The sequence below is a fragment of the Amblyomma maculatum genome, chromosome 11 (assembly GCF_055883805.1).
Source record: "Amblyomma maculatum isolate TAMU_Amacu chromosome 11, ASM5588380v1, whole genome shotgun sequence".
NCBI classification, from domain to species: Eukaryota; Metazoa; Arthropoda; class Arachnida; order Ixodida; family Ixodidae; genus Amblyomma; species Amblyomma maculatum.
In genome coordinates, this window is record NC_139354.1 from 112,981,086 (window position 1) to 113,053,174 (window position 72,089).

The following is a 72,089-nucleotide window of genomic DNA, read 5'->3' on the forward strand; positions in this document are numbered from 1 at the left end:
TATCGCCAATCGCCATCGCGGCATGAAGGAAGCAGACGCACGTCGCCTCATTCAAGCATTTTGCCTATGCAGAATCACCTACTCCATCCCTTACCTCTACCTCACACCCACGGAGGCCGAGCAACTCAACATACTTATCCGCACAGCTTACAAAAGCGCTCTCCTCCTCCCTCAATCAACGCCTACTGAAAAACTACTTCAACTAGGGGTTCACAACACCTTAGGAGAGCTGGTAGAAGCTCACCTCATTAGTCAGTACCACGGACTCTCACATACCGAAACCGGCCAAATTCTTCTGCGCCGAATTGGGATAAACCTACCCGGTCATACCTCGGCCACGCGCAATCCTCCCACCGCTGTTAGCAACAATCTTTACATTCCGCCTCTTCTAAAAATACCCACCCGGAGCATAATCGTGAGAGACGGAAAGCTAGAGCCAAGGCTTTGCACAAGCACTACCCTCCTGGCGCTCCGGCAGTTTACGTAGACGCGGCCGAATATTCAAACCGACCAGCTTTCGCATTAGCCGTCGTGGATGGATTCCACAACACGATAGTCAGTGCGTCCATTCCAAATTTGCAGGATTCCCTGCAAGCTGAAGAAGCAGCAATTGCCCTAGCAATCACACACTCCTCTGCTGAGTATATCTTCTCAGACTCCAAAACAGCAATTAGTAATTATGCCCATCGCAAAATCCGCTCCCCGGCCGCAAACATTCTAGCATATCCCCTCCACCGAATCACCTCATCACCCTACTCTGGGTCCCTGCGCACAGCGAACACCCAGGCAACACGGCCGCTCACTCCCAAGCCCGAGCACTCGTCAACCGGGCTGAGAACGACCTGGTGCCTTCGTCTCGCAGTGCCAGAGATCGGCTTCTTAACTAGCACGACCTCACCATATTTTATAAAAATTCCCGCCTGCTGTACCCTCCTCCGCATAAATCTCTTCCCAAAAGCGACCAGGCTTTCTGGCGCAGACTTCAGACGGTCACAGTCATGACCCCTTTCCTTCTATTATAAACCGTGGCGAAACCTCTCCTCACTGCCACTTGTGTCCTAGCACCAGAGCCGACTTTACTCACGTCTTCCTGAACTGCCCGAACAAACCCAAGCCCCCGTGGCAAGGGCCCAGACATCAGGAGCGATGGGAGGCTGCTCGGCGCAGCTCGCTGCCGGAGGTACAGCTTCTGATAGTGAGTTGGGCCCGAGGGGTCGCTGAAGCTCAAAAGTGCCCGGCCATCTAGGGCGGCCTGAGGGCCCATCGTCGTCCTGCTCCCTCACTTCCCTTTACCCCCCCCCCCTCACTTGGTTCTTTTTTGAATCATTAAAGTTGCTACCTACCTACCGTAATACATCTTACATTTGCCATCAACTTCATAAAGAGCACCTTTTTTAAGGAGAAAGAATCGGATTCAGTGAATTTGACGACGAATAAACGACACCGACCAAAAGAAGAAAGATGAAATGACGTTTCGGCTCCCACACGGGAGCCTTGTTCACAATGAGGCGAAACGGGTAACCGTTGCCTTAAATACGGCGCATCACAGAACCCAGACATCTTGCGTATACAGGGGGCAGGCTACCATGATTACGGTTTAGCGCATTTGCTGTAGTCTGAATGATCAGCGACTCAAGATAGAGTCGTAATGCTCTGTTCCTTTGTTTCGCTATCACACGTGCCTGTGCCCAGTCAATAGAGTGTTTGGCAGATACCGGATGTTCGGCCAGTGCGTTCGAAGCCACCCGCTGTTTCTTCACGTCGTTTTGATGATCGCGCACACTTCTTTCAAAATGCCCTGACTCGCCAGTGTACGCAGCTGCGCAGTCAGCACATGGGATCGCGTATACGACGCCTGGGAACTTTTCCTTTCTGAGTGGGTCCTTCACTTGCACCAATTCTCCCCTGAACTTGTGGGCTGGCACATGCGCAGTCTGCACGTAGTAGAGACGCAGTATGCGTGCCAGCGTTTCACTAACGCCTGGGACATGTGGAATCGATGCCCGCTTTCGGGTGCCTGGGGTCCGATGCAGCGCAGGGCGTGCAAGCTGTCATTCCACTGAGTCAATGTCCAGGGTAGCCGCAAGCAGACATATCATGGCGTATGCGCAAGTTGTCAGCACACCTATCTTCTCTTTTTGTGCATATTCTTTCTTTCGACGGAGGAGCGAGGATTGCCGTGGTTGCCTTGCTTCTCCGATTACTTAGAAGGAAGGACCACTTCCCCTCCTGGTGTGTTCAGGCGACATTTATCATCGTTCGCGTTAAGCAATGACCTCCTAGTGAAGAAGAACTTCGCAACCAACAAGACCGCACAGCTTCTTGTAGTGCCTAAAAACTTCCGGCAGGAAATTCTGCAGGAGTTGCACGATGGGCCACAGCAGGCCATCTCGGATTTGCGCGCACGTTGCGTCGAATCCAGGAGAAGTATTACTGGCCGCGACTGCCTGCCGAAGTTGTCCACTACGTGAACAACGTAGTGGACAAAAGACGTGTCGTGAGTGCCAACGACGCAAGACGCCGGCGATCAGACCAGCAGGACTACTAAACACGATTCCGCCTCCAATCCTGCCTTTTCAACAAATTCGGATGGATATCCTCGGCCCCTTTCCATCTTCGTCTATGGGTAACAAGTGGATCATCGTGGCCACTGACTACCTTACCCGTTACGCCGAAGCAAGAGCACTACCAAATGGTACCGAGGCAGAAGTCGCAAAATTTTTTGTCGAACAAATTCTCTTGCGACATGGCGCCCCAGAAGTGCTCATCACGGACAGGCGAACGGCGTTTACGGCAGAGTTGACGCAAGCCATCCTGGAATACAGTCATACAAGCTATCGCCGAACATCTGCGTACCATCCCCAGACCAATGGCCTTACGGAGCGCCTGAATAAAACTATCGCGGACATGGTCGCCACGTACGTCGACGCTGAACACAATACCTGGGACGCCATCGAGCCGTACGTAATCTTCACGTATAACACGGCAGTCCAGGAGACGACCAGAGCAACCCCGTTTAAGCTTGTGTACGGCAGGGAGCCCATGACGACGCTCGACGCAATGCTGCCGCACGTAACCAGCGAGGACAACCTTGACGTCGCCGCCTACCTGCAGCGTGCAGAGGAAGCCCGACGACTCGCACTGCTGCGTATTAAAGACCAACAGCGCACCGACAGCCGAGTGAAAAAACTTTATTAAGTATATTTAAGGGAGAGGGATGTGTAGGTGGGGTCCCTAGTCCGGGACTCCAGCGGCTGCCGCTGCTACCCGCGCACGAGTCACGAGGGCCCGTTGGCCCTCTAGTCCAGAGCTGGATAAGGCAGCCTCCCACCCCTCAATTGTTGGCACTGCATTCGGATCATCTGGAGGTGATGACGATTCAATTTACGACGACGCCACGCAGAGTACAATCCAGGAGACCAAGTGTGGGTTCGGACACCAATTCGCCGTCGCGGATTCAGTAAAAAGTTGTTGCGTCGATACTTTGGGCCGTACGAAATCATTCGCCGCGTCGGACCACTGGACTATGAAGTCCTTCCCGACGGAACGCCAGCATCACAACAGCGACGCGCACGCCCAGATATTGTACATGTTGTACGACTGAAGCCATATTATGCGCATTAAAGAATCTGTGGTGTTTAAACTTTGCAGTGTTTATGTTTAGTTTGTTTTGGAACACCGAGGCGATGTTTTTTTAATGCCGCGAAACCTTCAAAACTGTATTTGTTGTTTTTTAACAGCCGCCGGCATACAGGCTTATCAATCTGATTCTGGACCGCGTATCAGTTCCGTAATCTTTGTTTGTTAATGCTCAATGTCGCGAGTCACACCTTCATCAGTTTCGTTGTAGCGCAAGATGCACCGAGATCTGTCTCGAAGGTTCCGGCCACTCGGGTGTCTTTCCACAATGTTCCAGCCCGTGCTGTTAGCTGTTTGCGACGTTATCTAGATTGTTCTGTGCAGCCTTTAAATTGAGCTTTGACGAGTGTGACGGGCATTCTTTGTTCGACAATCGACCAGCACGTTTGTTGCTATCGCCGCCGCCGAGTTGCTTAGTTCTTTTGCGGGCGCAAGTCAGCCTCAATAAAGAGTTATTTCAGTACCATCAAGCCTGTGTCTTTATTTGTGTCATCGACCCTGGTCACCACCACGTGACAATATGCTGGGAGTTCGTTACTTTGAAAGGTCTCAATGTCCGAGTCATTACCAGAAAGTGCTCGAGCAACTTTAACTTGTATGGCCCATAAATCACACACCGTTTATAGAGAGTGTTGTTCTTTACGCACTTATCAGCCTGTATGTAAGTAGAGACTCTCTATTTTGATAGATGTTAAATAATTCCAACGCAACCTACAATGAGTATAACAAAGCTCAAACAAATGTATCTATTACAATGCGCCACTTCCTTTGCCCACTCAACTCAGGTTCTTTAGCATGGCAAGCAGATAAATTGGTGCTACAAAGAGCTCTTTTCTCTAATTCTTGCAGGCCGATGTCATAAGCGAGCCTGAAGAGAAACGAGTCGCGATCGAAGAAAGATCCAGGAATCAGCAGCTTCCCTCAGCCTCGAAAGCTGACAGGGGTGGAGGAATGTCCAAGCGGGACGTGAGACCCATGACGAGTGCCAGTGGCCTTTGCCTTTAGACCGCGCAGTGCACTGTGCACGCATTTCAAATCCCTGCATACATTGCAATATGTGAATTATTGCTCTCTACCATAACGTTGAGACGCACGACATTATTGCAAGAAACCAACGAAGCGGCTTCTGGTTCATCATTTTGTCTCCTTTTTCGCCATTACGTGTGAGGAAAATTTCAAACTGCTATAAACGTCCAATCAGGATCTAACATTGTTTCGAAGGCTTTTCCGTGGACGTTTTCCATCGGGACCTGTTTGCTGTCATGGTCGCAAGAAATGGTAACCTCATTCTACACGCTTGGTAGCGCCATTCTTTTCGCAGCTATGCTTATGAGGCCTCTAAGTGCACGTTTCAGAGTATTTATCTTATTACTCTCACCTGTGTCAATTATAGCGTTATGCACTTGTTCAAAGCATATTCAGGACAAATAAATGCTTTTGGACATCCAGCGTTGGTATCGCTAGACGCAGATCTTTTAAGCGAAAGGCTGTCCTTATAAAAGAAGTAGAGTTGGACTCAAAGAGGTCGAGTAGGAAGCTTGACCCGAATAGTGCGTAATGGGCACGAAAATTGGCCTCTTCAAGCATAGGAATATTCGCCGCGAGATCGACCTAGAGGTGGCGCCACCGTCACTCCGGTAGTGTGGATCGGCAGCCGGCGGCGCTCGCAGAAACGCACGCTGCTTAGGTCTGCTTCCGAGTTTACGGCGGGTTTGTTGGCGATGAAAACTTGTCTTCTGCAGTATTTATGCAATATTGCAGAACAAAATCCAAGGATTTCGCCAATGCAGCAGAAGAAGAGAGGATTTTAGGAAAACAAAGCACGGAACCATCAGTCTTCTAGATTTACTTTGCACGTTTCTCGCGCTCTATGACAGCTTTGTTTTTCTTATCGACTTTTAAACAGTTTGCGCGTGTCTCATGTGAGTGAGACCGGCGAATTTAGTGTCAAGCCCACGCAGATACAAGGTTCGTGCTCTGACCTGCAGTAATTTAGATTAAATCGAGAAAGCCTGGTTCATTATATCGTACTTGACTCGAGAACTAGGCAGGTTAAATGTAGCATTGACAGGGCACTGCATGACGAGTTGCTTTGGACTGAGTGCACATCAACTCTGACCCAGAAAACCACGCACACGTATTCCCCGAAAATGAGATCATGCCGACACTATACAGGAAACCTCGCCGCACAGGGAAGCTGATTGTTCACGCGTACAGCGCTGAGTGGATTGAATTTGCCCAGATGCTTTTTGCGGCCACTGTCATAGAATGTGATAGTATATTAATTAATGCATGCGCCACGGAAACTGAGGAAATTATAAGGGATTTCTGTTGTGTGATGTTAATATATAACGGTAAATTAGTAGTTTAGTATTTTGTTTGGCAATGCGAATAAATTTCACCCTGTGACAGAACTTTTACACACTTGAGAGAATTTACAATAATCAGCGATTAATTTTCAGTAACGTTAAAGTACAAGCTACGAATTACTCGCTGCGAAGACATCGTTATAAACTGCGCATAGGCAGTGTCATGTTTTGGGAAGCAATTTTACAGGCTGCAAATTTCTTTATCCCTAATTATTTAGCAGTGACTAAATCTTATGCGAATTAAAATATTAGGGTTGCTTCCAAAACAGATGCCGGATATAAAACTGTTCCGAAAGAAATGGAGGTCATCTTATCATGCGACTATAAAAATGTATTTATTCCTGAACTAAGCAATTATATTTAAGCCCGCATGCAGCTGTTTTACTCCCCTTGTCAGAAATGACGAGTTTTGTCGGAAGACAGCACTTGGACGAAAAGGGATTATAATGATTATAATCGGCTACCAGTAAAGTACATTGATCTAGGTGTATTTTGTAATATTTAGGGTAACACTTGGGTGCAGGGAGTATGTTTCCCAAACATTTGAGCATTTCTCGAAAGCAAAATGTGCTCACTAAAACTTTTACGGATGCACAGAAGCCTTCAACAACAAAAGAAAAGAAATGCATATTGGCCCGGGTTTAACGCATGAAAGCGGCATCGGCTATGACGGATGATTGGTTGGTTGATTGGTTCACAGGAAGGGAAAGGCGCAGTATCTGTCACACCTGCTGTGTGGACACGTGAATCGCGCCGTAAGGGAAGGGATGAGGGTGGGAGTGAAAGTGGAAAGAGAGAAAATGGAGCTGTAGTGGAGGGCTACGGAGTAATTTCGACCACCTGGGGATCTTTAACGTGCGCTGACATCGCGCAGCACACGGACGCCCGTGTGCTCCATCGAAACGCAGCCGCCAAGGTCGGGTTCGAACCCGGGTATTCCGGACAGTAGTCGGGCGTCTTACCACTGCACCACCCCGGCGGGGCAACGGATGATTGCAGAGCCTGTTTTTGGTGTCGTGTTTTTGTTTTTTTTACATTATTACCCCAACCGCTTCGTGGCACGCGGCATCCCCCGACCGCGCGGCAGGTGAACGATCGGCTTTGCTGGAATTGCAACCAGCCGGGCCACGTGGCACGAGAGTGTCAAGCAAGGCGTATGCAGGGAAACGCGGACCGCCGGCGGCTATAATTGTTTACACCAGCCTATCGCCGTCGGCGAGATTGGATTGGTAAAACGTTTATTCGGGGCCTGCAGTAGAACGCGCGCTCGCGCGCGCGCGCTCCGGGCGGGGCCTACGTCGTCCTCTGGGCACCGGCCGCGCGGCCTGGGTCAGCGCCATCTAGAATTTTTCAAGGCCTCCGCACTCCAGTCTTTCGTAGGTCTGACGTCACAACACCTTGCCCTAGCCGAAGGGGACCTAGGTTTCTCGGCGTTCCGATAGGTGGCGTTGACGGTTTGGTTTGGTTGGTTCACAGGAAGGGAAAGGCGCGGTATCTGTCACACTTGCTCTGTGGACACCTGAACCGCGCCGTAAGGGAAGGGAGGAAGGTGGTAGTGAAAGTGGAAAGAGAGAAAGGGGAGCCGTAGTGGAGGGCTACGGAGTAATTTCGACCACCTGGGGATCTTTAACGTGCGCTGACATCGCACAGCACACGGACGCCACTTCGTTTCGCCTCCATCGAAACGCAGCCGCCGCGGTCGGGTTCGAACCTGGGAACTCCGGCACAGTGGTCGGGCGTCTTACCACTGCGCCACCCCGGCGGGGCTGGCGTTGACGGTCTAAAGACGGTCAAATACGTTTTTTTTTCTACCTTTGTTGACCGGCGGGTGCGCGCACGCTTGCGCTTGGATGTAGTATTTCTTGAACTGTTTCGTGATTATAATCCAGCACACGGCGTGCAGACTGCGCGAATAGTCTTTGAAGTGAAGTGGTGGTGTCGAGGAGTTTCCGAACAAGGTTGAAACTGGTCGTAAAGTCGACGACTAGGCGAAATCAGTGCGTTAGGCCTGTGCCTGCGGTGTGGGACGACGATCTGCGAGGTTTCTGCGTGCATCGAGAGCTGCGATGGGTCGCTGCTGCGTACCCAACTGCCGCGGAAATTACGATAACGGTCCTAAAGTCAGACTGTTTTCGTTGCCGGGTGACGTTTCCCGAAGAAAGCAATGGGTGAGAGCCATCCGTCGGGACGATGTCGACATCTGCACCTTACGCGATCCCAAGGTATGTATACATGCATACTTCCGCATGTTCTCTTCCGTAGGCGCCAAGGTTTAAAACAACGTCGTTTCTTGAACCAATGTGTTTTTTTTTTTTTGAAGGGGACTTTTTGTTTACTGTTTAAAAATGGTGAAAATGATTTCCTTCGGTTCCAGTGCTGCCTGCTAGCTTCGTGCTAAAATCGAGTAGAGCTAGTCGCATATTAATGAAATAGAGTTGGCTTCTCTGCATTTCCGGTAGAAATATTGGGATTTCGAATTTTGAAGTTTTGGCGAGCCACTTATGCCTTTTGTACTCGTCTGGAGTACTGTGTCGATTGCGTTTCTTGATGTCGAGCCTCTTATCTTGCACTTGACACGGCCCTGCTTGATTACTATTTTGCTGAAGGATCTATACGGCGCGTTATATATGAAAACAAAAATACCAGTGGAGATGGTAAACGAACCCAAATCTTAATAATTGATCTTTTCTTTTGCTGTGAAGGTTTGCGAGCTGCACTTCAAGCCAGAGTATCTCCGGTCCACTTCTAGCTATACAGCATCTGACGGGAGGACAGTAGAAGCAGCGATGGGACTTACACGTCTGACACAAGAGGCTGTGCCAACCATTTTCCCCAATAGCCCTGACTTTCACTCCCACCTTGCTCCTTTCCCTTACGGCGTGGTTGAGGCATCCACAGAAAACGAGACAGTTACCGCGCCTTTCCTATAAATCAATCAAGTAAATTTGTCAGTGTATTGTTCAGTGTTCTTTTTTTAATGAATGCTAGTGTTGAGAAATAAACGTTTTTCTTCATGCTACTGTCGCCCACTCTGTTGTTGCTTGCATGACAGCATGACACAGTTAAATAATGGTTTTAACCGCAGACTAAGATAGGGCATCATGTTGCCATGAGAAAGAAATTGACGCTAAATACTGGGCGCACATTGAAATTCTTGGGAGCGCCTATTTCACTTCGGCTCAAAAGCCGACGGGCGTAAGCAAGCAGGCGCACTCCGGCGGGGTCGGGCAAGGTACGTGACGTCACGGATGGAGCGCGCAGGCCTTGAATAATTCTAGGTGGCTCTGCCTGGGTTCCCGCTCGCCGTGGCCGGCTCGCTGGTTCCCTGCCGGGCCAGCGCCTTGATGGCCTGCTGGACGGCCCAGAGTTGCTCCTCTTGATTGTCGCTCCCTGTGGCTGCTTCCAGTCGCGGCGGGATCCTCCCAGACTTAGCTTCTTCCTGGTACTTGGTACAATTCCACAGCATGTGTACGAAAGCCGGCCGTCTCAATTCGGCAGACTCTGCATTTGTCTGTCGGGTGCCTCTCGGGATACATTCTATGCATCAGCGACGGACTGGGGAGTGAGCCCGTCCGTAGCTGTCTGAATAAAACGGCTTGCTCTCGACTGAGCCCCGAGCAAGGGGGTGAAAGAGTTCTGCGAGCTAGGCGGAACACCTTGGTTATTTCGTTGTAGTCCGTCATTCGGTCTTTGGTGCTGAACCACAGCGGCCAGTCGACCGAGACGCGGTCCGTTAGCGCGCGCGCCTCGGCGTGTGCCGTCTCGTTGTGGTTGGCGTTGCGGTCTGACGCCTCGCCCGCGTGCGCCGGGAACCACTTGATTCTCACTTGTCTGCCGCCATCGTCGTTTTTGGTTGCCTGCAGTATGCGCACAGCTTCTTTCGCTATCCTGCCTTTGGCGTAATTTCTCACCGCCTGCCTCGAGTCGCATAGCACTCTGTGGCAATCGCGGTCGGCGATGGCCAGGGCGATGGCCACCTCCTCCCCTTGCTCTCCCTTGGTGCATCTCGTGCTGGCGGTCGTGCGAACAGTGCCGGTAGCGTCGACGACGACCGTCGTGAACCCGTGTATCTTGGCATACTCATCCGCGTCAACGTAGCGTGCGTGTGCGTCGGCCGCGTGCTGGTCTATCAGCGCTTTGGCTCTCGATGCTCTCCTCCCTTTGTTATACTCCGGGTGCATGTTCTTCGGTACCGAGTCCACTCTGATGTTGCGCCTGATCTCATCGGGGACGGAGAGCTGCGTCTGCTCCCTGCCTTGATATCCAATTCCCAGGTTGTCCAGGATTTTCCGGCCGGCCTTGGTTGTAGACAGTCTTTCGAGCTGTGCGGCACGTTGGGCCTCCGCTATCTCCTCCAGCGTGTTGTGCACCCCTAGCTGCAGGAGGCGTTTGGTGCTCAGCCACGGCGGAAAATGGGAAATGTACTCCCACGCCGCGTCACCGGGCTACCGCCCCGGGGGCGCAGAGGCTTTTGTCCCCCTCGCCTGTAGAGCGCAAAGAATGTTGTCGCGCTCTAGCCCTTTTATGCTAGTGCGGTTAGCTGGTCAAAGCTACTCGGTACTCATTGACACGGGCTCAACTCTGTCACTGGTCGGTGATGATGTGTTCGAGTCCTGCCGTAGATGTAACATCCGTGTCAGGGCAGCTGAAACCCCTTTGAGCTTATCAGCAGGGACGACAAAAGCGGTGGTAGCGGTACGTCTGGTCCTGCTTTTTGACGGCAGGAAGCGGAGGCATCGCTTCGTCTATCTGCCCGGCTTAGCCATACCAGTTATTCTGCGAAGAGATTTTCTTTCGAGCGAAGGCATTGTGCTTGACATGGGGGAGAACGGCTATCATTACAGCCCCCCCCCCCTAGTTTGTAGTGGTTTGTGGCCCATCATTGTGACCAGCGCGGCCATGCTGGCCGTCTTCAACGAGTCTGGATTGGAGCCCGCTGCCCAGGCCTGGAGTACGGGCCTCAGGAAGCGAGGTGTGCCCGGGCCGGAAACGCCTGCTGCAATGTGCATCCAGCACGGCGCCACGTGGAAAGGGGTCAATGATGTAGAGCAGTAGCTCAGGGCCGCTGCCAGGCGTATCCGTGACCAAGCCCAGCTGCGCTGTGACCCCGAGGATGTGGCCGCTGCCGGAGAGGGACCAGCCGGAACAGCCCCGCCATGCCTGCTGCTTCTCCCGTCCCACGGACCAGCTGAGATGGCATCCCGCCAGAGCCAGGCGACAAGCCTTCATATTTTACGCCGACCCGGGCTCCGACATGGACATGGCCCGGCTGTTGGTGGAGCCCGGGTCGGACGCTTAGGTGGGTGGGGGGGAGATGTAGGGCCCATGGCGCGTCGCGCATTCGAAGGCCGCGACACTTCCCCATGCTCCCTGCGCGCTGCCTGTTTCCCTCTCCCCGCTCGTTCGGGGATAACCGGTCCCGCGCGAGGGGGCTATAAAAGAAGGCACGCGCCGTCGTCTCGCCCTCTCTTCGCTCCTGCTCTTCGTTCCTGCTTCGCTCCTGGCGCTTCTCCACGGAAGACGACCCGCAGGCTGCAGCCCCTGGACGATAACCCCGCACCGCCTTGAACGACCCCCTGTGAGATTAAGGATGTTTGTTATACGGCCCGCTGTGTATTTGTCGTGCGCATCCCTCGGACAGAGGAATCGCCCACAACATCTCGCCTATTTGTATTTACAAGAGCATATTAACATGTAAACCAGATTATACTGATGCGACTGCAGTTACAGCATCCAGGTTATTAATCTCTAGCGAGAAAGTTTAAATGGCTGTAAAATTGAAAATTACACACAATGTGTACAGGCGCGCCATCATTGAGGCGAGTGATTAGTGGTGGTTTGTTTAAAGCCATTCGTTCACGAGGAATGAGGCACTCTAGGAGATGTGTTTATGAAAAACTGGCTATGGCTTAGCTAAGCTAGGCCACGATATACGTGCCGAAAGCATGTGTGCCTGACGCTGGGCTGCCTACTCCTCTTCAATTCAATCTAATCCGGTACAACCCAGCGTAATCATATCTGATGTAATTTGTTTCAATTCAATCCCATCCAGTCTAATCAGTTGTAGTCCAGGCAAGCACTGTTCATTCCATTGAAATACAATCCAACCAATTCTATTCAATTTACTCACCAGTCCAATCTAATCTAGCCCAATCATATCCTGCCCAATGCTGAGTACACGCTTGCCCGAAATGCTCCGCTGACTAGCCTGTCATCACAACTGTCATCCTCACGCCGAGAAGGAGAATTAAGATGATCTACTCACTATGTCTAGCTATGTTGTTGCAATAAAGACGAGACATCTGCTGCGGCGGTTGCTAGGCAACAGCTCTGTGCCGCCCACCACGCGACATTCCTCGTTCTTGGCCGATGTAGCTTTCGCTACAGAAACATTCGACTTCACATCATGTAACATTAGTCTGCCTTGGCCACAAAAGTTGCTGATTAGGTACTGGAATAGTCTAAAGATTATGGTCGGCGGAGACGATATCACGAGACCACGTTTCCAACTAAAGTAAGTATCTAACAAGATAGAATATACCTTAAAAAGGGAGTGATTCATCCATATTAGGACGCGTTTTTTTTTTGGCACGGTGTACTACTAGTCGCACTACTAAAGCGCATGAAGCCAGCAAAAAAAAAAAATTAATTGGTTTGTAGGAAAGGAAAGGCGCAATATCTCTCAAACAACTTGTACTCATCCGCGCTGTAAGGGAAGGGAGGTCAGTGGAAGTGGAAGTGGAAAAACAAAAAATAGGGAGTCACTTAAACATCCCTGAAGAGGAGAATGGCAAAACCCTAACCTCCCTTTCCTATCATTAGACTATCATCGGTTGCCCCTTATCGGTGTTCGTTGCAGTGCTACGTGTAATTATAAAGAAAAGCCGCAGTAACAGTCACTTTCTCCGACAAGTGTGTTTGGACAGTGCACCATACGACAAGGTGCGATTGATTTATAGCTTTTCCCTTCCTATAAATCAATTGTACCCGCCGGGGTGGTGCAGCGGTAAAACGCCCGACTACTGTGCCGCAGTACCCGGGTTCAATTCCTACCACCGGCGGCTGCGTTTCGATGGAGGCGAAACGGAGAGGTATCCAAATGCTTTGCGGTGTCATCGTTGTTGTTATTGTGGTTGTAGGAAGAAGGAAAAGAAAAACATTACGAGAGACTTTAGCGACTAAAGTAGTGAAAGGCGAAAGCCTGAGAAGTCTCATCTTGTCTAGCGTTCCTGTCATCAGCAATCCCGCTCTTGAACGCGCGCCAAGGAAAGCCACGCAGCGATGGCGTACCATCCAAATGTACACTTGGAGAAAGTGTGACAGATACTGCGCCTTTCGTCCAGATGTCGCATCTTGTCTAGCGTTCCTGTCATCTGCGAATCCACAGTTTAACGCGCGCCAGGGAACGCCACGCGACAGTCGCCGCAAAATCGGGACACAGTTTGTTCTCGATAGTATGAGCCATTAAAGGTTTTCGCCTTAAATATAATAGTTTTACAGGAAAGGAAAGGTGCAGTATCGCTCCCCTTTCTCTCCTTTTATTTTCACTCCCTCTTTCCTTCCTTCCCTGATGGTGCGGTTCAGGTGTCCTTAGAACGTGTGTGAAAAATACGGCGCCTTTCCTTACCCGTGAAGAAATTATTATCATTAATATCATTACACCATCGCCTACGTCGAGTGGCGTTTATTGGCGCGCGTTCAAGTGCGGTATTGCAGTTGGCAGGAACGCAAGACAAGACCTAATTTCGTGGAAGCTCACGGAATATGACAGATATCGCGGTCAAATCTCGCCGAAACATTCGCGCACTGGATCTTATTTCATGAGGATGGAAAGGCTTTCTCCTTATAATGAAAAAATATTAGAGGGGTTCAGAGCTGCTGAACCGGGTGTGGAGCGAATGTGTTCGGTTTCGGGGAACTCGCTGCGGTCGTTCGTCTGTACCAGGGTGGCAACTACCGACATATCACCAGCGGTTCCTTGTTCTTCCTCGTCTTCTTCCTCTTTGTCATCGTCCTCTTCTTTACCTTCTTTTTCTTCGCTCAAGGTCATTCGAGAAGATGGCGACAGGGCGGAGGTGCGAATACGTTGAAGAGGTGAAGTGGCTGGCGTAGTGTTGCTTTCGCAACAAAAGAAGGGCAATTGCTAATAACGCCTGGGGACAGCACCATCTGGGGACCGCCTGCACTCACCTTTCTCCTTTTCCTTACGGCGTCGTTGTGGTGTCCACAAAACACGTGTGACAGATACTCAATAACTCCTCCTCCTCTTTCTGCATGGCGCGACGGTGTACTGCGTTCGGCTGGTTGATTCATAGGAAGGGAAAGGCGCGGTAACTGTCTCACTTGTTTTCTGTGGACACCTCAACCGCGCCGTAAGGGAATGGAGGAAGGTGGGAGTGAAAGTGGGAAGTGAGAAAGAGGGGCCGTAGTGGAGGTCTACGGAGTAATTTCGACCACCTGGGGATCTTTAACGTGCGCTGACATCGCACAGCACACGGACGCCTCTTCGTTTCGCCTCCATCGAAACGCAGCCGCCGAGGTCGGGTTCGAACCCGGGAACTCCGGCACAGTGGTCGGGCGTCTTACCACTGCACCACCCCGGCGGGGCCGTTTCGATGCACACCATCGCCGCCATGCAGAAAGAGGAGGAGCCGCCCCTCTTCCTGCGTGGCGGCGAGGGTGCTCTCCAGTTGCAGAAACGGTGGCAGAGAAGGAAGCTGGGAGTGAAAGTGGAAATATGGAGAGAGAGCGGCGACGGTGTGCCGCGTTTCGATGCACACCGTCGCCGCCATGCAGAAAGAGGAGGATTCCCCCCTCTTCCTGCGTGGCGGCGAAGGTGCTCTCCAGTTGCAGAAACGGCGGCAGAGAAGGAAGCTGGGAGTGCAGAAAGAGGGGGAGTCCTCTATCTTCCTGCGTGGCGGCGAGGGTGCTCTCTAGTTGCAGAAACAGCGGCAGAGAAAGAAGCTGGGAGTGAAAGTGGAAATATGGAGAGAGAGCGGCGACGGTGTGATGCGTTTCGATGCACACCGTCGCCGCCATGCAGAAAGAGGAGGAGTCCCCCCTCTTCCTGCGTGGCGGCGAGGTTGCTCTCCAGTTGCAGAAACGGCGGCAGAGAAGGAAGCTGGGAGTGAAAGTGGAAATATGGAGAGAGAGCGGCGACGGTGTGCTGCGTTTCGATGCACACCGTCGCCACCATGCAGAAAGAGGAGGAGTCCCCTCTCTTCCTGCGTGGCGGCGACGGTGCTCTCTAGTTGCAGAAACAGCGGCAGAGAAAGAAGCTGGGAGTGAAAGTGGAAATATGGAGAGAGAGCGGCGACTGTGTGATGCGTTTCGATGCACACCGTCGCCGCCATGCAGAAAGAGGAGGAGTCTCCCCTCTTCCTGCTTGGCGGCGAGGTTGCTCTCCAGTTGCAGAAACGCCGGCAGAAAAGGAAGCTGAGAGCGAAAGTGGAAATATGGAGAGAGAGCGGCGACGGTGTGCTGCGTTTCGATGATGCCGGAGTACCCGGTTTCGAACCCGACCTCGGCGGCTGCGTTTCGATGGAGGCGAAACGAAGAGGCGTCCGTATGCTGTGCGATGTCAGCGCACGTTAAAGATCCCCAGGTGGTCGAAATTACTCCGTAGCCCTCCACTACGGCTCCTCTTTCTCTCTTTCCACTTTCACTTCCACCTTCGTCCCTTCCCTTCGGCGCGGTTGCGGTGTACACAGAAAGCAAGTGAGATAGTTACCGCGCCTTTCCCTTCCTATAAATAAATAAATCAGGCTGCGTTTCGATGGAGGCGAAACGAAGAGGCGTCCTGCATCCTGCATCCAGATAGACCCTGCTGCGCAGCTCGGACCCGTGCATACAAGACCGGATCCTCAAGCGCGCCTACGAGGTCGCTAACAGGCTTGACCTGCTGGCCATCTAGTAGGGCAATATAACTTGGCCCTATATAACTATCCGGCTAAATAAAGGTTTCTTCTCTCTCTCTCTACCTGGGGATCTTTAACGTGCGCTGACATCGCACAGCACACGGACGCCTCTTCGTTTCGGCTCCACCGAAACGCAGCCGTTGAAGTCGGGTTAGAGACCGGTGTTGGACGACGACTGTCTCGATGCGCGTCTTTCTCTCTCTCTTCTTTTAGAGCGCAGTTCTGGCGCCCGTTCCTGGGTTTCGCGTCGGCGTCGGCCTCGTAACCAGCTTCACCCCTTTCATCCCCCAAGTTCGAGCCGGCGCTTAGGCATCCGTTGACGAAGCTCCGGCTCGAACTGGGGTGATGAAAGGGGGCGAAGCTGGTTACGAGGCCGACGCCGCCGACGCCGACGCAAAACCCAGCAACTGGCGCCAGAGCTGCGCTCTAAAAGAACAGAGAGAGAAAGACGCGCGTCGAGACAGTGGGCGTCCAACGCTGAAGCGATGACGGGTGCAATGACGGCTTACAACAGATACAAATCTTGTGGCATTCCAGCCCCCGCCGCAATTAAGTGCCGGCGGCCTAACAGTCCCAGCCCCGTAGGGCCAGGAGCAGCCATCCGTCCTCCCTACACTAATGTCAGTGCTCATTAAAGGCACCCAGTCGAAGTTACTCCGCGGCCTTCCACTAAAGCACCTCTTCCAGCGTTCAATTCCACTTCCTTCCCTCGCAGTGCAAGTGCCCACGAAGTAATGTTACAGATATTGCGGCTTTCCTTTCCCATCAACCAATTTACAGTCGAAATACTACACAGATAACAATCCTTTTCGTTTATCTGCCCCCCCAAAAATGAATAAAATGGTTCACAAGCAGCAAAGGCGCTTTATCTCTCACTTTTTTTCTGTGTTAACACCGGTGGTAGTGAAAAACTTTATTTAGTGGAGCCGCGAAATACTCGTTACAAGGGCTGGGCCGGCTCCTGATCACGGGTAGTGGCCAGCAGGCAGTGCCTGACGGCGACCGCTTCAGCCCAGTCGACCAGGCTCCTTTGTGGAGCCGGTTCTGAGCTGGAGACCGCGATCTCCCAAGCCTCGTAGTCCGTAACGCCCCATTAGGCCGGTGGTTGAAACTCCGGGCATCTGAACATAATATGCTCGAATGTAGCTCTCGGGGCCTTGCAGAGGGAACATTCGGACTGATGAGTAGAGGGGGAGAAGAGTGCCAGCAGTGCTGGGGAAGGAAAGGTGCGGGCTTGAAGGTGTCTCCATGTTATTTGTTGTGGTTTAGTTAAGGAGGGGTGTGGGGGAGGGTAGTGAAGTCTTTCATACCGGTAGTGTAGTGTAACGTCATTGTAGGTGATCAGCCGATCTCTGGCACTGCCTAGGTCCTCGGTATCTGTTGCTCGGTCGACGTATGCTCGAGCAGCAGAATTGGCCGCTTCGTTACCGGGGTTGCCCGAATGGGCTGGTACCCAGACAAGGTCTATGGGTCGGGGTGTTTGAACGTTGGTAGTTAAGATTTTGTGAGAGGCAGCATGTAGCTGGCCTCGGGCGAAATTTTGTATGGCAGTTTTAGAATCGCTGAGGATAAGGGTGGCAGTGGAAGAGACTATCGTGATGGCTATAGCGGATGCTTCCGCTTCTACGGATGTTCGGGTAATGATAGAGGCTGATGTGATGTGTTCGAAGCGGCTGGATACCGCGCATATCGCATAAGCTGAGCGGTGTGGATATTCTGCGGCGTCCACGTAGACCGTGTCGGGTTCGTTCGCATGTGCTCTGTGTAGGGCACGTGCTCTCGCTTTTCGTCTGGCCTGGTTATGAAGAGGATGCATGTTTTTCGGAAGTGGGTGGACAGTGAGGTGATCGCTGACTGTCTTTGGAACTGCATAAGTTTCTACTGGAGGGGGACCTAACGGTCTAAGTTGGAGAAAGGAAAGAATGTGGCGACCAGTTGGGTTAGTGGAGAGCCGTCCTAGTTGGGCGATGCGGTGGGCTTCCACCAGTTCGCTGAGGGTGTTATAAACTCCCATGCCTAAGAGTCGATAGGCTGGGGTGCGCTTAGGTAAGCCGAGAGCTGCCTTATAAGCGTGTCTGATGAGAGCATCCACCTTGTCTGTCTCTGTTTTTGTTAGATATAAATACGGAATCGAGTAAAGAATGCGGCTTATAATAAATGCCTGTACTTAGCGTCTGAGGTCATGCTCGCGCATTCCACAGTGCTTGTTGGCTATACGTTTGATTAGGCGGGTGATCTGATGTGTTGTGTTAGTCAGTCTGGAGAGTGTATCCGTGTTAAGACCGTTGTCTTGTATGAACATACCTAGTATTCGAAGTTTGTGAACTTGTGGTACCGGCTGACCATCTACGGTGATGAGCATAGGGGGTTGGTGGTGTTTCCGCGGGCTTGGGTGGAGTATCAGGAGCTCGGATTTGGTGGAGGAACATGGAAGGCCTATTGAAGCTGCGCATCTTGACACATGTCTGCCCCCTCCTGAAGAGTTTCTTCCATGCTACCTACATTCCCAGTGGTGGTCCACAGGGTGATATCATCTGCATATAGAGAATGGGAGAGGTTTGGGATCTGTGACAGCTTTTTAGCCATGGGGATGAGTGTGATGTTAAATAAAAAAGGGGAAAGGACTGATCCCTGCAGGGTGCCTCTATTACCGAGGGTAAAAGTGGGGGATTTTAGGGGACCGAACCGAATTTCTGCCGTGCGATCCCGGAGAAAGGTTGAAATGTAAGCATGTGTTCGGTTTCCCACATTCAGAGTGGATAGTGCATCCAATATAGAGGAGTGATAGACATTGTCAAATGCCTTTTGCAAGTCCCAGCAATGCTCTTGTGCGCTTGCAGTGTCGGGGATGGAGAATTTCTTCTGATATCTGTAGCATGACATCTTGGCTGCATAGGTGGCTGCGGAAACCCAGCATTGTGTGAGGAAAAAGGTCGCGGGTTTGCATGTGTGTATGTAGCCGATTCAAGACAACGTGTTCAAAAAGTTTACCAAGACATGGTACCAGTTACCAGTTAGCGAAATCGGCCTAAGGTTTGAATGAGTGAGCGGTTTGCCGGGTTTAGGTATAAAGGTAACCTGAGCGTGCATCCACTCTGAGGGAAGCGTTCCCTCTTGCCAGTGTTTGTTAAAGAGTTCCGTTATTGCCTGGATGGAGTTTTCATCGAGGTTTCTAAGTGTTTTGTTCGTGACCTGATCAGCTCCTGGAGCAGACGTAGTGCGGAGTTGGAGCATGGCTGCTCTGACTTCATACTTTGTGATGTCTTCGTCTAGCTCATGGTTTTGGGTTCCAAGGTACTGTGGCAAGGGTGTCTTCGGTGTGGTTGTGAGGTATGTATCTTTTAAGGATTGAATAATGTTGTCGTTGTTCATGTCTATGCCATTAAATGGTCTCTTAGATGTCAAAAGGAGAATGGCGAAAGCCTACCCTTCCTATCCTAAAATTTGCCTCCTATCGTTAGCCTCTTGTCGGCCCTCGGTTTCAATGCTACGTATAACTATAATTCACTTGCAGTACAGGAAAGGCGCAGTATCTATCAGTTCCTCCGGCCTGTGTCAGTTTGGGTACCTCCTGTCGAGTGGCATTCCTTGGCGCACGTTCAAGTATGGCATTGCAGATGGCAGGTACGCTTCCCGCCTCGGCCAATCAGAACGATGCAAAAGTGAAACACACTTTGATTGATTGAATGTCCTTTATTGAATGGGAAGGCTCATGACCATGGATGGAGATAAAGGGGAGTAGACATAATCTTCATTGTTTAGGTCGTCACTCGAATCACGTTGCTCTGACCAGGCCACTAAGCGAGCCATACTTGGCAAATATCATCTTTGTGTTAGCATCAGTTTCTAGAAGGGAACGGTAGCTCAGGCGGTAAAGTTCGATCTCGGGGCGTCCAGTAGAAAAAACAGGGCAATGCCAAAGTATGTAACACGACCGCATGAGCCATTAAATGACTGATTGATTGATTTATAGGAAGAGAAAGGCGCGGTAGCTCACTTGTTTTCTGTGGACACATCAACCGCGCCGTAAGGAAAGGGAGGAAGATGGGAGTGAAAGTGGAAAGAGGAGCCTTAGTGGAGGGCTACGGAGCAATTTCGACCACCTGGGGATCTTAAGGGTCTGGTACTCCCCTGATGGGGCTTGGACAGGTGGGTCGCCGCCGCTTGCGGCGGGGGCTAGCCTGCCACAGAATTTTTATCTGTTGTAGGGCGGTATTGCACCCGCCACCGTTTCAGTGGTGGACGACGGCTGTTGTTGTGGCGCGCGTCTTTCTCTCCCTCTTTCTTTTCTTTCTTCTCTATTTTCTCTTCTGTCTGCACGAGGTAGCAGAGGCCGACTCCTGTCCGGAGTTCCCGGGTTCGAACCCGACCTCGGCGGCTGCGTTTGGATGGAGGCGAAACGAAGAGGCGTCCGTGTGCTGTGCGATGTCAGCACACGTTAAAGAACCCCAGGTGGTCGAAATTACTCTGTAGCCCTCCACTACGGCTCCTCTTTCTCTCTTTCCACTTTCAATCCCACCTTCCTCCCCTTTCCTTACGGCGCGGTTCCTGTGTCCACAGAAAACAAGTGAGACAGTTACCGTGCCTTTCCCTTCCTATAAATAAATAAATCAGGGAGCGGAGGTGGCTCAACTACAGAGCCAGTAGCAGACCCGTGCATTTTCTTTTCCTTCTTCCTACAAGCACAACAGGCAGCGGAGGTAGCTCAGCTACAGAGCCAATAGCAGGCCCGTGCATTTTCTTTTCCTTCTTCCTACAGCCACAACACAACATCGCAAAGCACACGGACGTCTCTTCGTTTCGCCACCATGAAATCGCAGCCGCCGAGGTCGGGTTCGAACCCGGGAACTCCGGCACAGTAGTCGGGCGTCTTACCAGTGCACCACCCTTTCGCCTTAATATAGAAGAAAGAAAAAGAAGCCGGAAAGAAACGCACCTCGCAACAGCCGTCGTTCACTACTGAAGCGGTAGCGGGTGCAATGATGGCCTACAAACAAATAAAAATGTGGTGACAGGCTAGCCCCAGCAGCAAATGCCAGTCACCTACCAGTCCTAGCCTCGTAGGGCCAGGAGCAGGCACCTCACCCCTCACGCGAACCAAGATGGATCAAGGTGATATAGAAAGGGGAAAGAGAGAAAGGAGTCTTAGTTGAGGGTAATTTCGACCACCTGCAGATCTTTAGCGTGCACTGACATCGCACAGCACGCGGACGTCTCTCCGTTTCGCCCCCATCCAAATGCAGCCGCCGGTCCGCTGGCTAGAATGCAGATATTCAAGCTTAGTAGTAGGGTATCTTTACCACTCTGCGACCGCGGTAGGCTTTACTAAAATTAAAAAAAAAATAAATTTTGTTCGATCCCGCCGCGGTGATGAAGTGGTTAGGGCACCCGAAGTCTGTGCCCAAGGTTCCCGGATCGAATCCCGGCCGCGGCGGCCGCTTTTCGATTGGGGCAAAAAAAGCAATGTGCCCCTTGCTGTGCTATATCAGGGCCCATTGAAGAACCACAGGTAGTCGAAATTTCTGGATTGCTCCACTGCGGCGTCTCTCATGGCCTGAGTCGATTCGGACGTTAAACCCCACAAACCAAGCAAGAACAGTGTTCGTTCATCTGAACAAGTATTTAAGAATTGAAAATAAACGTTATGTAAATTATATGCGCGAACAAAACGAAATATAACAGACTAAAGTGCTGCATTTCGATGGAGGCGAAACGAAGTGGTGTCAGTGTGCTGTGCGATGTCAGCGCACGTTAACGATTTCCAGGTGGTCGTAATTACACCGGAGCCCTCAACTACGGCACCCATTTCTCCCCTTTCGCTTTCACTCCCTGGCTCCTCCCTTCCCGTACGGCGCCGGTTAGGTGTCCTCAGAAGTATGACAAATACTGCGCCTTTCATGCAAACCAATTATATTATTATTTTGCAGTACAGAAAGAGTAAGTAAGCAGTGCTGCACATCTTCGCATTTGATTAACTAGGCAAAGCCGCTGCATTTTTTTAATTATCACCAATGCTAGCCACTTTCACGTGGCTCTGGTAGGATTGGGAAATAGTGTTTCACGCAAAAAACAAATGCTTGGTTAAGTACTAGAAAGAAGCAGTGCACTTTGACACAACCGGGACATAAACGAGCGTCGTAATGATACACAGAGAATAAAGTCATGTTTAGAATTGAATCCTTGGTGAACTTTCACATACGAGCGCGTGCTCACACACCCTGTGAGCATGGCACGTCGTTTGCTTACGCCCTAACCTCTCCTTTTTACCGCGAGATTGCCGAGATAAAGTCGACCCTCGATGCAGACCTGTCAGCTGTTAATACGCATCAGCGAATTAGTAGCCATTCGTAGGCTTTCAGCTGATGAGCAACGAGAGACCGCTGTACCCAAATGGCGAGCGTGGGCAGCTTGTTGGCTGCCAAATGAAGAGCGAGATTTTGACTGGCTTAGACGCTGGGGCGTCCTCCCCACGAGACAGCGCCTTGCCAGATGGGGTATTGTACCCAATGACCAGTGTGCCAACTGTGGTGCTCGCGAGAGCCTCGCGCATCTTTTTTTCGAATGTGTAGTTGCGAGAACAATGTGGCGGCTCGCTTATAGAATGGTTAACGTCCGCATGAACCTCGGAGTCAGGCGCCGGCGCAACCCTTTTGAACACCTTGCGTTCAATGTGGTTCTGTTTGTGTTTTGGCGTCGCAGGTGTCTCGTGCGGCGCGCCGCACTCCCGGCCGAGCAATGTACCAAGCCTTGCGGAGGCAGCGCTTCGTCATCTGGAAGTATTTGTCTGGACCGTTAGTAACGGACAGCGAGACGCGGTTTCTGTGGCGCTGGCACACGCGCTTCTATGTTGTACGGGGTAGCAGACTTGAGATGCTTGTGGTCCTTTATTAGAACCCTCCCCGTTTATACTGTTTTCCCCTCACTGGGGAATCATGTTTTTTTTTAGTTTATTATGCATATGTAACCTATATTGCTTTGTATAGTGCTTTGGTTTGTGAGTAATGTGCGTTTTATTATGTATGTATGTATGTATGTATGTATGTATGTATGTATGTATGTATGTATGTATGTATGTATGTATGTATGTATGTATGTATGTATGTATGTATGTATGTATGTATGTATGTATGTATGTATGTATGTATGTATGTATGTATGTATGTGTGTATGTATGTATGTATGTATGTATGTATGTATGTATGTACGTACGTACGTACGTATGTACCCAATAAATTCTCTTTGTGTTATTTGGTTTATTACGTATATGTAACCAATTGTATTTTGTGTGGTGCTTTGTTGTGTGAGTAATGTACGTTTTCGTACGTATGTATGTAACCAATAAATTCTCTTTATGTGTTATTTGCACCATATGTATGCTTGTAATGTATTATGTCTTGTGTTCAATAAACTTCTCTTTGTGTAGCAGCCTTACTGCGCTTGGATGAAGTTACGAGGAAATATCCCCTATTCGCCAAACCACATGATAGTCGAATTTTCAGTAACTCTAGTAGGTGACATACTCTAGAGCTGCTTGATTGCCGGTTTTTTTTATTTGCTAGCACAGAAATGAGTACGCTGGTGGCATGGCGGCTAGATTATGTACAGGACATGTGCCAAGTGCGGGAGCGATGACCGGCTCGACACGTGTACACACATGCCTCCGCATCTCCATGTATAAGGCCAAATAGAGCCGCTGTCAGGGTCGTCTGTGTTTACCACAGTGGACGAACAGGCCGAAGTAGCTGGCTTCGATCCACGACCTATAATACATGCAAAAACTTCGGTGCACACTTAATCTCTGCCGATCTTTAAGGCGCAGGAGCAACAATGATTCATGTTTTCAGAACCCAATGCGGATCTCCAATCGCATACATGTACTCTGTTGTTCGCTTAATCAAAATAATTTCGTACTTTCTGCCACGGGTTTCTCGCGAACATTAATTTCCATGCAGTCGTAACATGCTACATTGCTGGCAATATTGTAACGCTTTTGTCTCTATGTAACACAACCTTTTTGAGCCCAGGTTATGGTGCACACGAAACAGACGGCATTTCCACTCCCACTCCCTTCTTCTTCGTCCAACTACCCCCGAGTTCCTCATCTTCATTTATCATATGGACTGTAACATTTGCCCCCCTTTCGCAAACGAAGCCTCCGGGCGAGTCAGGTGTTGTCACGAGACTGCATTTCTTCAAACGGGCGACATGTGTAATCTCAGTTTTTGCCGAACGTCGTCCACTGGCCGTAAGGCGCGCAATGTGGTAGTTAAGTTCGCCAAGTCGTTCTAAGATCATGTATGGTCCAGTTTAGCGTGCCAGCATTTTCTGGTGTAAGCCGCGGTTTCTCATTAGTTTCCAAAGCCAGACTCGGTCACCGGGGAAGTAGAGGATCTGGCGATGTTGGTCGTCATAGCGAGCTTTCGATCGCTCTTGTGTTGTCATAGTCCTCAGTCGGGCTATTCGCCGCGCTTCTTAGGCCAAGCAAAGGGTCTTGGCTAAGCACGGGTCGTCTTCAGTGAAAAATGGGAGGGTAGTGTCGAGGGTGTGTCGAGGGGAGCGAGCGTACAGGAGGAAGAATGGACTGTATCCTGTGCTCTCATGCCTGGCAGTGGTGAAGGCTTATGTGATCAACGGAAGAACACAGCCTAAGTTTTTATGGTCCGATATTACGTACATTGAAAGCATATTCGCGAGTGTTCTGTTGGTGCGTTCAGCTAAACTATTTGTCTGAGGGTGATAAGGGGTCGAATGTCCGAATTCAGATGCACATAAACGGGGCAGTTCTTCAATTACATTCGCCGTAAACTGGCGACCTCTGTCACTAATTACAACTCCCGGGGGACCATGTCGCAAAATGACTGAATGCAGCATAAACGGGGAAACTTGGTATGCTGTAGCGGCGGGAAGAGCGGCTGCATCACAGTAGCGAGTAAGATGGCCCACACATACAACAATCCAACAAATGCCCGCTTGCGAGTTTGAAGAGAGACCCAAAAAGTCGACTCCGATTTCCTCAAAAGGAGCCTCGGGCAGCGCTATAGGGTGAAGCATTCCGGGTGCAATACCAGTAGGATCCTTGTGACTTTGGCACTGAGGACAGCTGGCAACATACTGGTCAATCGTTTGGCGCTCGGGGTAGTTGGACTACCTCCGAGGAACTCGGGGGTAGTTGGACGAAGATGGGAGTGGAAGTGGAAGTGCCGCCAGTGTCGTGTGCACCATATTGTGGGCTCAGAAAGGTTGTGTTACATAGAGACAAGAGTGTTACAATATCATTTAAAGCCCTTCTTTAACTAAGCCATGCATGTGTGCCTACGTCACCTAGGAGCAGTACCTCGTTTGGGATTCAAGGGTCCCGCTTTCCATCCCCATGCCACAGCAGCTGCATAAATAGTTGTTATCAACGCGGCTATATCTTATGTAAGTATGACGTCACAGAGCTATTCGACAAATCAATGATCGGCGATCTCAGTTTCCAACTATTTGCCGTATTCGCAACTGTTTGTCGTATTCGCATACTATCTGCCGTACTCGCAATGGAGCAGCCCGACAAATGTCTGCTCTAGTTGAGAGTAGAAAGAAAGATACCTGTTTATTTTGTTCGCTCGGGGTACACAATGCACACACTAAACACACGCGGCTCATGCTGGCGGCGGTACGCAGCATGCATGGAATGGCTGCGATCACATCCCCCGTTTTCAGCATCCGTGGCGAATAACAGCGGACGCATTTCATGGCACATCACTGTAGACCAAAAAATCGCAAATGAAATCATTATTTTTCCTAATCGATGCCAAACCTCACCTGTTTATTCGTTATTTTTCTGGACCTCGTCACAGTCTGATTGCAAGGCATCGAAACTTCCTGAAATCCCTGTGGTAGAACCCTCACTAAGCAAACGATTCGGCCTGATCAGATTCATTTTCGTGGACGAAAAGATCGTACAATCTGAAGTTGGGCCTTTATTTGCAGCCGATCGAGATTCTGCGATTTCACCAGATTATGACCCATTCTCCTTTTTGACCAAGTATGAAGATCTTGGATTCCGCGCTACTCTTATGATTTAGCCTCTGCAAAGCTTCAAACTGGGCAAATTCATCTGTAATTATCTAGCGTACAGGTGCACTAACGAAATGCAAAGCAACGATAAAAGAATCAAGTGTAAACTAGCAACTAAACTTCTTTTCGATTTCCAATTTAAAAGTACCATTTCCTAAATCAGCAATATATAATATTGTCACGGGACCAGGTCTGAGCAGAAGTCGCCAAGCAGAAGTCATACAGCGACAGCGAGCTAGGTCATGGCTAGCGGCTTAACATCAAAACTTCGGCTTCTTCGTCTCGAGGAGCCCAAGCGCTCGCGAAAGCACGAAGCACACCACCCGAGGCACACAAGTTGTTACTTCGGACATTGAAGAGTTAGAACCATTAACAGATTTGAACTGAACGCGAGATGAGAGCAATCCCGAATTTCGTTATTAAATCTGAGAGTAAATATAAAGCTGTGACTACTTGTGCAGTAGCCTGTGGTGTAGGACCCGATCAATTGCGTTAGTAAAGTCGAGAGACAAAGCGTCGACATGAGACTCGGAGTCTATAATAGTAGAGAGGTCACTTGTAAATCCAGCGAAATAAGCATTCAAACATATCCCCGAGGAACAGCATGTTTTTTTATATATGATGTTTTCTACCAATAAATGAAAAATTTGAGTGTGTATGACGTGTTCAAGGAGCAATGAGCTTGAAGATGTTAGTCAAATAAATCGGTCTATACTGTTTAGAGTGTCAGAGTAGTTGCCAGATTTGAACGTAGATATTACTTCGCTAAACGCATTCGTGATGGGTGGAGCCAAGAGATAACGACTGAGAAATAAATGCAACTGAGGAGGGAAAAGTAAATGAATGTACGTTTCTTAGTACATTGTTAGAGCCGAGCGGATCCGCGACTGTGATAAATTTGAGATTAGTTAACAAAGATAGATTATTTAACAAAGATACCATGCAACTAATGGGCATCGTGGCAAAGTAAAATCATGATATTTGTTCACTACTAAAGTGCAAGTAATCACTTCCTGCATGGCAACAGATAAAAAGAACTTCGTTAAAGAGCTGAGAACAATGCATATATCTTTCAGCTGGTCACCATTTGAATTCGTAAAAAATGTATTGGCACATGAAGGCGGGTTAATTACGCTTCAAAATATTCCTAACTTGTTAGGCATCATAGGGGGAAAGGTGTGACTAAATCTGGAGATGGACAGCTTTAAACCTTTTCGGTAACTATAAGTGTTTTTATAAGGGCCGAGCATCGAGTGCGCCTGCGTGGGTCACCAACGTGCGCTGAGAATGGCGCTGGTAAAGGCGACCAGAACGCATACCACACACACCGATAGCGGGAGACAGACTGACCCTCTTTTCTCTGTGCAGGTAGAGCTTTTATTCGGTGCTTTCCCTTCCCGATTCTTCCCCATGGGTGCCATAGAGAAGACGCTCACGATAAAGGGAAACATGTGAGAGACTACTGTGAGGAATCGTCAAAGTAACATTATTTATTGCGAGATTCTAATATGGTTAATAGGTTGTTACCAACTGTCTGACTAACAATTTTTTATTGCCTCATCGGAGTTGCTCATTGAACCTAATTGTGATAACGAAGGTGAATGTTGTAACGGATCATTCAGGGGATAGTCTTAAGCTGTATCAAGTGCCCCTGAAGGAAACAAAAAAAAAACTTTCACCCAAATTCCACTGAGAAAAATGAAGGGTTAACTCGACATTCGGATGGCTGAAATTGTCTCTGTAATAACACCTGATATGCTTTGAGTTGACTTTCCTTTCAAACATACTGTGATAGATGGAACCAGTAACGATGCCGCGATCAGAAACACCTCTAAATCTGCTCCCACACAGCGTGCTGTAATGAAGGCAAGGCGCAAGTTCCCAGATAAAATATTCGAGGGAAAGGCTTGGTAGTTTTTTTTTCGTGAGGAAGTGTCCGCGGTGACCAAAGACTGACGCAGGCTGGGTCTGCCGCCTCGATGGTGTAGTGAAAACACAGATACAAAGAATGGCGCGCAGGCATCACTGCTACACTTCACGCATAAGAACAACCAAGAAATTTATGACATTTTTGGACACGTGAGTCCGCGAACAGTCGAGATGTCGAACTATATCCTCTTGTTACAGTACACAAGCCAGACGGTCGTACCAGGTTTAGACAAGAAGGGAAGGCATCTCAAAAAGACTTCTGCAACATTCTGCAAAAACCGAACTAAAGAAGTTATACACGTGCTGGTTGTCGTTCCAGATTTATTAATATTATTTACTCCAAATCTGTACAGTGCCTTAAATCCTCGTTAAGATGCTGTTGTGCTACACGCGAAGGGTAACGGTTCATACTTCTAGATTTCTTCTCAATCCTAACTCCGCAGACGCTTGCCATGAAAGAGCTTCACGTCTTAGATAGTTCCAAGCGCCTATTCAAACCGGTCAAAAGGCACGCTGCATAACCTGGCAGTTTTTACCCAGCACAAAATTAGGGCTTGAAATTGTTGACGTTAATATATCCAAAAGCGTATTATGAGGTGTTTTTATGCACCATAACGGTTTAAAGACTCGAACATGGCAGCTGAAGTTGATGCTGCCAAATGGGTGCCCGCTCTTCTTACACGTGAACCGCGGTTGCAGAAGCGCACCAGTTGGTCGGTGGCAACCCCACCAAGGAGAGGCCGGAGTTAGAACCTAGTGGTCACTAAGAAGGGCATCGGCAGTCGCTGACCACTGAGGCTACAAAGGACCAGAACAGCTGAGGTCAGGGTTTGTGTGGCTCTGGGAGTATGTGCCCTCGCTAGTGGGTCCTCCAGAGGTGTTGAGGAGAGTGAAGTGCAGCTTGCTGGGCCATACAGTGGAGTAGGCGTTTGGAAGGCCGTAAGAAGGAGTGCTCCCTTCGACCTGTCGTTCTCGGACACGCTACAGCTGCCTAGGCCACGCAGACCGTTCACCCGGCTTTGTTAACAATGGTGCTTCATACCTAGGCAGCTCTTGTCCCACCCATAATAGAATCAGGTGCAGATAACTTCGCCCGCACCACTGTTGTTCCGCGGGTCGCAATGATTAAATAGCGGTCCTTCCCACTAGTATGCGTCTGACAAGGGGTATTTGACAGGTGACCTCGCCAAGCACTGGGTGATGTTCGGGCGGCGACATCTAAATCAGAGTTCGATACCGTCCACGGCTAGGAAATCGGTTGACGCCACCACGCTGGTGTACGGTGCCACTAGACATTTAAGATTACCTTTATATTCATGCATAATGAAACGTAGCGTTATATATGGTCATAACTCATAAGCTATATAGATTGTGCAACGTTGAATTAGAGTTCAACGGAATGCTCCTCTCCATGTTGTTCTCTTGTCTGTGTCTTCTCTTGTATGTGGCCCGTTTTAACATGAACGTTGAATTACTCAGCCCTTGACTAGTAAAATACCGCAAGGGGCATTTAAGCCTAGAGATTACTCATCCCTGTCACAATGCATTCGCATTCTATCAATTAAGCAGTCTCAAGTGTCTCTACGAAATTATAATTAACTGAATAGCGAGCGTACGCACTTGAAAAGAAGAGAAAGCAGAAGTGAAGCCCAGTGTTGTAGGTAGCCAGACACCCATTTCAATTCATGATCACCAAATTTCAACAGGTAGATTCCTATGCTAGGTATGAATTCATTACTTTTTGTCTTCCTTTTTATTTTTTTCCAAATTCTAGTTAAACATCGATAATTATCTGAATACTCCGGTTCTTCAACATATATATTTACAATCTACAGTGCACCCTGGCCAATACTCCTCCGTGGGTATGTGCCATTTTGTCTGAGGTCATCATCATCATCATCCACCCGATTCGTATCCGTTTACCAAGGGAGGGTGCGGGCCACTGAACGCCTCTTCAACTGCGGCAACGGGAGCGGACAGGTCGACAAAGAGAGCCCATCAACAGAAACGCTGGCCCCGACCAAAGAGGGTAAGCTCAGCTTTCTGATAGGATTGTGCAATCAAAATACGATGAAAGGTTTTCAAGGCGCTAAAAGAAGCCATTTAGAAAGGCCATTAAGCACGCGGCGTCCATTATGGTAGTCAGGGTTCATGTTTTTGGGCAGTGATTCACCAAAATGTTGCTTTGTGAGAAGCGAGGATTATTAGCTCGAGGGCGTGTGGATTTCGCCTGTTGTAGCCCAGAGTTCTAGTACGTGTTTGCGTAAGTGTGTGTATGCTGTGCGCCGCTTTGCTGTCCACAGTATGTGTAAACAAAGTAGGCGGAGTATTTTTATTACTGTTCGTGGGATTGTGCTGTCAAGGTTTACTTATATTGCTACGAGACGAGCGCACGATAACGACGGAGACGAAGCCGTTCTGTGTGTGTGTGTGTGTGTGTGTGTGTGTGTGTGTGTGTGTGTGTGTGTGTGTGTGTGTGTGTGTGTGCGTGCGTGCGTGCGTGCGTGTGTGTGTGTGTGTGCGTGCGTGTGTGTGTGTGTGTGTGTGTGTGTGTGTGTGTGTGTGTGTGTGTGTGTGTGTGTGTGTGTGTGTGTGTGTGTGTGTGTGTGTGTGTGTGTGTGTGTGTGTGTGTGTGTGTGTGTGTGTGTGTGTGTGTGTGTGCGTGCGTGCGTGTGTGCGTGCGTGCGTGCGTGTGTGTGTGTGTGTGTGTGTGTGTGTGTGTGTGTGTGTGTGTGTGTGTGTGTGTGTGTGTGTGTGTGTGTGTGTGTGTGTGTGTGTGTGTGTGTGTGTGTGTGTGTGTGTGTGTGTGTGTGTGTGTGTGTGTGTGTGTGTGTGTGTGTGTGTGTGTGTGTGTGTGTGTGTGTGTGTGCTTTACGCACTGCGGCTGCCTTCTCCTTTCCGGTATGGTAGGGGCGCGTAAATGAGCGCCTTCATTATCAGCACCTCCGATGTATTGGGGGCACAGCTGAGTCCAAGTAATTCTGATGTTTGGAACGTGTCCTGTACACGGCCTTTTGCTTATGTACTAGACCAGAGCTTCGTCGGCGTGTGTCCACGACGCTGGTTTGGGATCTTTTTAAGTAATTTATACGCGGTAGCAGCGTTGATTAGAAGGCGTGCTAGAATTGGTCTCTGCTTAGTTGCGCGGCTGCACGAGAAATAGTGGGTGACATAGAAGATGCCAGTGTCATATATGTAGTCACTGTTGAAGGAGAGGACGGCTTGTTCATATTTCCAGTTACGTTTTCCGCAGGTCTTCTTGTGATATGATTTTGCCGTGGCCGCTGCCAAATACTTTTCTGTATATCTAACAGCAGAATGAATTACTTGCCTTGTCTATTGAGATTGATAATTTGGTTTCTTTTGTGCGGAGACAAATGCCGTGTGTTGATTAATTCGGCTGAAAGCAATTATTGCAGAAATCCTTATTGCCTCTAGTTGCGGTTCTGTCCGAATTACTATTATGAGCTCATATAATTTTACACATGCACTAGTTGCAGCAATGCATCATACAAGGTATTCGTCTGCCTCTGAGGCACTGATATTGAACCTGCTGGCGTCGATTAATATTATGGTGGCTCACATAACTGTGCATGTAAAAGTTATATAGTGACTTGTGAACCATAGTTGGATTTACATAATAGTAGGTTGAAGACTAATCCCTCGCCAATATTAAGGCGAAAGCCTTTATAGGCTCATGCTGGCGTGGACGGTGTGTTCCCCTTTGCGGCGTTCTTATTGGACGAGGCGGGATGCATCCCTGCCATCTGCAATGCCACACTTAAACGTTCGTCTAGGAACGCCACGCGACAGGAGCGGTGGTGTACCGTTCAAACTCTCAATTGCCGGAGAAATGGGGATAGATACTGCGCCTTTGAATTTTTGTAAACATAACAATAATAATATTAATAATAATTGGTTCACAGGATGGGAAAGGTGCAGTATCTGTCACACGTGCTCTGTGGACACCTGAACCGCACATAAGGGAAGGGAGGGACGTGCGAGTGAAAGACGAATGAGAGAAAGGGGAGCCGTAGTTGAGGTCTACGGAGTAATTTCGACCACCTAGGGTAACGTGCGCTGACATCGCACAGCACACGAACGCCACTTCGTTTTGCTTCCATCGAAACGCAGCCGCCGAGGTCGGGTTCGAGCCCGGGAACTCTGGCACAGTAGTCGGGCGTCTTACCACTGCACCACCCCGGCGGGGTTTTCTTGTAAACCAATTATAATTATTTGTAGCACCGCAACGAAAGTCGATAACAGAAGTCTCATCTTATCTAGCATTCCTGCCATCTCAATGCCACACTTTAACGCTTTCCAAGGAACGCCAAGCGACAGGAGGGATGGTGTACTGTCCAAACTCACACTTGCTGGAGAAAGTGTGATAGATACTGCGCCTTTCCTTTCCTGTAAATCTCATTACATGTGGCGCTGCCACGAATGCCGACAAGAGGCAACGATGGCAGGAAAACGATAATCATTCTCGTCTTAACAGACATCTAAGACACCCTGTAATGTTTTTGCCATAAAACCGGCGCAATAGGACAGGATTAGAATAAAGTTGTCATACGCTATTGAAGCAATTCTAATGCATGGTTTTCGCACAACCTTTTTGGCCTGCTGCCAAGTCATGGGTACCATCCGGAATGTCATATTATTGTGTGCTACTTTTCTCCTTCGCAGGTCATGAAGTGCCCTGAACATAAAAACAGGTCTCACAGCAGGCACGCCACTAACTGTGCGCTAGTTCCCGGAAGCGGCCAGGTAGACGCGCCTGAAGGAGTCACCGCTAGTGATCCAGGGAGAGAAATTGACGTTGGCGGCGTTGGCAGCGGTCTTGCGCCCGGTGGAGCACACTTCGGTCAGCCGCCAGTCCTGCTGCAGACATTGCCGGAATTAGCAGCAGCAGCAACAGCCAACGAGCCGAGCCTCTCTTCCATGGTAGCCGTCCTTCCAGCTATGAGGCTGGTCGGTCTTTCTCCGTCGGAGCCGACATCAGCACCAGTCATCTGGATTCCCGTCAATATGCCGCCAACTGAAGCAACACAAGTGATACGGCGCTGCTTTCTGCCCAAGTTCTTGCCTCAAACTTTGAAAAAGGTGGTGTAATACTGATTATATGTCAATCACCATTATTCTGTTCACATTGAAGCAGCTCAATCGATGCATCCTCCTTTTCCTTGACGCAAAACGGGCCTATTGGCGGTATATTCTAAAGCGTCAGCTATACTAGGCAGGGTGACATTTCGGATTTCGTCTCTTGGGTTCGAATTATCTTGAATGGAGACAAACATTGCGCATTCTTTGCCTCCAAAGCCAACGCAAGCAAGGAATATAAAAATTCTGAATCAAACGTGCTCTGACGTCTACCTAATTAAGTGTAGTGGCTTACTGAAAAGCTACACTCTGAGCCTTGCTTTCCCAAAAAACGAACCTAACCAAAACTATTCAAACCCACAGAATGAAAAGACGGCGTTAAAAGCGCTATCGCGTCTATTCTTCAGGGAAGCTTGATCTTCTCCATTACTCAAACCGTCTGTAGCTTTGTAAGTCATGCTTAACTAAGATTAGCTCCAGTAACTAGGTTAAAGCTGTAGTTATGTCACCAACAGAGGTGGGCAAATGCCCTCATTTTGGCCTTTCCTCCCTCGCCCTCAAGTTACAATCGGCAGCCCTCCTTCACCCTCACCCTCACGTAAAAAAATATTATTCGCCCTCCCTCGCCCTCATCCTCACTTAAAAAATAATGCTGGTCCTCACTCACCCTCACCCTCATCTCATTTGCCCTCCCTCACCCTCAACCTCATGCCCAGCAGTTTGAATATTTTAGTTACTTTTCATTATTTTCGATCTATGACAACGTTACAGCGAGTCAAAGTAGGCGCAAAGTATTCTTATCTGCGTCTGTTTTCGGCAGTGTCAGGCCGCGTTCATCATTTAGCAATCCGAATTTCTCGAGCTAACAATGGACTTAAATAAATGACGGGGCTGCATTCATGCTGTAGCGTATCACTGGCAAGAGCCATCTGGTACTTGTTCCGACAGTTGCTGAGATTAAGATATGCACTGCACATGGAAACCAGAGGCTGTGAAAAGTGCAAAGAACAATTCTTGCAGTGCCCTAAGCATGCCAATCAAAGGCGAAGCTTCGAGGAGGAAGGAAAATAACCACTGCCATAGTTTACCGGGCAAACCTGCCCATCGGTTCACACGCCATGTGTTTGAAGGAGATAGAGTGATCAAATACATTTACACAGCGCATGAGGAAGGAGGAGGTTCTAACTTCTAACCAGCCGCAGACGGAAGGCATGGGGCATATACGGCATGTTAGACAACAGAACAATGTAATCGAATTCAAGTAACAGAAAAGCGCTATCACACAGAAGCGTAAATTTCGAGGGAGTCAGGGTGTCATGACCCTCGATCGCTTCGCAGAGGGGGTTGGGATGGGGGAACATAGCATGCGAGCCCGGGGCCGTGCGCGATAATTCCAGACATGTACATGTAGTGTCATTTGGGAAACGCCGCGTAAAAATGCGGTTTTTAGGACACGGCGCCGTATCGCATCCTGCTTTCGTCCAAGAACAAACCGAAAACGCAAAGTGAAACACGTACCTCTGTTGCGCTTCTGGTTTTCAGGAACGCCGCCTCAGTATTGCGTGAAATCTTTTTTTTTTTTTTTCAATTTCTATTAAAGCTATACGAGAATAGGACCAGACAGCGCCTAACTAGAACAGTACGATGTGCAAAGTGAACAGGCCAGAATTTCATGCATAAGGTTTATGCTTCCTGAATAGTGTGCTTAAATCTAGGATCACTTATGCAAAAAGCAGTGCTTACAGAACGGGAACAGAAGAGCAACACATATGCGCCAACTAGCCGAAATCAGCACTCTGCATTAATTCGCCTAAGTTCACACTCCATAGCTGATCTGCTTCATTCCGGACAAACCCGCATATGCAAAAGCCGGGAAACGGATTGTCTGCACTGTGAAGGCAAGAGCGGCAAAAAAAAAGAAATGAAACTCACCCGGAACCTGCATGACGTCCTACACACCTTTCACTTAGACCGCGCATTTCCCAATAATATCCGAGGACACTGTCACAATGGAAACTTCTTGGCGCACATAGTACACAGACGTCCTTGAGCATATAGAATTTGCAACAGCGCACCAAAGTGTTGTTTCAACAAGCGTCAACAACTTGAGCGGTCCGATCGAAAGGACACAGCAACACAAACTGAAGGGCTTCCCCAGCCATTCCTGCAGTTCGCTGTTTCTTTTCTTTTTTTTTTTTTTTTTTTTGGGGGGGGGAAGGGGGGGGACAGTGCTGAAGGAAGACCCTTTCTTTGGACAGAGAGCGGGAAAGGACCGCGCGGTGGTGGACGCATGTGTATCCTTCCGAGAGCAATGCTGCCACGTCCATCCATGTCTCCACCCGGTGCCTCAGGGAGATCTGATAAGACCAGCCACAGCCGCCTTTTGAGCCCAGCCGTGGACCAGCGTGCGTGGACTGCCCACCGCTCTGATATTTTTTTTTCTTTTTTTAACAGCTTTCCTAATGACAGCTGTTTATTTATTTATTTATTTATTGCGCTGAGTTTGCAAGCTGCCCTCGCTATGGCAGGGGGGGGGGGGGGGGGGAGTCAAGCGCCTGTCGTCGGCGCATTGCCACAGGGTGCAAAGCTAGGCGCACACTGATTGTTTTGTGCGTTATCTGTCGCCCTCCCAAGAGGTCTTCAAACGAAGCGCCGCTAACCAAACCTCTCGGGCATGCAGGCTGAGGTGCACCCCGGCTAACAACGTTCCGGCTTACAGCCTTGCAGAATACTGTAGCCCGCCGAATGGAACATCTTCCCGCGGCCTAGTACGAGCAGTGGCATTCGTTGCTTCGTCCACACTTCACGCTGCTTCGAACCCATTCTCGAACCCGTTCACTGCTTCACACGAGAAGCAATCAACCGCTTGCACAACAACATGGGAAATCCGCGGAAGAGAGGAGGCCTCTTTTCTTCCATAGAAATTGCTAAGCACAATCAGGTGCCCAAAAATCAGTGCTGCCATAGTTTCAACCTGCCAGATGGAGATCCTAGGACATACCACGACTACGCGGAATTGGGCTTACTTTTATCTCAGCTGTCTGCTTTATTAATATTGAGTCAGTCTTAGAGTGAATGTGGAGCGCTGAAGATGAGAGGTAGCGTTGAGCGTTCGATAGCAGGTATCACGCAAACCCTCGAAGCCTTCTTCCTAAAGTCTTCCTCTTCTTCCGACCTGCTAGACGTTTTAACAGTATGCGAGACAGGTGCTCTCTGGTGCGACTTTAGCCTTAGCGGCATGTATCTCAGCTGGTCATCTTTATGTTAAGAAAATGTAGGGACACTTATTAAAATGTTCTGATAAAGTCCGAAGCTTTGGCTTTGAGGCAGTGGGTCACACGGTCATTTTCAAAGGCGATTGAGTTGATAGCCTTCGAGATTTTCAATCGCGATCGAACTAGAAGGAGTTGTGCCGCTGCTACACGGCAAAACTCGAAGGCTATTGAAATAGTTCAGGTGTTTGGCGCCAAATTTTTATGGCGCCACTATCGTTGCTTTCCGTTTTGCTTAAAGAACTAAAATCTCTGTTACCTTTTTTTTAGTAACTGCAGGTGTTTAGTTGTTATTCAAGAACAACTTTTTTGTTTTAACGCGTTGGCGTTCATACGGCTGTGCTTTCATTGTTTGTTTTTCTCGGCGGCGCATATGCTACAGTAGTAGACAAGAGTACATAAAATATACGCCTAAAAAAAAAGAGCGATACTATTTTAAAATTTATTACGGGTATTATTATATTGTACCGCGTAAATTAAAGATATAAAATCTCGAGATCTCGATAGAGTTCTGGGCTGCTCCGCTGACTCGATAGACTATCGACTCAATGGTCACTGAAAACGCCCGTGTGGCAGCTTTCGAAGGCCTTCGAGTCGATAGGCAGTCGCTTCGAGGGCCTTCGAAATGCCCGTGTGACAGCGGTAGGTCTAAGCGTCCTGGAAGGCTGGAATTCGACGTCACCCTCTCATCGCATAGGTCAAAAGCACTCAGTGCGGACCTCTATAGCCAAATGTGAATTGATGTTTTGTAGCTTTCCTGAAATCTAAAACCCTGCTTTACGTCAGTTAAAAATTCCAGTTCAGCGGTTGCCCTATTCTGCAGCATTGAGCCTACATCACTTTTTCGCTTTATATCTTGACGTACCAAGCACAGTAAATCATGCTTTGGATAAGAAGGTGCTGAAAGCCGACATAAACATGGTCCACCCCTAGAGTGAAGCTGATCTTGGCAAATTAAGTATTGGCAAAATAAGAACACTGGCACGTTGCCGTACGTGCGACTCCTTAAGTTATCGGATAAGGCGACGGAGGCTTCAATTGCTAACACAAGTGGTGAATTCCATCTTAATGTATAGTATGCTTCGTACACTTTTCTGCTTGTTTCGAACGCGAACTTCTTCAAGATTGTCGTTTCGCAGAATGGAGGTGCACGTTTTTGGAACAGAACCACGACACTGACGACATAGTCGGCCAGTTCCCCACCACCCCGACAGTGCGTCTAATCCTGCGTGGAGCTCTGAAGTGCGACGTTTCTGCAACATCCAATTTGTTCTGTGTAGCTTCTGACACGGGAGATTGGTATATGGTAAATGACGGCACTCTCCCTCGGCACGAACCTGCCTAAGTGTTTGATACTACATCCTTAGCTGCTTGTGCTTTCCTTGCACTATATTGCACAAGCTAGCCAGTTTTTCGTGTACAGTGATGACTACCAATACGTCACCTTTCTGAGCCATGTTTTTTAAGCGGTGGGAAATTTGGTAATTATATGGAATGACAACGGATCTTGTTCCTTGCGCTTCTTCAGCGCAGCGGTGCTGCTCTACATCCCTAGCATCCCTGGCAAGGTCCTCTAAAACAATGGTGACCACCTCAGAGGCAAATCTTGCACGGGTCAGTGTTTGCAGCCAGACATCCACGCTATATGTGCCATTCCCCGTAGGCAGGATTTGTCAAGAGCGGCATACAGGTAGTTTTTAGCAATGCTCTTCTTAGGAACCTTTGAATGAGCTAACTGCTGGCTTAAAATACCTTCTTTTTTTATAGCGAGGCTGATACCTCAAGCATGGTTTGATTTTGCGAACAGCAACACATGTATCTAAGAACTGCAAGCACCCTTGCGCACCCAACCCGAAAGCGCATTCGGCAAAGAATTAAACCTGGTACAGTATTGTCATATCCCCGTCATGCGTGAGTGCATGACAGCATTCAGCCTTACGATCGTCGGGCATTCCGATGCATTAAACTTATTCTGAATACAGAACAGATGCTAAAATCAAAGAATATTAAAGAACCTTCTCCGGTGCAGGACTTCAACAGGTTAGCACGAAATGAGAACACTCTATAGACTTTGGATACTGGAAATGAAACAAATCTTTCGCGAAATTGTGCTCAATGCTCACACGCTGTAGTTATTACTTTAAATCGATGCTATGTTAACACCCATCTCAAGAAAACTGTCTTAAGAAAATAGAAAAAGTAAAACTTAATGCTTTTGAAATTGCGGAAAAAACAATGCGCTGTAATTACGAGCCGCACATATTAATGAACGATTTGGCAATTTTGATAATTCACAACAAGGAGAAAATCGATAAAATAAATAAGAAAATATTTCTTGTTCCTGCAAACACATGACAAAGATTGCAACGAATATTGAACTGCGGTTTATTTTATTGCAGCTATTATCAGCACAAATTCAATGCTGTTTGTTTATTTCCGTTGGTTTTGTTGCGAATTGTAATTTACACAACTTATGAAAGTTTTATGTAAAACCTTGCTAACCAAACAGTCAAGTAACACTGTCAAGAAACATTTCGCATGCGTCGGCTACTCATGCAAGCTATCTGGACGAGAAAAAAAAAAAAAAAAAAACATGTGGCAGGGTCCCAGCAGATAAGATCACCCCATCTCGGTCTTTTGTGTTCAACGTTTCTCTGCGCGTCCCCTCTACTTTAGACGCGCTTTTTTTTTTTCTGGGCGTGTTTTTTCCTAAATGGCAAAGAAACGTTAGCAGTTAGAAACGGGGGTCCTGTGTATTGTTCCGGTCCTGTCGTGTTCTGTGAGGCTGGAAAGGCGACATCATTCTCGGTGACTTCCTGGAGCTTCCTAGGGTCGTTTTTAGACTTTTCTTCACCACGAGCGCCGGGGCAATTTTGTGGCTTTCGTTCCGGCATCTTCTATAGCTGCAGCGCCTGTGCCCCGTTCCATTACATCTGTTTTCTATACAACACATGCCCAGTGGAGGAGAAAGTGTGTTGTCCCTCATGCCTTTCGGGTTGCCGCGTGTTTTTTCTTACTGCAGAAACTACGCCTTTCATGGAACATTTGCCCTCGCCCCTCAAACTCTGTATCTGTCCCTCCCTCACCCTCCCCTCACCGCCTCTGCCCTCCCTCACCCTCGTCCTCACGAATTTTTCAGCGCCGATCCTCCCTCGCCCTCACCTCACCGAGTCAGATCCTCACGAGGTGAGGGTGAGGACGCCCTCATGAGGGTTCACCCTCTTGAGGATGCCCATGTCTGGTCACCAACAATATTTAAGATTATGCATCTCGTCATTGGCACCACTTTAAAGGCTTGTCCCGCATTGTCTGTAAGGGATGAAGGGCTCGAGAGCACCACCCTCTCTTTTCTAGGGTTCCTGGCCACGAGCAGCGGTGCTGAGGATGTACAGAGCCAGGACGAGTACGGGCGTGACGAACACAACACATGACGTTGAGAAGCAGAACCAGTATGCGCCCTTGGCCGTTTCTTCCTGCTTGTCCTGGGATTATTTGCACAGGCTGTCTGCTTGGGAATTGAGGGCTATTGCATCTTCGTTGAAGAGAAGTCCTTGAGTGGAGCCAATATACGTGAACGACGGTTGAAGTGGCATCGGGTCCATCGCTGGCAGCGGATTCGGCGAGATGATGATGCCTTCAAGCACAGCACCGGGCAAGCCGTCTTTAACGTCTTTGTGTCCTGTAATATGATGCCACTCCGCTAATAAAATATATTGTCGTTTCGTTTAACATGAATAAGTGCGTTGCCAATCTTAACATGCTGCAACCATCATTACATGAATAAACCTTTCAAGTACACGTACGGCTTCTACTTCAGGCTGCTCATGCCTCGAGCCATTGCTGCCTCGGAAGTGCTTCCGATATGCAAACAATATCCTTGGAACAAGATTTCTAAAGTAGCTGAAAACTGCTTCTGATCTATCAACTTCCGCCGACTTTTGCAAGCTACATATTTTGTGTCTTCAGCTTAATTTGTAGACGTTTTAGATTTGTTAATTGCTGTCAGTGGTATTTATGTATTGCCACGTACTTAGTAACGCGCGTCCTCCGCGCTGGGCCGCAAAGATGAAGCGGCGGTTGACGCGTAAGACCACTCAGCGAAACCACGTTCGAAAATTAAAACGAACGCTTATTCCTGAGTGCGCATGCACGTCCCTGTACGTCTACACGACCTTGCGTTACTCGCATGTCTGCGGCTATTTGGGTGATGACAATAGCTTTCTTTTATCGTTTCGCATTTTATTCAATTTTGCCATTCGCCGTGACAATGCACTTTACATAAAATGCGTGGGCATGTTTTGAATAACTTATACAATCCGTTTTTTATTTTAGAACAGGAGTTGGTAGAGTTGTGAATGAGAAGAAATAGGCAGAGCGCGAACAAAAGCATTTATTACTGTTTGATGATAATTTTAGCCTAGGGTGTTGTGCATTCTAGTGCCCACCAAGAATTCCAAAGCAACCGTATACATATATAAGATACATATATACGGTTCCAGTTGCCACTCGTCATCAGGCAGCAGCGACTTGAATATAGGCGATGTGCAACCGAGCTACGCAACCTTTCCTACGCCCGTTCGTAGGTATAAGATTTTTTTGTTCTGGAAATTCCAGGCAGCAGAGTGGCTTGGCGCAGAGGGCGAAAGGCGAAATTAAATCCACCTGATTTTGCTCTAATTACCACACGAACACAACAGGGAGAATTTATATACGCATACAGAAGCAATATAAATATCACAATGGAAATGTTTGTGCTACACAAGTTTCTAATTTAAGCAATACTTTCATCCTAATTACACGGAAAACAGGCATAAAACAAACACAAAACAGTGCAGTGCAGCAGGAGACACATGATTTATATGTACTGATATTACCAATAAACGAAAAATATAAAAGGAAAAAAAATGATCGTTCGATTTCTTAATCTCGGTATTGGCAACGCAGAAAAATTATACGGGTAAAAAAGGATCTAGGTTTTTTAAATGATACATTCATACCGGGATAGAAAGACTCTCATTATCTCATGTTATTCATCTCTCGGGCTATCACAGCACAGCGGAAGAAAACAGGGCATAAAAAATGATCACTTATATAGAAAATGATTGCCATGTATTTCAAGCCCGGTGTATCCGTCGCTTTGGCGGATAAACAGGCAGGAAGGCTTCCCAACACAATTTTTTTTTCCCCGTCTGGACCATATGGAATTTGTCATCTCGATGGTGAACTATTTTGCAATGAACGTTTCTTCAGCATTCTTTTTATTTTGCCCCACCGTTTTAATGACGGCAGTTATAAATACTAGGCTTAGAATGAAACCTGCCGCGTAAAATGTCATTTCCGTTTACTTAAAACATTTACCCATGAGACAGGCTAATTTAGCAGCTAGAAATAAAATTACGAAAGAGTGATTATAATGACATCTTGAATATTTTATCTGCCCTGAAATGCGATTTTCAGAACAGGAAAATCGAAGCAATGTCTACAGGGAGTCAAAATGCACAAGACAATGATGTTTTCAAACGAGGCACTGTTTTCTTTTGTTGTTCGCAGTAGTCCTAGTTTAGTAGAACTTCTTGGTGGGCGAATTGGTGCATGGCTTTGTTGTTAGGGACGAGTGCGTTCACATAAAGGACACACACAAGAAGAGAACAATGAAGCAGGAGGGAGCGCACACCATCAACTGTTTTATTCATATCGATAGATTATTGTATAGCCAGGGTGCACACGTTCCTTAAAAGGGGGGGAAAGGAAGAGGATAAATTCTTATTTTGGTTTTGGGGCTTGTGTCCCTAAGCGACTCAGGCTACGAGAGACGCCGTAGTGAAGGACTCCAAAATTAGGAACACTTGGGGTTTCTTCACGTGAACTTTAACAAAATGGCGTCCGTGCTTATTGCTGGCAGGTGCTTACAACTCATAACTATTATGAAGATTTAAGTGTATACTGTAATCGGCTTTTGTTTACAAATGAAGTGAACACTTTTGGATTACTGTAATCTAGGATTAATGAAATATGATATGCTGGGAGTTCGTACCTTTCAAAGGTCTCAATGTCCGAGTCATTACCAGAAAGTGCTCGAGCAACTTTAACGTGTATGATCCCTAAATCGCACATCGTTTATAGAGAGTGTTGTTCTTTACGCACATATCAGCCTGTATATAAGTAGCCTTTATTTTGATAGACGTTTAATACAGCCAACGCAACCTAAAATGAGTATAACAAAGCACAAAGGTATTCTATTACAATGCGCCACTTCCTTTGCCCATTGGAATCAGGTTTTTTAGGTTGGCAAGCAGATACAATGGCGGGATGGGATTGAGTTCTGTGCCACAAAGAGCTCTTTTCTCTAAATCTTGGAGGCCGATGTAATACTCGAGCCAGAAGAAAAACGAGTCGAGATCGAAGAAAGATCCGGGCATCAGCAGCTTCCCTCTGCCTCGAAAGCTGACAGGGTTGAATGTATGTCCAAGCGTGACGTGAGACCCATGACGAGTGTCAGTGGCCTTTGCCTTTAGACAGCGCAGTGCACTGAGAACGCATTTTAAATCCCTGTTTACATTGCAATATCTGAATTATTCCTCTCTACCATAACGGTGAGACGAACGACTTTATTGCCAGAAACCAACGAAGCGGCGCCTGGTTCATCATTTTGTCTCCTTTTTCGCCATTACGTGTTAGGAAAATTTCAAACTGCATAAAACGTCTAATCAGTATCTAAGATTGTTTCGAAGGCTTTTCCCTCAACGTTTTCTGTCGGGACCTGTTTACTGTCATGCTCGCAAGAAATGATAACCGCATTCTACACGCTTGGTTGCGCCATTCTTTTCGCAGCTATGTTTATGAGGCCTCTAAGTGCACGTTTCAGAGTATTTATCTTACTACAGTCACCTGCTTCAGTTATAGCATTATGCAATTGTTCAAAACATATTCAGGACAAGTAAATGCTTTTGGACCTCCAGCGTTGGTATCACTAGACGAAAAGCTTTTGCGCGAAAGGCTGCCCTTGCAAAAGAAGTAGAGTTGGACTCAAAGAGGTCGAGTAGGAAGCTTGACCCGAATAGTGCATAATGGGCAGTAAAATTGGCCCCCTCAAGTAGAGGAATATAGCAAAAGAACTGAATCTCTGAGGAAAACTGCAGAACCCTTTCGAAATATGAAAAATATTGTCACGTCTCGGTAGAACGCCAAGGAGGGCCTAGCGATAGATCGTTTGAATGGTCGACCAGAACGAGTCTTGCGTTCAAGCTTCTTTCTTTTTCAGGCTCGCGCTTGTCGTCTCAGATGTCATCTTTTGCATCGTCTTGTATGCGTCATTTGCCCCCTCCTCAGGAAGCATCGTCTCGATGAGATCAGTCCGAGTTGTACGGCTTCATACGCACAACGTGGAGGACGTCTGCTTGTTGCTGGCGGCGCTTTGATGTCGACACCTCGTCTGGCACCACCTCACAAGTGACGTCGGTTAAACGTCGCTGAACAACATACGGCCCGAAGTATCGCAGCAATAGTTTTTCGGAGAGTCCACGGCGGCGAATAGGCGTCCAGACCCACACTTTGTCGCCAGGTTCGTACATGACATGTCGGTGTCTATGATTGTAGCGTCGTGCATCATGCTCTTGCTGATTGTTGATCCGCACACGCGCTAGTTGTCGAGCTTCCTCTGCACGCTGATCGAATTCTTCGGCATCCTGATAGAGATAATCGGTGTCGGGAGCAATATTGCATCCAGCATAGTTGTTACTGGTCGCCCGTGAAGGAGGTTAAATGGTGTAATACGAGTGGTGTCTTGGCGTGCCGTATTGTAGGCGAGGGAAGAATTTCGTCCCAATTCTTGTGATTCACGTCAACGTACATGCAAAGCATGTCTGCGATGGTCTTATTAAGGCGTTCCGTCAACCCATTGGTTTGGGGTGATATGCTGTAGTTTTACGATGACTGGTGCCACTGAGGCGGAGAACGGTCTCCAAAAGTTCGGCCGTAACTGCAGTTCCTCGGTCTGTTATAATGAGTGCCGGAGCGCCATGCCTCAGGACAATGTTCTCAATGAAGAACCGAGCTGCTTCAGCAGCGGTACCCTTTGGCAGAGCCTTGGTCTCCGTGTAGCGGGTTAGATAATCGGTGGCGACAATTATTCATTTATTCCCGGCTGTGGACGTCGGAAATTGCCCCAGGAGGTCCATGCCGATTTGTTTAAAAGGTGTCGTTGGCCCTAGAAGAGGGTGGAGTAGACAAGCTGGTTTTACAGGGGGTGATTTACGGCGCTGGCAGTCTATGCACGTGCGCACATAGTGTTTCACTGTCACCGGCAGTTTTGGCCAGCAGTGTCCATGCTGTACTCTAGCCAAAGTGCGGGTGTAGCCTAGGTGACCGGCGGTTGGCTCGTCGTGACACGTTTGCAAAACTTCGCTGTGGAGAGCTGATGGGACGACGAGTAAATCACTGCTTCCCCCAGGGCGGAAGTTCTTCCTGTAAAGTAGGTTGTTGCGAATAGAGAACGAAGGCATTACTCGGGCGAAAATCTTAGGCACAACCGTAGTTCGCTTTTCCAAGAAATCAATAAGAGGGAGCAATTGCTGGTCCTCTCGCTGCTGTTGGGAAAGCGTTGCGGCATCTATGACACCTAAAAACGCAGTGTCTTCATCGGTCGTAGTGGAAGGTTCAACCGGCGCTCGGGGAAGGCAATCAGCATCCGTGTGCTTCCTTCCAGATTTGTAAATAATGGCCATGTCAAATTCTTGTAATCGAAGGCTCCAACGCGCGAGTCTCCCTGAAGGGTCATTTAGGTTCGTCAGCCAACAGAGAGAGTGATGGTCGCTAACGACTTCAAAAGGGCGAGCGTACAAATAAGGGCGGAACTTCATAACCGCCCATACCACTGCAAGGCATTCTTTTTCGGTTGTCGAGTAGTTCGCTTCTGCTTTAGATAGGGTGCTGCTGGCGTAAGCAATTACTTTTTCCACGCCATCCTGGCGCTGCATCAGCGCAGCACCTAAGCCCACGTTACTGGCATCCGTATGAAGCAGTGTAGGGGCGTCGTCATCAAAGTGTGCCAGGACAGGTGGTGTCTGTAAACGCATCCGCAGCTCATCAAAAGCTTGTTGCTGTTCTTCACCCCAGTTAAAGACAGCGTTGTCACGCGTCAATGAAGTTAATGGCCAGGCAATTCGTGAAAAGCCAGCAATAAACCGACGGTAATAGGCGCCAAGACCCAGGAAGCGCCGCAATGTCTTTTTGTCCGTAGGTGTTGGGAACTTGGCGACTGCGGAGAGCTTTTCAGGATCAGGCCGGACACCTTCTTGGCTAACGACGTGGCCTAAGAACTGCAGCTCCTCGTAACCGAAATGCCACTTCTCGGGTTTTAGGGTGAGGCCCGCAGATCGTATGGCCTGAAACACAGCTAGCAAATGGCGTAGATGCTCTTCAAATGTGGCCGAAAACACAATGACGTCGTCAAGATACACCAGGCATATTTGCCACTTACGTCCCGAGAGCACAGTGTCCATCAACCTCTGAAATGTTGCTGGTGCAGAGCATAAATCGAACGGAAGGACCTTAAGCTCGTACAATCCGTCGGGAGTGACGAATGCTGTCTTCTCCCGATCTCTCTCGTCTACTTCTATCTGCCAATATCCACTTTTCAAGTCCATTGATCAGAAGTAACGTGCATTTCGTAGGCGATCAAGGGAATCGTCGATGCGAGGAAGAGGATACACGTCTTTTTTAGTCACTTGGTTGAGCTTGCGGTAGTCTATGCAAAATCGTAAGCTGCCGTCCTTCTTTTTAACAAGTATCACGGGGGAAGCCCAGGGGCTCTGTTACGGCTGGATAACATCGTCTCTAAGCATTTCGGCCACCTGGCGCTGAATGGCTTCACGTTCTTTCGGAGCCACACGGTAAGGATTTTGTCGAATCGGGCGAATCGAGTCATCCGTAATGATTCAATGTTTTGTCAAGGGCGTTTGGCCGACCCGTGATTCGGAAGCAAAGCAGTCTCGAAATTGATCTATGAGATCCAAAAGGCGGTCCCGTTCTGAAGAAGACAAATTTTAACTCACATCGACGATGGTTACGGGCGCCTTGCTCATTGGCCCTTCCTGTTGCAGTGAGAAGCAGTGCTGCGCATTTGGGATGCTCTCGAAAAAGGCCACAGCTGTGCCTTTCGGAATTTGCTGACGCTCGGCGCTGAAGTTTGTCAGCAGCACTTCGGTCTGTCCATCGGTCAAGTTGACTATAGCCCCCGAGCTATAGAAACACCTCGGCTTAGTACCAGGGTGACTGCTCTTTCGGCGATTCCATCGCCGGTATGCGCCATGTCGCACTTCACTTGAACAAGAGAGCATGATTGCGGAGGTAATGTCACCGTCTCCTTGGCGACGCGTAAGGGCATCAGTGGTACTTCCGCATAACCAAGGTCTCCATGATTCCTGGTGAAGGCAACGATGCTGTCCCGAATGCTGATTAGAGCCCCATGAAGGCGCAGAAAGTCCATGCCCAAGATGAGGTCTTTGCAACAGTCAGGGAGAATAACGAAACTGCCAACTAACACCGCGTTTCCTATTCCTATTCGGGCAGTGCACTTCCCTGTCGGTGCCAGTAGCTGACCCCCAGCACTTCTAATTACTGGTCCAGTCCATTCGGCTCTTACTTTACGCAGCGTATCAGCCAGTTTCTGGCTAATAATTGAAAAATCCGCTATGGTATCCACTAGAGCATGTACCTCCAGCCCGTCAATAGGAACGGCGAGGTCAGCACTAACAACTTCATCCGGGTTGCTCGTCTCTTTCGGCATTTGCGGCGGGAGGGCGGCCAGGTCGGCGCTGTCAGCTTCGTCGTCGGGGCTGCTCATCTGTGGCAGCATTTTCAGCGGTAATGTAGGCGGCATTTTCGGCGGTAGTGCGACAATGTCAATGTTAATGTTAACAGCGGCGTCAGAAGCACATGTTGTCGGCGGTTGCGGCGGTGGTGAGGGGTTTGGCACTTTTCGACAGGTTGCAACCTCCCTAAGCGAGGTTGCGGCTATTAGTTTCCCCGGTGAGGGCTCGGGGACCGCTGTCCGCTAACGTCAGCAATGCTACGACGCATCGGCGAAGGATAACGCTGTGGTGATGGAGAGGAGCGGCGGCGGAAGCCCGGGGATTTTGTTCGCCTGCTGACCGGAGGGTCGTCCTCAATTTGGGCAGAGTCGGCGTTGAAGTGTTGGCGAGCAGAAGCAGGCGGAAAGGCTCGCCCCTCTTCGCGGTAGCGGCAGTACCGATACACGTGGCCAGGTTGTCCGCAGTAGAAGCAGTGTGGTCGGTTATCATAACTGTGTCACCTGTCAGTTCGGCGTGGTTGAAAGCGCCTGGAAGGCGCCCACTGAGGTCCATGGAAGAATCGCGTCTCCTGACGGCCCGGTGAGCTCGGTGGGGCGTAGTCTGGAGGCGGGCGACGAAGGACCGCGGCATAGCTCTCGTGGTGCGGCTCGTGGTAAGGTGCAGGAACGTCGGCCGTGAAGCTGACCGGTTGTGGAGCGTGGTATGGCTCCGAAATATCTGCCGCGTTGTCGACGGGGTGAGACTGGTTACATGGTGCAGACGGGGATAAGGCATACCGAATTTCATTCCTGACGGCTTCCACGAGGGCATGTGATGACTGAGCCTTCGTAGCCGTAATTCGGTGGAGCTCCTCAAGGACAATTTCTTTAATGAGGTCTTGAAGAGTGGTCCTATCGGTTGCATTCAGCGCCGCCGCAGTCGTCGAAGCGCAGCTAACGGGTCGGTTGTACTGGAGGCACCGGTCTTGTAGGGCTCGCTCGATACCGTAGCGTCCTTAACGAACTCCCTCGCAGTTTTAGGTGGGTTGCGTACCAAGCCGGAAAACACCTGTTCTTTGACACCATGCATGTGATGCCGTAGCTTCCTTGGCTCACTCATATCAGGGTCAGCACGGCGAAAAGGGCGAGCCACGTCTTCCGCAAACATAGCCACGCTCTCATTCGGCTTCTGGATGCGCACTTCAAGCGGGCGTAGCGCATTGTCTCGTCGGTCGGTTCTCGCGAAAGTGTCGACCAGCTGGCAGCGGAAGTCATTCCAAGTGGATAAGCTGGCCTCGTGGTTTTCAAACCACGTTCTAGCATTATCCTGAAGGGCAAAATAAACATTACAAAGCTTCTGGTATGCACTCCACTGGTTGATTTTGGCCACTCGCTCAAACTTGTCGAGTCAGTTCTCCACATCTTCAAACGCTTCCCCCGCGAAAACACTCTGGCACCTTGGTGTTCTGTAGAGTCACCGGCGTAGGGCTGGGATTTGCTATGGCTTGGGAGGTCTGAGGAACTTGGGCGTTTGAGGAGTCGTTCGGCAGATGGCTGTACTCCGGCGCTAGGCCTAGAAGGCGGCGGCTAGCACGATGGACAAGTTCTGTTGCAAACGTCTGTAAAGATGTTGCAAAGGTTCTGTAGTTATGTTGCAAACGTCAGTTTTACTACAGTTTTGTAGTTTTTTCCGTAGTACGTTTCCGTTGTAGCTACAGAAAATTCTAATGTTACTACAGAAAGTTCTGTTCTCACAATATTGTTCCTGTTAAAAACCGCACAGAAATTCTGTCGTGAAAACAGACAATGACATGTGGCTTTTTTCTGGCTTGGGAATGTGAAAACATGTCGTTTAATGTGAAGAACCCTTCTTGGAAGTTGCGAACGAGTCGAGAGATCAAGCATTCGTCTTCCAATCGAACGTTTTGAAGATAGGTGCTTACATTCATACTTTCACTTTTTCGATGCCGTTCTGCCCTTTTGCTTATTCTAGTTGTGCTGCTACTCGTGTATACGGGGCCATGTGATTTGTTTCTTCGCGCCATGCAGTTAGGTTAGGTGAGTTAACTTCGCTAAACCTTTAATGCCAGAGGCAACCTAGTCAAAACCATGTCAAAGCGGCTAGCATGCTACTCCTCTTGGTACGCAAACAGCTTACAGGACACGTACGTTATCTGCAGTAATGCATTCAAACACTACATTTTCATTTTTTTCCGTCAGTGCGTCGACATTCACGAACGGGGCAAAATATCTGCACCACTTGAATTTTCAAAGGAGGTTCGTGTAAAAAAAAAAAACCAAATGGGCTGAACACATTTCGTTAGTATGTGTGTCATGGGAATTGAAATGACGAAATTTGGATTTCGGTATGAGTATCTGCCGTACTGTTATCGAAATTTACACTTCCTGAGCTCAACAAATGTGGATTTAATAAACGCATGATACAAGTAGGAAAACCCCTATAACTCTGCTGCGTTTATCCCTGAAACATTTATAAAAAAACGCTGCACAAAACAATCAATTTTATCCTTTCATAACTCAGAGCACAACATTCTATTTTATTAATCAAAAACTAAATGCTACGAAAACGATGCATTTTTTATCATTTCGAAATATGCAGGATGCGTTTCTTCGTAATGCGTTCTCTATTGCATTGAGCTCATTGCCTCCTTCACGCATGCACTCGTCCTTCCTCGCACGTGCTTGCAATGACCGCATTTGGTTTTTTGGGGCTTAAATTTTTTTAGTTACCTTATGTTGCTTGCTTAGGTATCCGCGTATCCAACGCTCACTGCTTACCAAGGCTCACGCCAGACGTACGTCGCTTGGAACAATTGACACAATCTGCCTTTTTCTGAAGATCTAGCGCCCTATGAGATGAGGTCAAAGTTCGCCTGCCACCTGAAGAAAACAAACGTACTTAGCAGACTCAGCTGAGTTGTCACGCGGCGCAACCTGCGCCTGCGAAGTTGCAATGCGTATGTTTGACAGCTGCCGCCTCCTGTCGCGAACGCAAGCCACGTATATGAACTGCGCATGCGCAGCTGGGATTGGTGATGGCGGAGGATATCCTTTTCTCATCCTTGGTGAAAGCTCTTGATAACTATTGGGCTGCAGCTGTATTCCTTATCAGGACCATCTGGAATGCTCGTCCCCTTTCAATAAACACTCGTCAGCATCGAACCTGTTTTAGGTGTTGACTCGTCAGCCACCCCGCAATGTAGTTTTTCCTGCTGCTGCCGCTTTTTATTTTATTTTTGTCAGGCCACGGGATCATCGGTTCCAGGCTCAGAATTGCAAACCAAAAATATTTTTTTCACTCCTTGCCCTATTTCTCCCCCCCCCCCACTTCCTTCCTTTTCTTTTTCGGGGGCACAAGTGTATAAAACCGCCGATTGTGTTGAACGCGCTGCCGAGAGAAGCCAAGTCTCATTCTTTAAACGTTAACGCAGCTTGCGAACTGAGGCTCCCTCTCAATTGTGGTGCTGGTGACTATGGTTTATTTTTTGGGGTGGGGATACTGGTCACGTCTTATGTTAGCCATCTTTGTGGCATCACTCTTGGCTACCAGGAAGAAGGGGAAGTTGGAATTAGGGGGAGGTAGGGGAGGGGGAAGGTTGCTGACGCCACAGATGACGCCGCCATTGCCGCACGAAGCACTATAGGCCCATGCAGACCTACAGAATAGAGCTGAGGCCGGTCTCCTCCAAATAAATCAGGAGGAGCCGGTGAGCAGAAAGTTGGTTCCGAGCCAGGAGAGCAATTGCTCCTCCGTATCAGCAGAGAGACCAAGACTCCGGTAGCCAGTCAGAAGCTTCTGGCGATGGCCAGTGGAGGCTGGACAGACAAGGAGCAAGTGCCCCAGTGTGCCAGTGTTGCCGCAAGAGGGACAGGCTGGGCAGGGAGCTCGGCCGCAGGCATACATGCGGGACGGAGTCCTAGTGCAGCCTATTCGAAGTAGTAGGAAGAGGGATTTGTCCTTCCGTGACAGTTTGTCAGAGAGCCGTTGGAGATGTTCACCAGCTGCAATACGACGGTCAGGATGGAACGACCTTACTGACCTTCTCACGGTGGGTCTTGAAAAGTCGAAAGGTGTGACATCCTGAGTGACAGGGGCGCCGTTGTCGTGCGCCTCTTTGGCCAGGGCATCCGCCTCCTCATTGCCCCGGACTCTAGTATGTCCTGGAACCCAATGAAAGGTCAGTTGATACCCCGAGTCCTGAAGGGCTAAGAGTCGGGCTCGGAGAATGTTCACCGAAAGGTTGATGCCGTGGTGGATAGTTAGCAGCTGCAGCGCGGATCTGGAGTCACACAGAACATTCACAGGTCCACGAGGGACACTGGAAGCGATGAACTGCGCGGCTAGGTGAAGACTGGCAAGCTCTACAGCTGTTGAACTGGCAGAGAATGACAGGCGGCAGGACCTGGATTGGTCTAGCTGCAGTGCTGTCATGGCAGCAGCTGCTTGGAAGGTAGCGGGACGAACCGAGCCATCCTTAAAGAGGAGTGTAGATCCTCTACACTCCTCTAGGAGAGCTGCAGTTTTCTGCTGGAAGGCAGCTGCAGGGGTGTGACGCTTGGTGTGGCCGTCCGTACCCAAAAAGACAGAAATTGGGGTTCGATTGGGTGGACGGGGTAGGACTGAGAAACCTGGAACGGGACCAATGATTTCCCTGTACACTGCAGACAGCTTACCCATATGAGAATGGGAATGGCTGTACAGCCGTGCTAGGAGTGAGGCACCATCTGGAGCATGGCTGAGACGGTCAATGGGGGTCAGCCACTCTGGGCGAGGAGAAGGTCCAGAGGGTAGATACCAGCTTCCGCGAAGGTAGCAGGAATCTGTGAAGACTGAGGGACTCCAAGGAATCTTCTAATCCATCGCCTTCGAATCATGTCGAGACGGATGACTCGAGTCGAACGAAGGGAGACGAAGGGCAGGACGTACATGATAACCGATGTCGCCGCTTCCTCAAAGAGCTTGATTGCCCAAGTGGATGAGCAACCATTGCCATTTGCGAGGAGACGCTGGAGTGCTCTTCCTGCACGGTCCAGATAGGGAATGAGGGCTTTGTCCTCAGGAATTCAGGTGAGACGGTCATCAATTCCGAGACCTAGGTATCTCACCTGGCGTCTCCATGAAAGGGGGGTTCCTCCGATATGCAAAGTTGCAAGTTGGTGGAACGCCTTGCTCCTCTGGGATGGTAGACAAGGGCCTCAGACATGGTAGCCGAGGGGGTCAATCCCTTGGATGCTAGGAAGTACTGGACGCCGTCCAGTGCCCGTTGCACGGCCTTCCTAGCTGAGACAATACGTCTGTTTGGAGCTCTGATTGAAAGGGCTATGTCATCTGCATAGATGGAGCAGGAGACATTGCGGGTTCTGATCTGCTGAAAGAAGTTCGGCATGCCAGCTAGGACAAGTTTGAACAGCCATGGGCTGCGGACTGATCCTGTGGGGAACCCCAGATGTAACAGGACGAGAAGAGCTACGTGTTTTCCCAACTCGAACTTGGAAGGAGCGATTTGAGAGAAATGCCGAGACAAAGCGACGCAGTTTCCCAGTCACTCCAAGGGCATCCATAGCCTGCTCAATGATGGTATGGGGCAAGTTGTCAAAAGCGGACTGGACATCCAGGACGACCAGGAAGACAACGTCTCCCGCATATTTGGCTTCTGCTTCCGAAATCCTGTCTGCATCTCCGGAAGGAAGTTGGTTGCTCTGGCGATCCATGTGAGTCACTCCAGGGCAATGAACTCCATGGTCTTGCAGGCTGCAGAGGTGAGAGATATAGCATGGTAGGAAGATAGTTGTTTAGCCGACTTACGAGGTTTAAGGATGGGGACAACGATGGCATTCCTCCAGTTGTCCGGTAGTATGCCGCTCTCCCATGTGTCGTTGAAGACGGCGAGGAGGCGTGTCTTCTCCGGGGCATCTAGATTACGGAGCATCTGAAGTGTAAGTCCGTCAGCGCCAGGAGCTGATTTCTTCTTCGAGCGGTTGAGGGCACGGTGAAGCTCATGAGGGGCAATGGGATCATTACAGAGGGCAGAGATGATCTTTGCCAAAGCTGCTGGTGGTGAAGGGGTAGCCCGGAGGGGTGAAGGGGGATTTGCCACTGGAAGTCCAGCGGACGGAGAGGGCGGGACTGACTTGGCAAGGAAGTCGGCAAGTTGCTTTGCCAAGTCTTGAAAGGAAATGCCTCTTGCGATGGCTGCTCCCAGGACAAGCTGACGACTGAAGGCAACCTGCAAAAGTGATTTGAGGATGCGCCAGGCAGCAGAGGACTGTCTGGCTGACTGTATGGACAGGCAAATGTTGGTCCAGCTCTCCGGGGAACGGCGATTGGCCTGACGACGGCAGCAAGCATCGATCCTGCGGTAGGCCTTCCAACGTTCGGGATGGTGGGTGCGTTCGGCCACTCGCTCAGTCCTTTGTCTGAAGGCCCTAAGTCTGAGTAGACGTAGGTCCGGGACTGGTGCATGGAGTGGAACTGCACAGGTGATTGTGGAGTTCTTGGTGCAACATCCGAGGAGATCCAGGAAGTCACCTGCAAGTGGAATGTCCAACTTGTTCTCTCTACTCGGCCCATTTAGTAATGCGGTAGAGCTTTTCCCTCCTCCGGCCCCTTAAAGAGGGGTTAAGGAAGATGGGAAAATGATCAGAGCTCAAAGAGTCAGGTGCTCTGGCCCACGAATAGTGGCAGGCATCAGAGATAAGGGCCAGGTCGATCAAAGAAGACCATCTTGGCCAAATGAAGATGGGGGAGGTAGGCTGTAGGAAGTGCAGGCCTGCAGTATTGATTGTGTCCAAGAGCGTTTTGCCTCGGGTGGGGCTGGACTGGTTGCCCCATGCCCTGTGGTAGGAGTTGAAATCACCGCAGATAAGAACATCCTTACCAAGACGGGAATAGAGGGCAATGAGGCAGGAGGGGTCCCAGAGAACTCCTGGAGGGACATATACTGAAGCGAAGGTAGTGTCCGTGCCACCTATACGGACGCGCACGGCACAGATCTCCAGTTGTCCTAGGTCAGGTTGGGCAAAACATCCATCAGTGTGTGGGGCATATCACTCCTCACATAGATGGCTGTGCAGGGCCTGTGTTGTGGATGCGAAAGATCCAGGCAGGGGGCATCACTGCATTCAGTTGGAACAGCATGAGCGGCCAGAGTACTCGGTGAATCCTAGTAGACGGAGGTTCTCCGCGGGGACTCGGGTCTCCTGTAAAGCAAAGACATCAAATTCCAGAGCATTCTGGAGATTAGATCTTTGAGGTCCGCGTGTCATACTCGCAGGGAATTGGTATTCCACTGCAAGACACGCGGTCTCCTAGGAACAGGGTTGCGTCTGTTCCTACGTCTGGCCATGATGGCCCGTAGTAGGGCTACCAGAAATGAGAGCAGCAGCTTCGCCCAATCGGCGAGCGCCAGTTGGGTGGGAGCTGGGTCATGAGCGCTTGGGCAGCAAGTCGCAGCGCTTCAGTTAGGGAAGCGAGTGTGGCTTGGATATCGACTGCCACAGGCTGCTGAGATGGCTCCCGAGCTGGTTCGCTGGGAGGCTTGGGGCTCCATGACTGAAGGGCCTTTGAATAGGAGTCAAACTGGGCAGGCCCAGTGGGTTGAAGAGGGCGGAGCTCGTTGATCACTTCCCGCCGGTCTTCTGGTGTTGTTGTCTTGCGGAGTGCCGTGGTCAGCTGCTGTTGGTGTCGCCATTTGGGACACGAGGCATCAGAAGCCCGGTGCCGACCTCCGAAATGGAAGCATTTGGGAGTGCTAGAAGTGCACTTCCGAGTGTGGTGGGATCCGCCGCAGGTGGAACAGCGGTCAGGCCTTGTGTAAGCGGCGGAGACATGGTTAAAGGCTCTGCAATGGGTGCACTGGAGGGGACGAGGTTTGAGTGGACGAACAGCGAAATTCGTCCCATTGATGATGACGTGGTCAGGTGGGGGGGGGGCAGCGAAGCGGACAGAAACAGGATGACCTCGGCGACGAGCTCCGAGCATCTCTATATCCGCCTCAATGCCCTCTGCAATGTCCTGTTCCCGAACTTCGCGATCGACGCCGAAGATGGTACCCACATGGAAGTCCATGCGGGAAGCCTCGAATGAGCGAACGGGAATAGCGAGAAGCGACTTGAGGGACAGGAGGTGATCGCGTGCTTCATGCGACGAAACATCCGCAGCAAGGATGTTACGTTTCCGGTTGAGCCGGACCTCGATGGCACCTGGCTGGCCATACAGGTAGGCACTCAATGTTCCTTGATGGTCTCCGTGAAAGAAGTGTTCTTCTTTTGAGTGGTGAACAGCACCATGGACACACGAGCCACCTTGGGGCGGTTGGTTCGACGAGTGACGGTAGTCCAACCACCGGCATCCCGATTGTGATCAGGAGCCGGGTGGTTAGAGTGAGAAGGCTGTTGTTCCGATGTAGAGATGTTAGCCTGGCTCTGAGGTGAACCAGATGAGTTGAACCAGGGAATCTCAGGTGGTGAATCAGAGGGTGGTAGGGCAGCAGGTGTCTCGGAATCCTGATTTTTAATATCTTACGCTAAGGGGGCAAAATAGTTATGCAGTGGTAGTTCACCTTGGGAAGTGAGCTGGGTGCTCGCCGGGATGGGAAGGATACCGCTGCGAAGACCCGGAGGGACGAGGCTGGCGAAGACGGTTCGCAGTTACGAGCACACAATCGAGAGCCTTGAGTTGCGTAGCAAGGTCTTCTTCTCCAGCTGGGAAGAAAGTAGCAGATGAGTTATTGCTCTCACCTGATATGACAGCTTCGAGAGCCTGGCGAGACGCCTCTGGCTGACCGGTGGAGAGCAAGATGGAAGGTGTCCGTCTAGAGTCGGACGACTGGGCTGCCGCAGTGGCATCGTCGGTGACCTTGCGCTGTTGGCGCTCGGCCCTTCCCTTGCGCTGAGGCTTGGGAGGTGGGTAGCGGTCGGCAGCATCCTTGAGGAATTGCGCCGCTCGGAACCGGGTCACAGGGGGAGATGGGCTGCGGCTACCAGTCGGAGAGGAAGAGACAAGGAGCGGTGGAGACCCTGAGGCAGGAGGGGTGACAGAGTTGCGACAGAGCTCTACAATGGAGGGGGTTGTCAACAACCGAAAGGCCTCCAGTTCGCCCCGGACATGTCTCTTGATATAGGCAGGAAGGGATGCCGGATCTCGGCTGTGGCTGCGAGCACGGCGGAGCAGGGGTTCCGCTTGGGGACCGCCGCGGCGACGGGTACGTTGCTCCATAGCAGCAAAAACTGAGAAACTTCAATCGGGAAAAGCGGCTGAAACCGCAGATTAGTTCACTAGAGGCTTACCTTGATAGCGAAGCTAGGACAAGAGTGCGGTCAGATGAGAACCAGGTGGGGCGATGAGTAGGTCCCAGCGGCAAGGCGGGACCATGCAGCCGAAAGCCTGGCACGACCCGGAAAGGGGCCGGCGGCGTTGCGCTTCCTCGGTGGGCGACCACGGTGAAAATCCGAGTGGTGGTCTCGATGATTATTCCGGGTGAAAATCCACACAGGGGGCACACAGGGACCCGGCGAAAATCACACAACACACGCGCAACGCGCAACAAGCACAGGGGAGGCTTCCGAGGCAGCACGGAGTCGAGGAGCACGGCCGAGGAGTGAGCGGCACGGCGAGCGCGCGCGTACTCGTCGGAGCGAGCCGCGCACGCGTTCGAACGCGCCGAGAACTGGAGGCGAAGTGAGACGGCGAGAGGAGCGCACGAAATCGAAGGGAGCGAGCGACGAAGATCCACTCTCCTTGAAGGTTCCCATCATCGATAATAAGCAGCCATCTTCTTTCTCTCGTTCTACCCTGGATTTTCATTAACTAGTAACTCTAACGTTTAATTGCACTCAGCACTACCTGTACATTTTATATGCATGCAACACGCTTGGCTTTCTGACCGCTACAGAGACAATGTCTGGTTTGACCTGTATCCTCTATCTAGTGCGCTATGTGTGTGGATGAAATAAAAATGTTCTCGGGGATCAGAAGGATGCATCTGGCACAAGAAAATGCTAATTTGGAGGGACATGGGAGAAGACTTTGCCATGCAGTTGGTATGGACAGAGTGAGCAGGATGATGATAAATCCACGCCTAGAATGCCTACTAGATTAAATCTCATTGAAGTTCCATCTGACGTGCCGCCGCTGCCCAAGGACCGGCCATGAAGTCTACAAGCGGACCTCCTCGAGGTAAAGCACAATCAGCGCGAGGGACCAGAAATGCTCATTCACAAGACGCAGAAAGAGAGGATGCTGTAGGCTGCGCTGCTACGAAATACAGCCGGCAGAGAACCACCTCAAAGAAGGCAGCACTGTCTCTGGCTCGTCCCGTCATCGAAGAACCAACTGCAAAAGCCGAACACATAGCGACGGCCGATGCGGTCCCTGGCTCTGCGGCCGTCTTTGTAGCCTCCGGTCTCTGCGCCGGTCACAAATCCAGCGCGTCAGCAGCGGGAAATCGTGGTGGCGTGGCGAAAGAAGCAGGATGGGGCCGATACAGCTGAGCGTGGTCTTCGCCTTGAGAGCAAAGGGCGGTGAGGAGGTTGTCCCCTTGGATGCCGTCACCGGTCCCTTGAGTACGCTTCCTCGAAATTATATTGTTTGCTGCTTGCATTGGAGCTCAAAAACAAAATTCTTACCTTCATTCTAAGACTTGTTTGTAGGGGTTATTTTTGATCCCTAACCTCCTGTGCAGGGAAATTGATCGAGCATGTAGTGGAGACACGTCTCAATAACTACATGGAAGACCACCATCTTTATCCTATCTCCATGGTTCGATTCAGGTCTCATCTCTCAACGCAGGACGTGATGCTGCAACTAAAACATGAAATTCTGGACTCACAAACGCGGGACACTAAGGTCATCCTGGGTCTTGACCTGGCGAAGGCTTTCGATAACGTCACGCACAAGGCGATCCTGGATAATCTCAGCCTCCTGGGAGTAGGCCCGAAAACCTACAACTATGTTAAAAATTTCCTTTCCGACAGAGTGGCCCAAATTAACTTCGGGGAAAGTAAATCAGAATACATAGAGCTAGGTAGCAAGGGGACCCCGCAGGGATCTGTACTGTCCCCGCTTCTATTAAACGTGGCCATGATCGGGCTTCCTAGCAAACTAGCAGCGATTGAAGGTCTCAGTCATTGCATGTATGCGGATGACATAACTATTGTCAGACATGATATCCATGTACATCACACCAGATCATCGAAATTGGGACACTATTCTACCACTCGTTACATTCGCCTATAACACAGCAGTACAACGGACTACCGGTTATTCTCCATTTTTTCTCGTTTATTGCCGTCCTCCCATTACAATTCTCGACGCTTCCTTCTTCTCTACGCCCGACTACTCCACATCAGTACCTACCCATTTTTTATCTCGTGTAGCCAGATGTCGTCATCTTGCCCGCCTCAACACGGCAGCGTGCCAGGAAGACCGCAAGACTAGCTATGATTCTACACATCGAGTGGTCTCTTTTCGTCCTGGCGACGAAGTACTGCTTTATACACCATTGCGCACCCCTGGCCTTAGTGACAAATTCCACCACCGCTACATAGGTACATATGAGGTGATAAGCCAAACTTCCCCAGTGAACTACAAAGTGACGCCTGTTGATCCCCCAGCTGATCGACGCCACCGTGGAACTGATATTATTCATGTGTCTCGCTTGAAACCGTTTGCGCGCCGCGATGCATCGCTTAGTTAGGAGCGGCCAGGCTGGCCGCTTCCGACCCCCCGGGCAGATTGTGTGAACCTTCCGTGGATGTTCTTTAATTTGTTCATTCCATGATCTTCCTCTTTCATTTGTACGTACCATCATCATCGTCCCGTGGCGCCGGCTCCGGCACGCGCCTGGGTTTTTGTCATCGGATTAAAACGCTAGACAAGGCATCGCTGGCCTTGCCGTCACGACCTTGCAGTCTCAACCTAGCCTTTTTTCAAACTATGTGGATTGGCAAAGGAACCGACAGTCAAATAGAGGAGACTCTCGAAATGGCCATAGGAGAAGTTGAAAAGTACGTAAATTATAGGGGACATAGGTGCTCCCCGCAAAAATCGGAAATGCTTTTTTACCAACCAAAGAGGAAATCACGGTCGGATCCCCCGCGGATATCTCTTAAGGCGCAGGGACTCGATATCCCGACGGTGGACAGGATTACAGTCTTAGGGCTGTACATTCAAAACAACGGTTTCAATGGAGAAGCAATAAAAAAGTTGGAGATATGCGCGCAACAGACTATGCGGCTCATCAGCAGAATCGCAAGTAGGCGCTATGGCATGAAAGAAACGAATCTAATCAGATTAGTTCAAGCCTTTGTAATAAGTAAGATTGCTTACACAGCTCCTTTCCTTAATCTGAAGGCAGCGGAGAAGTCCAAGCTGGAAGGGATCATTCGCAGAAGTGTCAAGCAGGCGCTGGGTTTACCAATTCGGACCCCCACCGCAAAACTTTTAGAACTAGGTCTTCACAACACACTGGATGAAATTGTGGAAGGCGTGACAATCTCGCAGTACGATAGGCTGCCGGGAAGCGTTACAGGCAGGAAAATCCTAGCGAAACAAGGAATAAATTAGGAGAGTCAGCGAGGTCCGAAAGTGGACATGCTTAAGAGCGTGCGCGATAGGCTGATGATCCCACCACTACCGAAAAATATGCATCCCGTCCACCACAAGGATCGCAGAGAGAAACAGGCTGAAGCCCTCGGCAAATGTTTCAAAAACTATCCGATAGAAGACGTGGCCTACGTGGACGCAGCTAATTGCGGGAAGGGGAGAATGGTGATCGCGGTAGCTAGCGCCGAGACATATCTCCGAGCCGGCGCCTCGATCACGAGGGGCAGTCCCGAAATTGCAGAAGCTGCCATCGCACTTGCAATAGTGGGTACGGATGCGTCAACGATAGTCAGTGACTCAAAGGTAGCAGTGATCAACTTTGCCAAGGGGAGGGTCTCCCCTCTGACGAACGGAATCCTGCGGACTGCAAGGGACGACCGCAAAATTCGCATAGTCTGGACACCTGCACACGCATCCCTGGCTGGAAATGAAGCAGCTCACGAACTGGCTCGAGGTCTTGCTTTCCGAGCCAGTGGCCATACCGAGGACTTCGCAGACAGGGATCGTCTTGTGTGTTACAGAGAGATCACACAACATTATAGGCTTAATCGAACGAAGTACCCCGCCGCTGATAAATCACTGACAAAGAGTCAGGCCACCTCTAGGCGCCGTCTCCAAACTTATGCGTTTCCGAACCCGGTTATGTGTAGTCGTGATTATCCGGGACAATATTCAAACGAGTGTAAGTAATGTAAGGCCAAAGCGGATCTCAACCATATTATCTGGAAATGCCTTTTTTTACCCCTGGAGGGACAAAAATAAAGTCACTTGAACAATGGGAGGCTCTCCTACTCAGCTCCGATCCGCAGACTCAAACAAAAGTCGTCCAACTGGCCGAAGACGCCGCCAGGAGCCAAGACCTTCTGGTCGTCCTTTAGGCGAGGGGCCTATATGTCCTTCAGACTGTTGGCAATAAACGTTTTACAATCCAATTTTGATACTGACGGCGACGGTGTTCTACGCAGACTCCGTTAATGGGGCTGGTAGGTAGGTCACCGCCGCTTGCGGCGGGGGCTAGCCTGCCACCAAATCTTTATCTGTTGTAGGCCGTCATTGCACCCGCCACCGCTTCGGTGGTGGACGACGTCTGTTGTTGCTGCGCGCGTTTTTCTTTCCCTCTTCCTTTTCTTTCTTCTCTATTTTCTCTTCTGTCGGCACGAGGCAGAGGAGGTGGCTCAGCTACCAAGCCAGTAGCAGGCCCGTGCATTTTCTTGTCCTTCTTCCTACAGCCACAACGCAGCCTCTCTTCCCTTACGGCGCGGTTGAGGTGCCTACAGAATACAAAGGAGACATTAACCGCACCTTTTCCGTTCCTATAAATCAATAATCAGTACACTGTCACGTTGTCTTGACTCGCTAGCGGCGGCAGCGGCATCAGTCAGTCGCTGCTAGCGCTGCCTCCACCAACCCCTTCCTTTCCTGGTGTGCTCCGGTTGCTGCGCCCGCTCGTGCCCCCATAGTTCGCCGCTGAGAGTGCCCCTCCCCCCTTCTTCCTGCGAGGTTTCGGCTAATTGATTTATATGAAGGGAAAGGCGCGGTAACTCTCTCACTTGTTTTCTGTGGACACCTCAACCGTACCATAAGGGAACGAAATGTCTCATACATTGAATTACTCGCTGGTTTCAAGTCCATTCGGTGCCACAGTCTCTCCCACAATACACGTTTCCAAACGGATTGCTCACAAAGATAATAATAATTGATAATTAGTTCACAGGAAGGGAAAGGGGCAGTAACTGTTACATTTTTTTCTGCGGACACTGTACCGCGCCGAAAAGGAAGGGACGAAGATGGGAATGAAAGTGGAAAGAGACAAAGAGGAGCCGTAGTGGAGGGCTACGGAGTAATTTCGACCACCTGGGGATCTTTAACGTGCGCTGACATCGCACAGCACACAGATGCTTCTTCGTTCCGACTCCATCGATTCGCAGCCGCGGAGGTCGAATTCGAACCAGGGTACCCCGGCACAGTAGTCGGGCGTTTTACCACTGCACCATCCCGGCGGGGCAGGATTCGGTTGACGAAGCGTCGGCTCGAACTGGGGGGATTAACGGGGGGCGAAGGTGGTTACGAGGCCGACGCGGCCGACTCCGACGCGAAACCCGGGAACGGGCGCCAATGAGCTGCGCTTTAAAAGAACATAGAGAGAAAGACGCGCGTCTGGACGGTCGTCGTCCAACACCGAAGCAATAATGGGTGCAATGACGGCTTACACAGATACAAATCCTGTGGCAGGCTAGCCCCACCGCAAATAAGCGGCGGCGACCTAACAGTCCCAGCCCCGTGCCAGGAGCAGCCATCCTCCCTCCCTACACTAATGTCAGTGCACATTAAATGTACCCAGTCGGTTGAAGTTACTCCGCAGCCCTCCACAAAAGCACCTCTTTCAGAGTTCACTTCCACTTTCCTCCTTTGCAGTGCAAAAGTCCACGAAGTAATGTGACAGATATTGCAACTTCCCTTTTCCATCAACCAATTTACAGTCGAAATACTGCACAGAAAACAAAACGTTTCGTTTATTTGCACCGAAATAAATGAATAAAATAGTTCACAGGACAGCAAAGGCTCTTTAATTGTGACTTTTTTTTGTGTGAACACCCGACACGTTTTTGCGCCTGAAGGAAGCAGGAAAGGAAATTACACGGGCCAATACTGGCTCTGTAGCTGAACCACGTCCGCTGCCTTGTGCTGACAGAAGTGAAAATAATTAGTCTCTTAGATGTCACTTAAGAAGAGAATGGCGAAAGCTTACCCTTCCTATCCTATATTTTGCCTCCTATCGTTAGCCTCTTTTCGGCATTTTTTTCAGTGCTACTTATAACTATACTTCATTTGCAGGAAAGGAAAGGCGAAGTATCGATCCCACTTTCTCCGGCAAGTGTGTTTGGACGGTACACCATCGCTCATGGCGCGTGGCGTTCCTTGGAGCGCGTTCAAGTGTGGCATTGCAGATGGCATTGACGCATCCCGCCTCGGCCAATCACAACGCCGCAAAAGCGGGACACTTTCTAACACGACAGCATGAGCCATTAAAGGTTTCCGCCTTAATATAGAAGAAAGAAAAAAAAAAGGAGAGAAAGACGCACGTAGGGGCAACAGCCATCGTCCACCACTGAAACGGCAGCGGTTGCAACGATGGCCTACAAAAGATAAAAATATAGTGACAGGCTAGCCCCCGCAGCAAGTGGCAGTCACCTAATAGTCCTAGCCCCGTAGAGCCAAAAGCAGGCACCTAACCCCAAGGTCTACACCCGACCAGAGATAGATCAAGGTGGTAGAGAAAGCAGAAAGAGAGACAAAGAAGTCCTAGTTGAGGTCTTCCGAGTAATTTTGACCACCTGCAGATCTCTACTGTGCACTGACATCGCACAGCACGCGGACGTCTCTGTTTCGCCCCCATCCAAATGCAACCACCGGTCGGAATTCTAGAACCCAGATACTCCAGCGCAGTAGTAGGGTATCTTTACAACTGTGCGACCGCGGTAGAGCCTTACTAGAATTAAAAAAAAATAAAAACGAAAAATAAATAGTGTTCGATTCCGCCGCGGTTATGCAGTGGTTAGGGCACTCGAAGTCTGTGCCCAAGGTTGCCGGACCGAATCCCGGCCGCGGCGGCCGCTTTTCGATTGGGGCAAAAAAAAGCAATATGTCCCTTGCTGTGCTACGTCAGGGCCCATTGAAGAACCACAGGTAGCCGAAATTTCTGTTCTCCACTACGGCGTCTCTCATGGCCTGAGTCGTTTTGGGCCGCTAAACCCTACAAACCAAGCAAAAGCCAACTGTATTCATTCATCTGAACAAATATCTAAAAATTGAAAATAAACATTATGTAAATCATATGCACGCGCAAAACGAAATATAACAGACTGAAGTGCTGCGTTTCGATGGAGGCGAAGCGAAGTGGTGAGCGTGTGCTGTGCGATGTCAGCGCACGTTAACAATCCCCAGGTGGTCGAAATACACCGGAGCCCTCCACTACGGCACCCATTTCTCTCTTTTCGCTTTCACCCCCTCCCCCCCTCCTCCCTTCTCTACGGCGCGGGTAAGGTGTCCCCAGGTAGTCGAAATTACTCCGTAGCCCTCCACTACGGCTCCTCTTTCTCTCTTTCCACTTTCACTCCCATCTTCCTCCCTTCCCTTACAACGCGGTTGCGGTGTCCACAGAAATCAAGTGAGACAGTTACCGCGCCTTTCCCTTCCTATAAATAAATCAGTCCACGGAAGAAGTATGACAAATACTGCGCTTTTCATGTGAACCAATTATTATTATTATTGAGAAGTACAGAAGGAGTAAGTAAGCAGTGCTGCACATCTTAGCATTTGGTTAACAAGGCAAACCCACTGCACTTTTTTTTATTTATCGATAATGCTAACAATTTCACGTGGCTCTGGTAGGATTGGGAAATAGTGTTTCACGCAAACAAAAAAATGCTTGCTTAAGTACTAGAAAGAAGCAGTGCACTTTGACGACACTGGGACATAAACGAGCGTCATAAAGATACGCAGAGAAGAAAGTCATGTTTAGAATTGAAACCTTGGTGCACTTTCACATATGGACGCCTGCTCTGTCATGCTGTAATGAGCACGGCGCGCCGCGAGCTTGTCGAGATAAAGTCGAATCTCGATGCAGACCAGTCATGTGGTAATAAGCGACCTGCCAGTCATACGCATCAGCGAATTAGTAGCCGTTCGCAGGCTTTCAACTGATGAGCAACGAAAGATCGCTGTACCCTAGTTGCGAGGTGGGCAGCTTGTCGGCTGCCAAATGAAGCTCGAGATTTTTACTGGCGTAGGCGCTGGGGCGTCCTTCCCACAAGACAGCGCCTTGCCAGATGGGGTATTGTACCCAATGACCACTGTGACAACTGTAGTGCTCCCGAGTGCCTCGCGCATGTTTTTTTTTTTTTTTGCGAATGTGTAGTTGCTAAAAGAATGTGGCGGCTCGCATATAGGATGTTTAACGTCCGCATGAACCCCGGCGTCAGGCGCCGGCGCATCCCTTTTGAACACCTTCAGGCTTGAACACGCTCAGGCGTGGTCCCGGCCGAGCAATGTACCCAACCTTCCAGAGGCTGCATCTCGTCATCTGGAAGTATCTGTCTGTACAGTTGGAAACTATCGGCGAAACGCGGTTTCTGCGGTGCTGCAGCCGCGCTTCTATGTTGTACCAGGTATTGTTGTTGTTGTGGCTGTAGGAAGAAGGAAAAGAAAATGCACGGGCTTGCTACTGGCTCCGTAGCTGAGCTATAGCTGAGCCATCTCCGCTGCCTCGTGCAGACAGAATAGAAAATAGAGAAGAAAGAAGAGGAGGAGGGAGAGAAAGACGCGCGCCGCTACAACAGCCGTCGTCCACCATCGAAGCGGTGGCGGGTGCAATGACGGTCTACAACAGATAAACATTCTGTGGCAGGATAGCGCCCGCCGCTAGCGGCTGTGACCAACCTGCCCCAGCCCCATCAGGGGAGTCTCAGGCATCTCAAGGCTGCTGCCCGGTACGCCTCAGCCCAATCAGGAGAGTCTAGCAGACTTGAGATGCCTGTCGTCCTTTATTAGAACCCTCCCCGTTTTTAATGTTTTCCCCTACCTAGGGAATAATGTTTTATAGTGTATTATGTATATGTAACCTATAGTGTTTTATATAGTGCTTTGGTTTGTGAGTAATGTGCGTTTTTTATGATTGTATGTGAAGATTACTGGGAAATGTAACAACAACCTTAAATATGCGGATGATACTACTTTAATGACTGAAAGTGAAGTGGAACTCAAGAGACTTCTGATGCGCGTACAAGAAGAGAGTGAGACGTTTGCGCTTAAAGTGAACACTAAAAAGACAAGGTCATGGCGTCTCGCCTTAGCAAGTTCTGGAGCATCAAGGGACAGGAAGTGGAAGCTGTGACAGATTTTCTCTTCTTGGGCTCCAAGATTACCCCGGAAGGAGACTGCAGCCCTGAAATTAGGAGACGCCTGCTTCTGGGAAAGAGAGCCATGGCTAGCCTTGACCGCCTAGTAAAGAGCAGAGACATTACACTGCCAGCCAAGATCCGTATAACTCGTGCTATGGTCTTTTCAATTGTGATGTATGGATGCGAGAGTTGGACTGTGAAGAAGGCTGACCGCCGAAGAATTTACGCGTTTGAATTGTGGTGCTGGCGGAGGCTCTTGAGAGTTCCTTGGACTGCCAGAAGATCAAATCAGTCGATATTGTCGACCATAAACCCTGACTGCTCATTGGAGGGTCAAATTCTAAAATTCCAAGTTCAGCTACTTTGGTTATCTGATGAGAAGAGAGGAGTCGCTGGAGAAAGATTTGAAGTTGGGAAAGGTTGAAGGTCACCTGAGAAGGTGTAGGCAGCGAACGCGATGGTTAGATGGCATCTTCGAGGCGCTGCAGATGAAGTTAAGTGATGTTAGGACGATAGTGAGAGACCGGAAAGCGTGGCGTGATATGGTCCATAGGGTCACGAAGAGTCGGACTCGAATGATCGACTGAACTGAACTGAACTCATGTAACCAATAAATTCTCTTCATGAGTTATTTGGTTTATTATGTATATATAACCTATAGTGTTTTGTATAGGGCTTTGGTGTGTAAGTAATGTGCGTTTTTGTATGTATGTATGTACCCAATAAATTCTCTTTATGTGTTATTTGCACCATATGTATGCTTATAATGCATTATGTCTGGTGTTCAATAAACTTCTCTTTGTGTAGACGCCTTACAACACATGAATGAAGTTACGAGGAAATACCCCCTAATCGCCAAAACACGTAATAGTCGAATTTTCAGTAACTCTAGTAGGTGACATAATCTAGAGCTGCTTCATCGCCGGTTTTTTGTTTTGCGAGCACGGAAACGAGTACGCTGGTGGCATGGCGGCTAGAGTATGTACAGGACATGTGGCAAGTGCGGGAGCGATGACCGGCTCGATACGTGTACAGACATGCCTACGCATCTCCATGTATAAGACCAAATAGAGCCGCAGTCAGTGCAGTCTGTGTTTACTACAGTGAACAAACAGGCCGAAGTAGCTGGCTTCGATCTACAACCTATTATACGGGCAAGAAACTTTGGTGCACACTTAATCTCTGCCGCTCTTTAAGGCGCAGGAGCAACAATGATTCATGTTTTCAGAACCCAATGCGGATCTCCAATTGCATACATGTACTCGTTGTTCGCTTAATGAAAATTATCTCGTAATTTCTGCCACGGCTTTCTCACGAACATTAATTTCCATGCAGTCGTAACATGCTACATTGTTGGCAATATCAACAAAGGCCCTGCTTTAACTAAGCCCTGCATGTGTGTCTGCGCCACCTAGGGGTAGCACCTCATTAGGGATTCAAGGGTCCCGCTTTCCATCCCCATGCCACAGGAGCTGCATAAATAGTTGTGATCAATGCGGCTATATCTTTTCTTATGGATATATGACGTCACAGAGCGATTCGACCAATCAATAATCGGCGATCTCACTTGCTATCTATCGGTTGTATTCGCATACTATCTGCAGTACTCGCCATGGAGCAGCCCGACAAATGCTTGCTCTCGTTGAGTGTAGAAAGAAAGCAACCTGTTTATTTTGCTTCGCTCGAGATACACAACGCACACACTAAACACACGCGGCGCATGCTGGCGGCGGTACGCAGCATGCATGGAATGGCTGCGATCACATCCCCCGTTTCCAGCGTCCGTGACGACGAACAGCACAAACGTTTCATGGCACATCTCTGTAGACCACAAAATCGCACATGAAATCATTATTTTTTCCTCATCAACGCCAAACGCCACCTGTTTCCTCGCTATTTTTCCGGACCTCGGCACAGTCTGACTACAAGGCATCGAAACTTCCTGAAGTCCCTGCGGTAGATCTCTCACTAAGCAATCAATTCGGCCGGATCAGATTCATTTTCGTAGACGAAAAAATTGTACAATCTAAAGTTGGGCGTTCCTTTGCAGCCGATCAAGATTTCTCAGATTTCACCAGATTATGACCCATTCTCATAATTGTAAAACAACGCGTATAACGGTACACAAGAACGAGAAAGACACGGGAAGATCGCTTCTCCCTCCTCCATTCTCCTTTTTTTACCAAGTTTGAACATCTTGAATTTCGCGCTACCTTTATGATTTCGGCTCTACAAAGCTTCAAACTGGGCTAATTCGTCCGCAATTATCTAGCGTACAGGTGACCTAACGAAGTGCAAAGCGGTGACAAAAGAAACAAGAGTAAGCTTGCAACTAAACTTCTTTTTCATTTGCAATATAGAAGCATTATTTCGCAAATCAGGAACAGTTAATATTAGGAACTGGGTACGAAGCACACCACCCGAGCAACACAAGTTCAGACTCTAGCCATTGAAGAGTTAGAACCATTACCAGATGTGAACTGAACGCTAGATGAGAGCAATCCCCTATTCCGTAATCAAATCGGAGGGTAAATAATAAGCTGTAACGACTTGTGAAGTAGTTTATGGTGTAAGACCCGATCAAATGCCTTAGTAAAGTCGAGAAACAAAGCGTCGTCATGAGACTCGGATTCTATAATAGTAGAGAGGTCGTTAGTAAGTCTAGCGAAGTAAGCAATCAAACACAACCCCGAGGAAATGCCTGTTTGTTTATTTAATTGTGGTTTTTTTTAATAGACAATGAATCAGTTCAGTGTGTGTGACGTGTTCAATGAGCAATGAGTTTGAAGATATTGGTCAAATAAATCGGTCTATAAAGTTTAAAGTGCCAGAGAAGTTGCCCGATTTGAACGTAGATTTTACTTTGGCTACACGCATTCGTGATGGGTGGAGCCAAAAGATAACGACTGAGAAATAAATGCACCTGAGGCGTGAAAAGTAAATGAATGTATGTTTCTTAGTACATTGTTAGAGCCGAGCGGATCCGCACCTATGATAAATTTGAGATTATTTAACAAAGATAGATTAGTTAACAAAGATACCATGCAACTAGTGGGCATCGGGGCAAAGTAAAAGCATGGTATTTATTCACTACTACAGAGCAAGTAATCACTTCCTCCGTGACAACAGGTAAAACGAACTTTGTTAAAGAGCTGAGAAGAACACATATATCTTTCAACTGGTCACCATTTGAATTCGTAAAAAAGCATAGGGACATGAAGGCGGGTTAATTACACTTCAAAATATTCTTGACTTATTAGACATCATAATGGGAAGCAAGGCGTCCGTGTGCTGTGCGATGTCAGCGCACGTTAAAGAACCCCAGGTGGTCGAAATTTCCGGAGTCCTCCACTACGGCGTCTCTCATAGCCTGAGTTGCTTTGGGACGTTAAACCCCACAAACCAACCAACCAACCAAAGATGTGACTGTAAATCTGGAGATGGACAGCTTTAGAATTATTTGTTAACTATTAGTGCTTTTATAAGGGCCGAGCATCGAGTGCGCCTGCGTGGGTCACCAACGTGCGCTGAGAATGGCGCTGGTAAAGGCGACCAGAACGCATACCACACATACACCGATAGCGGGAGACAGACTGGCCCCCTCGCCCTACGCAGGGAGAGCGTTTATTCCGCGCTTTCCCTTCCCGCTTCTTCCCCATGGGTGCCGTAGAGCAGGCGCTCACGATAAAGGGAAAGATGTGAGACACTGCTTTGGGGAATCATCACAGTAGCGCTGGTTTATTTATTGCGAGATCCTATAGGTTGTTACCAACTGCCTAACACTTTTTTTTTGTGCCGAAATTGGCTCTGTAATAACACCTGATCTGCTTTGAGTTGATTTTCCTTTCAAACATACTGTGATTGATGGAACCAGTAACGATGCCGCGATCAGAAACAGCTCAAGTCTACTGTCACACAGCCTGCTGTAACGAAGGCAAGGCGCAAGTTCCCAAATAAAATATTCGAGGGAAAGACTTTGTAGTTTTTTTTTCAGTGAGGAAGTGTCCGCGGTGACCAAAGAATAACGCACGCTGGGTCTGCCGCCTAGATGGTGTAATGAAAACACAGATACAAAGAATGGCGCGCAGGCATGCATCACTGCTACACTTCACCCAAAGGAACAACCAAGACATCTATGACATTTTTGGACAAGTGATTCTGCGAACAGTCACGATGTTGAACAATGCCCTCTTGTTACAGTACGCAAACCAGACTCTCGTACTAGGTTTAGACAAGAAGGGAAGGCATCTCAAAAAGACTTCTGTAAAATTCTGAAAAACCCGAACTAAAAACGTTATACGCGAGCTGGTGTCCGTCCAGATTTATTAAATTTATTTACTCCAAATCTGTACAGTGCAGTAAATTCTCGTTAAAATGCTGTTGTGGTACACGCGAAGGGTGATGGTTCAGACTTCTAGATTTGTACTGAATCCCAACTCCAGAAAAGCTTGCCAAGAAAACGCTCAGCGTCCCACATAGTCCCACGCTCTTATTCAAACCGATCAAAAGGCACACTGCAGAACGTGGCAGTTTTGTGCCCGCGCAAAACTTAGGGGTCGAAGTCGTTGACGTCAATATATCCAAAAGCGTATTATGAGGTCTTTTTACGCACCATAACGGTTTAAAGAATGAAACATGGCAGTTGAAGTTGATTCTGCCAAATGAGTGCGCGTTCTCCTTACACGTGAACCGCGGTTTCAAAAGCGGAGCAGTGGGTCGGTGACAACCCCACCAAGGAGAGGCCACAGGTAGAAACTAATGCTCACTAAGAAGGGTATCGGCCGTGGCTGACCACTGAGGTTAGAAGAGTAAGTGAGGACAGAGGTTGTGTGGCTCTGGGAGTATGTGCCCTCCCTAGTGGGTACTCCGGGGGTGTTGAGGAGAGTAAAGTGGGCTTGCTGGGCCATACAGTGGAGTAGGCGTTTGGAAGGCCGTAAGAAGGAGTGCTCCCTTCGACCTGCCGTTCTCGCACACGCTACAGCTGCCTATGCCACGCGGGCGGTTCACCCGGCTTTGTTCACAGAGGGGCTTCATACCTAGATAGCTCTTGTCCCACCCATAATAGAATCAGGTGTAGATAACTTCGCCCACACCACAGTTGTTCTGCTGGTCGCAATGATTAAATCGCGGTCCTTCCCACTAGTATGCGTCTGGCAAGTGGTATTTGACAGGCGACCTCGCCAAGCATTGATTGATGTGCCGGCGGCGACATCTAAAGCAGAAACTTCGATACCGTCCATGGCTAGGAAATCGGTTGACGTCACCACGCTGGTGTACGGTGCCAATACACATTTAAGATTACATTTATATTCATGCATAATGAAACATAGCGTTATATATGGTCATAACTCATAAGTTATATAGATTGTGCAACATTGAATTAAAGTTCAACGGAGCGCTCCTCTCCGTGTTGTTCTTTTCTCTGTGTCTTCGTTTGTATGTGGCCAGTTTTACCATGAACGTTGAATTACTCAGCCCTTGACTAGTAAATTGCGGCAAGGAGCATTTAAGCCTAGAGATTACTCATCCCTGTCACAATGCATTCGCATTCTATCAATTAAGCAGTCTCAAGTGTCTCTACGAAATTATAATTAACTGAATAGCGAGCGTACGCACTTGAAAAGAAGAGAAAGCAGAAGTGAAGCCCACTGTTGGAGGTCGCCAGACACCCGTTTCTATTCATGATTACAAAATTTCGACAGGTAGATTTCTATGCTAGGTATGAATTCATTACTTTTTCTTTTCCTTTTCATTTTTTTCTAAATTCTAGTTAAACATCCATAATTGTCTGAATACTCCGGTTCTTGAACATCTACAATGCACCCAATACTCCGCCATGGGTATGTGCCATTTTGTCTGAGGCCATCATCATCATCATCCACCCGATTCGTCAGCGTTTACCCAGCGTGGGAGCGGGCCACTGAACGCCTCTTCAACTGCGGCAACGCGAGCTCACAGGTCGACAAATAGAGCCCATCAACAGAAACGCTGGCCACGACCTGAGAGGGTAAGCTCAGCTTTCTGATAGGATTGTGCAGTCAAAATACGATGCAAGGTTTTCAAGGCGCTAAAAAAAGCCGTTTAGAAAGACGATTAAGCACGCGGCGTCCATTATGGTAGTTAGGGTTCATGTTTTGAGGAAGTGGCTCACCAGAATATTATTTTGTGAGAAGCGAGGATTATTAGCTCGAGGGCGTGTGGATTTCGCGTGTTGTAGCCCAGAGTTCTTGTACGTGTTTGCGTAAGTGTGTGTATGCGGTTCGTCGCTTTGCTGTCCACTGTATATGTAGGCGGAGTATTTTTATTACTGTTCGTGGGATTGTGCTGTCCAAGGTTAACCTATATTGCTACGAGACGAGCGCACGATAACGACCGAGACGAAGCCGGTGTGTGTGTGTGCCTTGTCTGTGTGTTTGGTTTTGTGGGGTTTAACGCCCAAAAGCGACTACGAGACGCCGTAGTGGCGGACACCGGAAATTTTGACCACCTG